Below are 72,089 nucleotides of genomic sequence, written 5' to 3' on the forward strand. Positions count from 1 at the left end.
CCCTGGTTTCCCTGCAGCTGAGGAATTGCTGACAGCAGATCTAATTGCCTTTGTCCTGGCAGCAGCTAATGAGCATTATGAATAATGCCATGGCTTTCCAGCCCTCCTGAAGCCATTTGTGGGGCCTGACTCACAATTCAGCTCAAATCAAAAGGCTGCCAAGTTGGGTATTACCCTCCTGTTCAGACTTTATGCTTATTATTCAGGCCAGTCTTTGGAATTAAAGGGGGGCAGTGGGATAGGGAGGTGGTAGTAGCTTTTATTATTTCACTAAAATTCCTCTTGGTTACGTGGTAATGATTTTCTGTTGTGTTTGCCACTAAACTTATTTATTAAAGGAAATCAGGGTGAAAAGAAGTCCAGAGGGGGTAACCAGCCTGCTCCATGGAGAGGGCAGGGATGGGCAGTCACAGTCCATGGCTGGGACAGGAATGTGAGGACTCCAGCTCCTTTCATCCTCAGCAGCACTCCTGGGCAGGAGCAGGGCATGCAGAGCTCAAAGGCAGAACGTGGCTTTTCTGTAGCAGCTGAACACACAGAAATTCTCCTCAGAGTCACACCCCACCTCCTGAGCCCTTTCCTCCTCACATCTTGCTCCCCCTGGCTCTGGTGTCTGCACCACCCCAGCAGCATTCAAACCTGGCACAAGGGAACAGCAAGAGCAGTTCCTGATTCTCAGCTCCCCCAGCTGCCCCAGTGACAGACCTGGCTGCCCCAGGGACCTCCTTTTTTCAGGAGACACTCCTCTTTTCTTAGGACACTGAGTGCCAAGTGTCTCACATCACAGATCCCCTGGGGTGTGTAGATAAATACAGATATACATAGAGGCAGATAACACAGAATCATAGAATGGTTTGGGTTGGGAGGGATCTCAGATACCATCCAGCTCCAAACCCCTGCCATGGGAAGGGACATTTTTCACTAGACCAGGCTGCTCTGAGCCACATCCAGCCTGGCCTTGGGCACTTCCAGACTGGATGGAGCCCTGAGCATCACACAGAGATGGATGGAGCTCTGTACACATCTCCATATAAACACTGATGTATGCATCTCTTTGCTTGTGTGCACCCATGTGAATTGATTGTGGTATCACTGTTATCATGAATCTATAATTAAGTCACTGGTATAATTGTAGCTAATCCTATTGAGTCACTTTTTAAATGTTAAATTAGTTGATGATTAAGGGTTGCTAACCCCTTCTGCACCCTTATCTTTTCATATCCATATCCTTTACCCCCTTACCCTTCTGCATCTCTGGTCTCTGTGTAAATCATCCTAAATTGACTCTAATCTGATTTTCTTACTTGTGCTCCATCCATGTCTTAAGTAATAGAGTCACCTTTGCCACTGAACTCTAATAAAATTCATAAATTCATATTAAAACCTGCTTCTTGCCAACACCTTTGACTGGCTTAACTGATTCTCACAGGGCTGTGAAGAGGGAGCAGCTTCAGCACTTTCCCCTAAAATATTAAAGTATTTTCAGACCCTTCCCCAGCTGCTGTTTGTTTGTATGAGAAACAGGAGAAACAAGCAAGTGAAATTGGGTAGCATTGGGCAGCTCCCAGAGCTCTGCCACCAGGTTTTGGTGAGATTTGGAATGCATCCCACCTTGGGAGTGCTGGGATGGAGGATCCAGGCTCAGGAGGGAGAGGTTGGATTGTGCAGCCCTTGCAATTAGTGATGCTGTGGTTCAGAGCCTTGGAGTGAGGACTGGGGGGATGGAAAAGACAGGAAATTTTGTCACTGATGGCCCAGCATCAATGAGTTATTCTGTAGGCACTCAGGAGAAATTTCTGGACCTTCATCCCTGTGGAAGATTTCAACTCCCCAGACACCAGCTGGGAATTTCATTCTGCTAAGATGAGCAGATCTTGGAAATTCCTGACTTCTGTAGGAGATAACTTCTTATCACAGACACTCAATGAGACAACTCACAAAGATTCCCTCCTAGACTTGTTTTTTGTGGAAAGCAGAGGACTTTTGTGGGACGTGATGACCTGTGGCTGCCTTGGCCACAGCAATCATGAAATGGCAGAGGATAAAATTTTCACTGTAATGAGAAAAATATTCAGTGAAATGAGAAAAAAAAGGACAGCAGAGTTGCTACCCTGGACTGCAGGAGAGCAAATTTTAGGCTATGCAGGGTGGTGTTTTAATGGAGTACACTCAGAATCTGCTTCTGAGGGTTTAGGGAGCCCACAGGTGCAGGTCAGACTTTAGGAACCACCTTTAAGAACCACTGGAGCAAACGATTCCAGTGGTTTGAGTCAAGCACATGGGGCAGGCCAGCTTGGCTGAACAGGGAACTCCTCATGGAGCTCAACAGGAAAAAGAAATTATGTCATCTCTGGAAGCAAGGTCAGGCTTCACAGGAAGAGCACAGAGTTGTGGCTCACATGAAGGGAGAAGACACAAAAAGCCAAAGCTCCATTAGAGTTGAAAGAGAAACATCACCAAGGGAAAAAACCAGAGACTCGTGTTTAGGAAAGGAAATGTATTTTATTGAAAAAAAAAAAATTACATTTCACTTATACACCATGAAAATACTGAGTTGTGTCTTATTTTCATAAGAAGAGGTCAAGACTTGCACAAGAAAACCACATTCTTTATTACAGCATTACTCCACGAGATGAGGCTCTGGTGGCATCTGCACTGGGCGTTTTCACTAAACAGTAGAGCAGGGCTAAATGTGCTTTGGGCAAAAACCCTAAATATTGGCCTCTTCCAGGTGCTACTGCCTGTTGAAGACATGGCACTATTTGGTCAATAGTGAATTATTTCTGAATTAGAGACAAATCTCATAGTTTCTTTACTCAAATAGGTCCTAGGCAAATTCATAGCTTTCCCTCCCCTCCATTTTTACAATCTTGATTTGTTTTTCACATTCAGCCAGATAAAGGCATGTTAATGCAGTGTATGGGCTGCCAGTCTCCCATCTCCCAGAAAGAAAACAACACTGTAAGGGGATGCATTGCACTGCCAAACACTGACAGCAAATGGCAGGATCATGGGATGGTGCTGAATTCTCCAGGGTTTCCTCCCATCACTGCAGCTCCAGCAACAAGCCCGAGTTTCCTCCCTACCAAGGCATGTACTCACATCCAGACATGCCAGGCAGGGGTGCCTGCAGGTGGCATCCCAAAGCCATCTGTCACAGCTGTGTCCCAAGGACTGTGCTCCAAGCCAGCTGTGACAGGCTCTGTCACACCTCTGAAACCCCTGGAGACCTCTGGTGTGCAAAGCCTTATCAATCTGTGATGAAAATTATACTAATGCCACCTGAATTCCCAGGTAACTGCCCTTATTTATTTACTGATTCACTGATGTCATTTTTTCCTTGCTTAAAGGGAGCAGGAAGGAAAAGAGCCAGAGACTCTGACACCATTCAAGTGCTGTGAAAACAAACTTGACATTTTCTCCACCTAGGCCTCCCTATTATATTCCCTCTTTATAGCACTGATTTATTCAATGCTATTTTCTGCTCTGCTAGGCACAAGCATCACACAGATCATTAAGAACAGCCACACCAAATCTTTTAGTACTATAATATTTTTGTGACATGGGATAGGATGGATTGAGAACACCAACCTGTGATTACTGAATCTCCAGCTTTTCTTTCAAGTACTTTGCTCACAAATATTTCTCTTCTTTACCATTAACAGTGCAGCTCTGCAATCAGGTCCTGCTCACCCAGCAGCTCACTGCCAGGAGAGAGGCAACTCCACTTTTCCTCATTTTGAGCAGCTGCATTGTCCCAGTCCCTCTCTAGCAGCAGCACAGGCACTTATCTGTTCCCAGGATGAGGAGTTTAGAGAACTAAACATTAAAACTTCAGGGGTTTTGACTGGATGAATTCCCCATTGATTTTAGCTCCTTTGTGTCCCTTGTTATGGGGACAGCAAATCAGGGACAGCAGAGATGATGGGAGAGGAAGATGAGGGCACAGTTTTATGGTGTAGCTGAGATGGACAAGTTAGATCTACCACAGCAGCTGATAATTATCTTCCTTTCTTTTCAAAAGCACAAAAGCCAAACCTGAACTATCTAAATAATGCACTTCCAGAGTCTCTTGGTTCTCCATGGCCTGCAGGAGAAATTTAAGGGAATTACTCTGTGGCCAGGAAAGCAGGGGCTGCACACCAGGAGATTTTGGGTGCACAGAGAGTTGTGCTGACCCACAGCCTTGGTACAGCACTGCCCAGCAACCCCACAGCTCCCCACTGACCTGAGCTCCCACTTGCTCAGAGCCACTCCTCCACATCTGCCCCACAGGAGGATGCAGGCAAAACAGTCCCTGCCACCCCCGTGGGGACACTGCACCCACAGATTCCCAGGGGAGGAAGAGCCAGGCACAACATATCCCCAGCACTGCTGTTCCCTGCCACAGCCTCCCTCCTCAGCAATGCATTATTCATCTCAGTGACATTTCTCCTGCTAACTTAGCAAAGCAGAAATGCTTCTTTTTTAACACATCCAGAAATTGGGAACTCTTGGGAGAAAAACTCGTGATAAATTCTCCTCTACTTTCTGCAGTGGTGATTTATTCACAAGAGTGGCAGGGATGCTGCCATGTTAATTAAAAGGGACATAACAAGTGATGCTCAGTTTTGCCAAATCACCAAGTGCTGTGGTAGGTAATGACATTTATCATAGGACAGTGCTCCAAAAACTCCTTTATGATGCAGACCCTTGTGCTTTTTAGAGAGAGCCTGTCCACCCAACAGAGTTAATCTGGACAATATCTGGACAGTTGTGCTTTAGCCCTGGTCTCCCAGCCATAAGGAACAAAGACTCAGTATGTTTAGCAAGATGAAAAACCCTGCTCTGGTTTTGAACCCTGTGAACAGCTTTGCCTTTTGACTGAATGGGATTTTATCAGTAACTCAGCTCTCCTGAAAGGTATTTATGAACTTGTATTCAGAACCAACAACCAGCTGACAAGCTACAAGGAAAAAATCTTTACTTTCCCCATTTGTCTATTCACTTGTCTGTGCACAGGTTTAGCACAAGCTGTGAATTAGCTTGATCAGGTCCCTACAATGGGAACAAGACATTTTTATTCCATTTCTTGGCTTGTCCATGTACATGTTGTTATTAAGAACTTTTAAGACCTCCCTGTCTTAATTAATTAAATAAACCCATCCCTGATTTTTAACCTAACCTAGATGTATTTGAAACTTCTTTCCAATGCAAAATTTCAGGCTTATGCCACAAAGCTTACCCAATTTTAAAATGGATAAGGTAGCAATATTTAGGGTTTTCTTGTTAAACAATGGTTATCTACCATCCTATTGCCTCTCTCTACAATCAAGCATACAAGCCTTACTGCAGGAAGGATACAACTTGTAATGGCCAACCAGAAAAATACACAAACACTAGAAAGCCTACAGTTTCATCAGAAATTAAATCATTTGCTATTACACAGAACTTCATTGTTTTTCTGGCATAGAAGTTGTTGATTACTACACACACCTCAAGGACAATCATTTAAATTGTGTAAACAGATAACAGGTCCACCTAGTCAGTACAAAGCACCACACAAACTTTTAAGTACATAGAAAGTTTGCTCATAAATATTTCTTTGTTTAACAATTCAGCACTAAAAAAATATTACTTAAAAAGGCATCTTTTATTAAGTTATTCAGTTTGTCCAGGGCTGGTGGAGTTGTACTATCCCTACTATATTACAGCCACCTGACTCTCTTTCCAAACCATTTTACTTCTCTGGAAGAAAAGGCTATGTGTGGCTGGGACCCAAAGCTTCAGCACAATCTATAAAAATATAATTCTTTAAGACCTTCTGCTCACATCCTGAAGGCCTACTCAGCCAGCCCCCCAAATTCTGTTTCCCATCCCTTCCACATTGCAAATAAAGCTTCAACATACACACACACACACACACACACACAGAGTACATAAATTACTCTTCTACACACAAATTATTTTCTAAACAGCAATGCAACCATGAGGGCAATAGGTGTGATTTCAGTGGTAACATATGGCACAGCCTTCTCATATTGCTGGTTTTCTCTCTCTGAATAATGTGCTGCCTTGTTCACTGCTCTGCAGTGGGGGGATTTATTACCATTATTTGCACTGTGGAGGCACTGAGTCAGGAATGCATGCACATCTAGGAGCTTCCCATCTGCCTCGAGTCCCTCTGCTGCCAGAGCAGCAAAACCACCAAACTGGTGGCACTGGGGCTGTCACCTGGCACTGCTTTCCTGGTGAAGCAGATGGGAGTTTTCCTTGGCTGTTGAATGCCACACCACATTCCTCCCTTGTGGGAAATGGTGAGAACCAGCTGGGTCTCTCCTGAAGCAGTGCCCTGACAGCAGCAGCCCTTTGCTCAGGGCACACTCCTCCAGTGGCTCATTGAACCTCAGGAATTTCCCTGAAATCTGCTCCCTCCTGCATGCATGTATAAACTCACTGGCTTACTCATTTACTGACAATAATGCACTTTCAAGAGTTTCATTTATTTGAAAGAGCTATTTTTGGGCTGTGATTGAACTTCTCAAAGCTTAGTTTCCATGGCTGACAAATGTCTTTAATGGACATGCTTTAGAAAGCTACAGAAGTGCTCAGCAGGCTCTCACTTACCAGGAACATGAAGAACATGTGCTTTCAGGAAGAACAGCTCTCTGGGTATCTAATCCTGGGATTCTAAACAGGAGTGGAGTGACTACAGTCAGTAAGCCAGAAAGGCAGCAAAGGGGATTTAAAAGGGATGTGTTTCCCTTTATGAAGAAATATTTTAGTACCAGAGTACTAAATTAGTACTAATATTTAGTACCAGACCAAAATTTGTAACATGTCTCAGCTTTTAAAAGCGTTCTTCAACTGGACAAGAACCTTTACTCAGGAGAGGTGGTTTTCTTCAGTATAAATATAAACCAAACCTCTCCAGGACACAAGTGTAATGACAGCAATTCACTTTCTGCTCTCCTTAACCTGGTTCCCTGCTCTCCTCCTCCTGCAAACCATCACCCTGGCAGGGACACTGCTGAGTGCTGGCAGAAGCTCTTGTTCCCACATGAGGAACATTTGTTTCCCATTCCACAGCCCAGTGTGCTCTACTCTGCACAGTGAAGGTAAAAATGCAGTGGAGTGCAGTTAAATACAACAGAGATCTCAAAATGAGTTACTGTTCTTATTCCAAGCCCCTCTTCTCCCCTTGTTTGCAGGAAAAAAGAGCACAACACAATGAGGTCCTACACATACAAGTAAGAGGAATGCAAAGGAGTGGTGCAGAATGCCAGAAATTTTCTTCCCATGAAAGGTCTTAAAAAATAAAAATTAAGACAACGAGGATGTTACTCACTTCCACATCCATATCTTACAGTAAGATGATTACAGGGCAGAAATGTGCTCTCTTTCATTAACTACTCTATCCTAGGACATAACTAAGGAAACATTTAATTACATCCACTTTATTCAGCAAGACTATCAAACCATTCTTGTGCTGTTTAATTCTGAAATGATTAACATATTTAAAAATAGGTTCTAACAATTTGTGTGTGCACAGTATAATAAACGTAGATGCTTTTATTACAATCTTCCTTGCCACATATTTTAAAATAAAATTAATCAATACAATCACCATAACAGTCTCAGACAACAAATTAACACCATCCAACCAAGACACAGTTAAGATACTCAAAAGGCAGTATGAGTAGCTGGAAGCCTTGGTCCTCTGATTCTTTTGTGGAACACATGAATTATAGATTTCTCCCCACTTGAGATAAAAATCAGCACACAAACATTAACAATTCATACTGCAGGTTTCTGAAGTGTTTCTATTGAGTGTGAATAGCACTGATTTTAGCACAATGTCTTTATGCACATCTCAATTCTCAGCATGTAGAGACCAATCCAGGCCCAGAGCAGATGGTTTGTAAACAACTTTTGGTCTCTCCTGCACAGGTGGCTCCAAAAACAAATGGGTGGACTTGAGCAGTGGCCACAGGTACTGCAAATCATTCCAGGAAAAGGGGATCTGACTCAAATTAATTCCAGAATGGAAAAAGAATGTTTGGGAAGTTGAGTGGACACAAACACAAAGCATTCACCTCTCCCATGCCTCCATCTGCTCAGCAGGAGAAGCCTGGCATGCCTCTGACCTCACACATGTGGCACTGAAGCCACCAGGGGCAAGTCCTGGACTGCTGGGGTGCACCTCTCATGCTCTCAGGATGGCCAGGGAAGATCACCATTATTACACACTCCACTCTCTGGGCTAAAGTGCTTGTTCTCCTGTCATCAATTAGGACCTATACTAGTTTGGATTAACCTTTGATCTTTAAGTAAAGGTTAGTTAAAGTGAATCAGACCATGCTGGTTGGTCTCCTCCAAGCCCCTAAATGAATAGTGGGCACTGTCTGACACTGAAACTTTCCAGCTGCATCAGACAGACAGAGAGCAGGAACTCAGAAAAAGATACAGGTATTATATGCAGGAGGAGAGGATGGAATGAAATATTAGACAGGACTGTGCTGAGTCTTTGAATTTTGTTCTGCATGTGAGCTTTGTGTAACTCTAAACAAATAAAAATGTGTACCTTGACATTCAAAAATACCTGTTAGCCTGCTGTGGCTACAAACCTTAGCTACAGAATATATTTACAGGTGATTTCTGATGTTTGTTCCTGGCAAGAGATGTTAAGCCCAATTCTTCACTGAAGACATAAACCTGACCTAATTTAGATCAGGTCAGTGGGAGTTTAGAACAGGTATCACATGAGCAACCCTCAGGGACTCAAGCAGATGAAGTCAGCAGCTCACTGCTACAGGATCCAGCTACTGTGAGACAGGAACTTTTGCAAATTGAGCACATTAGTATGAATATACTTGCTTTTTTCTTCTTTTTTTTTTTTTTAACATGGGTATGTCACAGATTCTGAGGAAGGTGTGAATTACTGAATGGATCCATTCTTTGAAGAAGTGGGAAAAGATTACACCTGACAGGTATAAACTGCTCCAACAAACATCACTTTGTCTTTTATGGCAAGATCATGGCCCATCATGGTTTACAATTAAAACCTTGTTTGCAAGGTAGCTCCAAGCTTCCCAAATTCCAAGCTTCTTTATTCAGAGAGAACAGCCCTTCCCTTTCTCTCAATCCTCTTGTGAAGTCTGTTTATTCTAATAGCAAAATAAATTGTGTGTCACACTTACTAAAAGAGCACTGACCATTGTCTGCACATGCAGGGAAGCTCAGGATGTTGATCCCTTCTTTCTGAGAGAATGGCAGGGATTATACACTTCCACATGAAATAGTCTAATTTTAAAAGATAAATAAACTCCTGTTTGGAATATGGCATGCAGCACTTGGTTAATCAATGTTAGAAACAGTTAAATCCTTTTTGTGTTACACTGTTGGAACATATCACCAGCTACAGTATTTAAATATCTTTGCTGAAAGCAAATATCTCAAAAGAGGTAAATGTCTTCCTGGCACAGCTGCCCAAAAAACAGCAGCTTACCTAAAAAGGGGTGGGGGGGAATATTAGCATGGGTATTTTCCAGCCCATCTGGAAGTTTGTGTTGCAGGGAGAACAAAATTTAAAAACCCAGCGCTGCAAAGACAGGCAGTTCAATGTGCTCAGAGAATCATGGAATGGCTGAGGCTGGAAGGGACCTCTGCAGATGCTCTGGTCCAACCTCTGAGCAAGCAGGGCCAAGCAGGGCAGGCTGCTCAGGGCCATGGTCAGGCAGCACCTGAGTATCTCCAAGAACAGACACTCCACCACCTCTCTGGGCAACCTGTGCCAGTGTTTGAACACCTTCACAGTGAATTACATTTTTCTAATGCTTAAAAGGATTTTCATGTATTTCAATTTGTGCTACTGTCTATTTATCACTTCCTTGGGCACCACTCAGAAGAGCCTGGTTTCCTCTTCACTGCTTCCCATCAGACACTTGGGCACACTGTCAAGGTAGTTCACATCTTTTTACAGGTTGGGTATCAGCCATGAGCTCATATCTCTGTTACTGACTGCTAACTTTAGCAACTGTTCACAACACCAAAACTATTATTGCTAGAAAGTTATTTCATGACAGTGGTTACTAAAAACTGTGGCAGTAGAGTCACATTTTGTAGATGAATTCCTGCTGATATTTTTTTCCCCTTAAATTCTCAATTAACGTGATTTTTTTTCACTTTTGATGCCAAATGAAGAGAGGAAATCAATCAGAAATGCAATTTCCATCCCCTTATGCAGTCTGAAACAAGTAAAGCTCATCAACTCCATCTGGATTTAATATCACACTAGACTTTATCTTGGGACAAGCAAGAACATGGATCCCATAGATAAATCCTATGGAAGTGTGAATGACCAATACCTGTCAGCAGACCTGCCCTGCTGCTAAAGTATGTGGCTGTGATCCACAGGATTAAAAAATCCCATTCTGAAGCCTTATCAAGCAGAATTGTGATATTGATAATAATTATAATGTATTTCTGTAATCTCTAATTGATGTTGCTTGCAGAGACATTTTGAACAAGTTAATTTTTCTGTTTCACTGCATTTGGTAAAGATGTGTAACTGACCAGATCTTACTAAACCAAAAATACTACTTTTCCTACATTGCTTCATTGCTGAGCTGCCAGCAGAGCTCACTAATGTGAAATGAAGTGCCCATGTAGTTTTTAAGTACATCCACCCACAATGAACAAACCAAGGCAGCCAGCTTCCAGGGTAAGAGCTGCTTTCTCTTTTGCCCTTAGTTAAAAGAAAATCAAACCTGGCCTCAGAGGCCACACTTCTAACCAGTGCTACTGAATAAAGGCATGATCTTGTTCATGAAGATGTTTCTGGAGCAGCTTTTGGAGGAAAATCACGTGGGCACCCATGGACATGAGAAATAAGCAGCTGGAACCAGCGACAACCAAAACTGTGCAGCTGCTCATGGACAAGAAACAGGAGCAGAGATCAGCAACATGAATGACACCTCAAGGTCACTTCAGAGTACTGAACATGCCAAACATCTTCAAAGTACCCCTACACACAACCAGAACTGTGTGTGTAGCTTTAACCCTGCTTAGTTTCATAGCAGCTGAGATACTGAATACCAGAGTAGGTAACCAGGTACCTCCAGGAAAAGGGAGCATGGAGCCAGCTCCATTGGCACTAGATGCCATCTTGAAATACATTTTCCAGTCAGTCAAGCATTCCATTAGCAAATTCACATCTACAGTCTTTGGCAAGGCAGGAACATTGCTCTCTTGCCCTGGGTAATCACATAGACTAAGTGAATCTGACAGACATTGGGATACTTGGGAATATGCTTCAATGCACACTAACTGTTCTGTTTTCAAAACTGAGCAAGGCCAGCACATATGTTTGAGAGTGGATATCTGCCTATGCTGGGCACTATTTCATGAAAGTCAGGTTTCTGTCACAGATCTAAGGCAAATATTACAATTTACAGGAAAGAAATGAGGACATCGATACATTGTGCGTTATTGGAGACGTGGAGCCTTTATAACACGGTGGCTTTCACTATGATCTCTGGGTTTTCTATGTCCTTTTTGCTTTGGACCATTCTCAGTTCCAGCTGGGCTGAGTTTGGTTTGTTTCCTTCTCCAGCTTGCACTAAAAAGATGACATCAGAATGTCATTAAAAACAGCAGTATAAAAAGAAACAAGTTACATTGTTCTGTTACCCCATGATTTCTCTACTTTCCTCCCTTCCCCATTCTCCCTTACTGCTCCCTGCTAAAGGCTTCCAAGGTGGAAAATCCAGGTCAGCACTGTGATTTCTTATCACCTGTGTTCCACATCTCTCTCCAGGAAAGAAACATAGCTCTGCTGTTAATTAGGAAGTCACACAGACATGCTCAGAGACCCCACAGATTTCTTTAAGAACTGAAAGATGGGAACTCCAAGGGGAGAGAAGCTGAAAAAAAAATCACTCCTCACATTGGCCAACACAACAAAGAAACTTATTAGTTGATAAACCCCTCTCAGTGCTAAGCACACACTCAGAGGGTCAGTGGGTGAGCTACACTGAAGCAGGAGCTCTTTGGCACACCAAACCCAGCATCTCCTCAAGTTCTGCTGGATTTGCAGAGCTGAGTCAGGCACAGTCAGCACGACTGGCACCACCACAAGCTAAACAGTGACATCTGCAGTCAGCTCTCACAAAAAATGGGCTTGGAGACACAGCAGGGACATGCAGACCAAACTACCAAGCTCTCATTCTGAAAATTCTCTGCCTGCTTCTGCAATGAGGGGATGCCTTTAGTCAGGAAACCCAGAAAGCTCCTTGAATATTTCTTCTGATGCCAGACCAGACAGAACATGGGAATGAGGTCTGGATGAATTTACCTTTTGCACTCTTAATGGTCCTTTGCAGAACATGCTGCATGGCTGACACAGTCTTTTCACAGGCCACCTGCATCAACACAACATATTAAGGGTTTAGTAAAACTTCATTACCTACTTTAATATTACTTAATATTACTTAATATTATTTAAAAAACACTGCCATTAAGAGGAAAACATGACTGACAAAACAAACATGATGACAACTATGCAATGCAGAGTTTGGGGGAAAAAAATTGACCTAACTCTCCCCAAATGAGTGAAATCATAACTGTATCAAGGACTCTATGTCCTTAAGGAAAAACAACAGAAAAATGGATTTGAGAAATTATTTTCAGTGCTTATTATGAAGTGAGGATAAAAAAATGTAATTATAAACATGCTTGTAGTCTGCCTCCAGAAAAAACAACATCTTATTTGACAAAATTACAAAATCAATTTAACTGAAATAGGACCATTTACTGTCCCTTCTGGCAAAAGGGAAATTCTGTGGATTTTTCTCTGCGAGAAGGAAAAAAAGCCAGAACAGAAGATAACATTTAAATAATGTCACAGATTAGAAGTTTTTAAAAAACTGAAGAGAAACAAGGTCCAAACTTGCAGAGAGATGAGTAACTTCTCTCCCACCTTCAAATTGTTTGGGTGCTTGTGTGTCCATGCCAGAAGCATAGCAGCAAACAAGTCTCCTGTTCCAACAAAGACAGCATCCACTTTAGGAGACTCCACCCGAATTCTTTGTGTTATCCTGGTACCATCTGCTTTAGCTACAACACAGATCCACAGTTAAGTGACAGACCCAGCAGCTCATACAATAGCAATCATTAGAATTTAAAAAGAAATATTTTTAAAAGTCATAAACAGATTTTAATTGCTTTGCTGTTTGGAATGTAAAGGAGTATTGTAAACTTTGTACCAGCTCTTTTAAAAGGCACAGCCTTCCAAAACTTGGCCAGCTTGAGATAGAATTCTATACTGTACATACTTCATTTAAGAGAGAGGAGGGAGCTACCACCTTCATTTTTCATCCCTCATAACTGTGCCCTTCTCAGGTGGAAACATTGTGTGACAGTCTGAACACACAGTGAATCCTGGGGGAGGTACAGAAGGGGATATAGAGAAGAAGCAGAAGGTTATGATCTGTCAAGGGAGGAACAATCTGCTAACAGGACAGTGTGACTTTTCAGAAAAGCATTCAAACATGCCCAGTTCCTTTTTATATCACTACCAGGGGCTGTAAGAGTCCCAACAGACCTCACCCAGGACATCCTCCTCCTCTGCCCAGGAGCTGCATGGAGGCTCAGGCCTGGGCATTAGCATCCCTGCCTGAGACATGGTCCAGATATTTCTGTACGTACTGAATTTTCCACATTAATCTCAGACCTGGCTTGTCTCCCTAACTCTGGACTGTCACTGGGACCTGTCTGTCCTTCTCACCCTGCTCAGGTCCTGTGGGTCTGTGCCCAGAGGGTGGGGACAGAGCCCTGCCTGTGCTGTGATCACACTCAGCTCTTGTCTTCCCTCCTGGAGCAGCCCCAGCCCCTCCACTCTGATACCACTGCAGGACAAGGTGCTCACTTAGCAGTCTGTGCTCCTTCCATGCACTACACATGGGCCTGATGGAACTAATTCTTCAAGGAGTAACTGCAAGCACACACAGCTTAGAAGGGAGCACAGGTAAGGAAGGAGCTCTTGACTTACTTTTTCTGTGGCTTCCCAGAGCAATCAGGTAGTCATTTCCTAGAGGTGCCTGTAGATCTGAGCTTGTGATCACCACAGTCTCTGGTCCCATGGCATGGAGCATATCCATTACCTTCCAGTGTGCAAAAAGGCAGGAATCAGTGACTGCAACATGTGTTGATTAAACTTTCATGCACAGTACTGAGGATTTTTAACAAACACCTTATTTTGACATCTTTTGTAAAGAGAAAAAATCAGTCTCTATTCAAATAATCCACTTGAATTAGGGGTATTACTTTGAAATAGGGCAATCAAAATATCCACATTTAAATGTACACAGTTGTTAAAACATACAAGCATTTCCGTTTGTGTTATCTTTGGATGCTCCTCTGGAAAGAATTCTGTTTCAGCTGTGATCAGAATTTCTCCCTGCATCATGTTTTCAGAACATATTATCAAAAGAATAAGAGAATAAATATACAGGCACATGCACCTGAGCTGGCATCTTGAAGTACTTACTAGAAAGCCAATAACTCTAAGTTAATGAAATCTTATCTAGCTACTACTTTTAGAGTTATCAAAAATTAAAACACCTAAATCAGAGGGACAAGTGTGTCTATCTCAATCTTCTTTTCTCATTCTGTTTCAACCCCCAAACTACAGCTGTAAATTATATACCTTTGCAAACGTTTTTCCACTCTGTGTTCCTCACTTAAATTCATTAATACTCGACTTCTGACATCACAATTGGTTGTTACAGACAGAAGTGATTTTGATTTCACAGAAAAAAGAATTACTTCAATAATGAGTTTAGTATAAAGTATGGATAAAATATTAATTCTCCCAGAAGAGTTTAACTAAAAACCCTCTCAGGCTAGCTATGACTCATGAGCAGCTGAATGATAAGGATTTATTTCTGCAATTTTTAATACTTTATTGCTTTTCTTTCTTGTCTAAGCCTCCAAGTTTCTTCAGCCCTCAGATGTCTTTGCACAGACATCAGCTGGGTTTTGAAGAAGCAGTAAATCCACCAGCATACACTGACACAATCAGTCTGTGCAGTAATACCAAACTAAATTTCATTTCTCAGTCACAATTCACCAGGATCCTAATCTCTACTATTTCTAGTTGTAGGACTTAGTTCTTTCTATGTTAATATTACATAATACTTAATTTTATATTAGAAGACACTACTGTCATCACAGGTCTTGTTAAGGAAAGGAAAGTAAACATGAAATCATGGAAATCAATGCCAGAATTCCTACCACCTTTAAAGGGGACAAATTCCAGCACAAATTATTACTCAGACCCATATCTGACATGCAGCTGGAAAGACATTAAAATATAACATCCTGCAAACAACTTCTTCAAAATGTTTCCAATTCTAAGTATGATTCCATCTCTCTGGGAGAGATTTTTTAAAGCCCATCACAAATCAGAGCTATGGCATGAGTTAGTCAGAAGACTAACTGGCAAAACTGTTTAGCACATGCAATTCATGTTTGCAGCTGAAATATGAAAATTTAAAAACTAATGGCTGCTCAGCTAATTATGTTCTTCTCAAGACTGGTTCCAGTGGTGAGGATGAGAACAGAAGAACTGAGTTGCAGATCTCAGTCACTGGCATGAAGTACAGCTCATCACCCTCACCAGCACAGTGGGGTCATGTAAAACTGGGGGCAGTGGAAATTCAGAGATGAGATCTCTGTAGCTGCTTCCTGCTGTGAAGTGATGGTGACCAACCCGTGTTGTCTGATGTTGCTACAGCAAAAAAACAACAAACATTTGGGTTGACAGACCCCCAGCTACTCTCCAGGGTGCCACTGCAGCTGCTGCTTGTTCAAAGATTTTGTGTTCTTTTGAAGTTCAAAACCAAACTGGAGGGAATAACATCAGTCCATTATGAAAGCACTTGACTAGCCAACAAAACAAAGAGCTCAGCCCTTCTCAAGATATCAGTAAAACCATATTTCTATTTTGTCCTTCACCACCAAGCCTTGCAGCTTTTTATTTTCTTCATTTTGTGTGAAAGGGCAAATCTTTACACCTTGAAGCAATATATTTGCAGGCCATCTATCAGCTCTATATGGCAGTGACAGCAGCTGTCAATGCTGTGGATTTATCTGGGAGAATGAGGAAAAGCTGTCCTCACACTCAGCATTGCTGGATGTGCACAGCAGAGCCCCAAACAGGCTCCCAATGCCCAGGGTCCCCTGGGGTTTTCACCCCACTCAATAATATCCACAGAGCTGGCAGTGTCTGGGTATTTTCCATGTGTGCTGCCGCCACTCTTTCACTGCAGAAAGCAAGTTCAGAGAGATGTACTCATTACCACAGTAATCCCTTTATCTGCAGCTCTTTGGGGAAATTTCTTCAGAATTCTGACACTAAAACAGGAAATTTTTTGTGCCTGAAGTGTACAAACTTTAATGATAAACACATGGAAAGGACAGAGTGACTCCAAGGCTGAAGGCAAACTGCAGCACTGCAGGCAGGAATGCAGAAAAGAGATGTCACACATCCCACCCTTTGCCTACTTACCTCCAGTGCATCTTTTTCTGTGTAAATCTTCCTCCCTGTGAGCAACCTGAGAATGAAAAAGAAACCTTAAAAAGGCAAGAGTTCTCCAGGCAGTGCCTGTTTGTTTTCCCTTTCAGAGGAGGAAAGCTGGGACTGCAGCAATCAGGCCAAACCCATCTGTAGCTCCACGGTCTGCTGGACCAGACCTCTGTGTTTAAAGCTACGTGCACAGACACACAGTGCTGCTCAAGTGCACTCACACCAGGGCTGCCCTGCCTCCTCCAGAGATCCCTGCATCACAAAAATTCCCTCACAATGTTTTCTCTCCCTCTCCCATGTAGCTGCTCCCTCTCCTCAAGGGGACAGCCTGTGCTGCACCACCACAGATTATCTCCTGACCAAAGGGTCACAGCTCCTCCACAGGCAGGAGACAATTAAATTCTTAGTTCCTGTGAGATGTTGTTATGGTGGTATTTCTGAATCTAATTTTGGGGGTAGAGGGGTTGAACCAAACTATTCCAGTTCTGATATTCTGGCACATAATAAAAATGTTCATAGTAATGGGTAAGGATGGGGAAGGTACATTTAAATCTGTCCTAGAAACAGGCCTCTGGTGATAACAAGAAATAATCATGAAAATGGGACACTGGAGAAAACAAGAAGAATCTTCTCCTCACATAACTCCTGGTTCTTTTATTGGTTTCAACATGCAGCAATTGATGTTATCTGAAAAACACCACTTGAAACTAACAGCTAAAACCCAAAACCCAACACATACATAAGGCACTACAGTGAGACAAATAAAATTAAGGGCTATCAGTCTTCCCTGCTTTTTTCCACAAGTTTTGTTTGGCTAGAAAATGAAATAAGCACTTACTCAGCTTCAAACTGGTTAGGAGTGATGATATCTGCAACAGGTACAACTTTGTCCCTGTAGACTGGCAGGAGATCCTTGGGCACATACTGGGGAGAAAAAACAGTGTCAGAAGTTGTCAGCAGTGTCTGAAATGTGGGACTGCAACTCTCCTTCCCTCAACCACCACTCCTGCTGCCACTGAGTGACCTGACACTCCAAGCTCTGCAACTGCAGTGGCAGAGCATCCTCCAGCTGGGGACACTGTCACCAACAGCCCTTTCTTCCCTGGAGGTGATGGGAAGCACCATTTTTAAGTAGATGCACCTAAACTGGCAGCATTAAACAGAAATGATGCCTGGCTGAAGAACTTTCAAGTTGTCTCTCACCAAGGTGATATAACAGCAGGGGAAATAGTGTCCCAGCTCACTTATGTCCTAATCTCCAAACCAAACTATTCTGTTCAAAATTCTTTGATCAAAAATGAATGGTTTTTTGTCATTGTGCAGCCTGGCACTGGCACATGGGACCTTTCTGTCACTGATCAGAGCCCAGTGCCCAACAGCTGTCAGATCCCATATGAAATAACTCATCTTCATTTAGGTTCCAGGGCTGTATCAATTCCCAGGATGATTCACAATGGTGGCAGCCAGGCTACCAGTCACAGCACAGCTCTCGACAGATGATGAGAGAACTCCAGAGAGACAAGGATGAGGAGCAGGGGGATATTTCCCTGTGGGTCTGTACACCCTCTGTTGTATCAGGAGAGAGCCAGAAATAATCCCAGGGCTGGGCAGCTGTCATTCTTTCCAGATACCAATCTCATTCAAAACCAAGACATTTAAGTACAGACTTACTTGATGCTGGATCCAAAGCCACAGTTTGGTAAAACACATTTGTTTAGTTGTTTAAAAAAATAATAAATCTTTATACATATTTTTATAATAAACATTCAGTACACAGAGAATCCAAAGAGAAGAGTACTCACCATAGAGCCTTCTCCATTCCACTTGTCACCCATCACTGGATCACACACTGTAAAAAAATTTAGGTTTAGAAATAGGGTACAGCTATAAAGACCTTGGTGGGAGGGAAAAATTTTAAGTAACATTTACTGGTTATAGAACAGCACTGAGCAACTCAAAGCTTACACACTCTCACAGCTCTTGTAGCACACTGAAATTTGTATCTGGTGGCTGCCAATTTTGAAAGAGTAGATCATGTGTCTTAGAAAGTTGTCTGGAATGGTAGTATGGAGGGGAGAAACATGGGAGAAGCTAACAGCTCTGAAAAGAGTCCTAATTTTACTTTAGCGTAAAAAAATACATGCCAAATGTACACACCAAAATGCTGTGTGTATATTAAATAAAGAAAATATTGTAATGCAACAATAAGAAAATTCATGCCAAAATACTTGGTGAATGACAGGAACACGTGCTTGGCACAAGTTCTGGATCACCAGCAGTATTAACAACACATTCCAAGTGTCCTCAGTGAGGATGGAAACAGCCTAGCATTGCACTTCAAAAAGGAACATTGTTCATTGTATTAAAAGATCTTTAAGCAAGATCAAAAAGAAACACAAAGATATCAAATCAATGTCAGTATTTCAGGAAGTTTCTATGAGTAAAAAGAGGGACATTTGTTTCACATTTTAAAAGTATTTTCTTTACATTACAGTCTATTTATTCAACATAAAAGATCTTACAAGCCCTGCTGTGATCTCACCACCTGACCACTTCCTTCCTGTTCTACACAGTGAGATGTCTTTCTGTTCACATTCCAAAAGAGTCTTCAGCTTTTACACAAGGCTATGAAGAATCTGACAATCCAATAGTGTAAATAAAGGCTAAAAAAACAACAAAACCCAGACAAGATTTCTCTGCTATATTTGCTAATTAAGACCTATGTTTTGCTAATTTTAAGTCAGGTATCACTGCTCAGTACAACACCCTGCAAATCCTGCCAAGCATTCTAGATGTTTCCTGGTCACACTTTACTGACTCTGAAGATGTCAGCTCAAACCATCATTCCCAGCTTTTTATCCCACTAAATCCTCACTGACTTTGCCCTGTCACTCTGAAAGCTTTGCTCAATTCAAGCCTACACTGTTTATGCTCAAAATTCCTGAAATACTTAGGAGAAGAAGGAAGGGAAGAGAAGAAATCTTTTCTCACAGGTTAAAGCCAGTGACAACAGCTGCTGGAGACTCTTGTTCCCTGGACAGTCCAAGGAAACATTAGAAAGCACTAGAGCTAAAAAAGCCCTGGAGTTCAACGTAAATCATGAAATTTATGAGGCAAAGTAGATGTCTACGTTACAATGTAAAGATGTGCCCAGAAGTCTGTATTCTATCACCATCTGCTGAAACCAGGTGGGGCAGTGATCCTTGTCTCTGTGGGAGATATCCTCTGCTAATGGGCCATCTGTTAAAAACCAGGTGGGGCAATGTTCTTTATCTTTCCCATCCTCCCTCCAGGAGATATCTCCTGTTAATGGCCATTGAGTCCCAGTGCATGACTGATAAAATTACATCATCCCACTGGGAGATGCTCCAGCCAGGTGGAGAAGCCAAACATTTCCTACCTAGATAAAAACTGGGATTTGGAACACCAAAGCAGCCTTTTCCACTGGATTCCAGAGGAAAACCAGACCTTTCCACATCATCCCTGGACCTTCAGAGGAAACTGCACCTTCTCCAGGAGCACTGCTCCAGCTGAACCACATCTGTCACTGCAGGAGGATGCAGCCACCATTGAATGGGACTGTGCCAACACCCTGACTGACTGACGGGTGTCAGCTTGGATTCTGACTCTGGCAGTGGTTTTTCTTTAGTACGATTGCATGTATTTTATTTTTATGTATTTTTTTCCTATTATATTGTATTTCTGACTTGGAGTCTCTCACTGGTTTTGCTTTCAAACCACTACAGTAGGACATTTCTGGGATGTTACATGGAACCATGGCAACATGGGAGAGCCTGTCCTGCTTTGGCTGACTTGGAAATCAAGGAGTGGCTTCACCTGTCAGCACATACAGCTTCTGGACTAGCAGCAGCAGTTGACTGGGATTTTTATATTTTCCTGGATACAGATAACCAGTCCTCAAGGCACACTATCCTTTGGATTGGCATAATGCAAGAAATATACCAAAAGGCAGCAAATAGAGATAAAAACCCAACTCCCTCAACACCTAAAGCTGAAATTAAACATCAGTAGAGATCCAGCTGGCTCCAGAACAGACCAGAAATGTTGTGTAACATCAGAACAGTGTTTCCATCCTAAAATGTGAAAATGATGAGAATACTCAAAGAGGAAGCAGAAAGGATTATAATGCACTTCCTTACCATACACAAGGTTAGAATTCTGTTGCTTCAACTCCTGGACAATATCCACCACCATTGCAAGAAATGATGTGTCTCTTGTATAGCCTTTCAGAAAAAATAAAAATAAAAAGACATCTTTGAAATCCAATTTCATGAACACTTTTGCTGCTTTTAGTTTTGGATAGGAATGCTGCATACTTCTCATTCTTTGGATAAATGTATTTTTAGAACAAAGCCATTTCAGTAGCTGTCTCAGGAATAATAGCCTGGAATACCAATTCATACAGTGCTTGCACAACTACAAATATAACCTTAAAAATCCATTTACTAAGAATGTTGTATATGAAAGGCTTCAAATAACTTCAAAATGCTTGAACATATATAAACAAAGGTCAGGCTAGAAGGAAAAAGCATTCCTTTTAATAAAAACAGTATTTTGATCAGTATTATTTTTCATGCAGTAAACAGGATTTTTTAAAAATTCCATATACTTTTCTGATACTCTGTCTTGAAGCAATTTTTTTTATTAATAGTGTTCATGCTGATAGAGTCCAACACATTATTGCAATAGAGATTTAATCTTGATAATTTCAGAGCAATTTCCAAAATACCAATAAAGTTCCTATTTTTCAGGCTTAGCAGTGAAATAAGCACAACACTCTTATTTAATCATTAGTTTCTAAATTTTATAGATGTTCCTTAATTTATATATTATTGTATTAACTTTAGTTCCAATATTTATGAATTATCAATTTCATTTTAATTTATTGTAGTTCATTTCTTGGGAATGGTTTAGTGCAGGGCCAGCCCAATATTTGTGGGTCCCTTCCAACTCAATATATTTTGTGATCTGTGATTTAATACCATTATTTTTAGCAAGGTAGCATTTTTCAATGTCCTTGGAAATGTCCACTATAATAAAATATTTTAAAGTACATTTAAAAAGTAGATTTTGGAGATTTTTTTAAACTTGAGAAATTGATAAGTCCTTGGGTGCTGCAGAGAAATTGAGAAGATTTTTTGCCAAAATGCTGAATTTTATCCATGAAATGCTGATAATCAGTCAAAAGAGTCAAGCAAAGATTTTTTTAAAATTACCTGTGATGGCAGACTGGTTGGAAAATAACATTGAGTTTGATCAGTATCATTGATAGAAGTCCTTAAAACAGTTAAACTCAACAGCAATTTCTCTCTTACCTTGAGTGTCTTACTGTAAATGAAACAGAGACAAGCTCTAAAAATAACTAACAGTCACAAAAAGTCCATGGAGAGTTACTTTGTATAGCTGGCCTGGAGATAATAATTTTAATCTCAGTTGAGATATCTGCAGTCATCAGAAAATTAACAGTCAAATCCCACCTGCTGATAAATTGCTTTTCAGTGTTTAAATAATCATATCCAGGTTGTTAGAGGTACAAAGTAGTTGTGCACTATAGTGATGTGTCTGTTTGAAGTAAAAAATCTGGCTTTTGGCCTTGAATGAAAAAAAAAAAGGATTTTAAGTTCAGCCACAAGGCAGGTGAAGACGAAAACACAAAGTGTTATTAGATGTTCAGAAATTACTGCTCTTTCTACCCATGCCTTCTTTTTGTTCACACTGAAAATGGCTGCAGCAAATGAGATTTAAAAAAAACCAACTTGAAGAACAGACAAAAACCCTATTTTAAAACACTTTTATTAATAAATATCCTCTTTTCTCTGAAATTCCCTTTCACTGAAGACTTCTATTTTCCTTCTACCATTTTTAACTTCTTACATCCATTTTGCCAGTGATAGGAAAGGAGTAGAGGTCTTTTCCAGGAGTTGGAAGTGAAATAAAAAAGGAACATGACAGTTAAAAGAATACTCAAATATTATTTATAAATTTTGCACACTATCATCTTCTGAAAATTCCTACAATACAGTGTGCTTTTCCTGGAAATGTCCTCTGTGTGAGTTCCTTCCAGGAAAGAAAGGCTGTTTATCTATTTCTCAACAACAAAGAACCCATTTATGCAAAAATTAACTTCTTATCCTTAGTTCAACCCATTTGCAATTCAGTCTCCTTTATTTTGGAGATATTCCTTGAAAATACCCTGACAATAACTCTTTGGACATGCCACATCCTTGAAGCCAGAATGACTGCTTTGGAGTTACAACCCATACACTTAAAATTTCAAGTTTTCCCTGTGTATAAAGAACTTTCCTACATGTGGAAGCCATTAAATCAATCCAATCTGGTGATGTATTTCTGCTTACTTTTAGAAAGCTGTTTACTGCTGTAAGAATTTGATACTGGTATCCAAACCAGATGCACAGCTCTTACTGAGGTGAAATATGATCAGTAACCTACTTTTGAGAAGCAGGAATTGGGTGAGAAGAAATTTTTAATAAAAACTTCTTGTAGAATCTCTCCTTTCTATAAAGTAGTCTACAATAGGTTCTCTTTGCCTGTATTTATAAACACTTAGTTTATAAGTGGTTATAAAGCACAGGAAAACACTGCAGAACTGTATTCACTCAGATGACCTACAAGGGCAAAAAATCAAGATACATGACAGCCAAAACCAAAACCCAACTCTACTCATACTTTTCTTACTGTCCAAAGCACTAAGACTTAAAGATCATGTAAAAAAATAAAGGACAGACAACTGTTTAAAGATGTACTACAGAGTGCTAATACTGCAGACTTAGGAGAAAGGGTTAAACTCATGTCTTCCTAAGAAATTTAATAATAATACTCTGACATTCCTCATCCACTGTTCCAGTGGAGGCACTCCCAAAATATTAAGTGTGCCTGTACATGCTTGGCCTGTACAAGTCTGTAAATTATACAAAGATATCAATTTACCTACCCAGTTACAACCTCCTGGCTGCTCCAAATTAAACAGCACGAGCCAGTTCAGACTATAATATACAGGTGATATTTTAATTACTTGGTTTGCAACAAGAAGGGATATGTTTTACACTTCCCTACCCCTGTTTCCATCTCCTGGGAACTCCAGGGAACAAGCTCCTCTTACCTGTGAGCACATAATCGTATCGGTTGACTTTGTTCAGCTTAAGTCCTTCGTAGAGTTCATGAAGCTCATCAGAATTCAACACCTGACCCTTCCAGTGGGCATAGCCTGCAAAGCAAACATCAGGTCATTCTTGCAGAGATGGATTTTCTGTTTCAGATCACACAGATGATACACGTGGAGGGACCACATCAAACATCAGCACCAGGAAGCATTTTCACCTCCTCTCTGGTGAAATGCTGCTGAACAGTTTGTGTGCTCAACTTCTCCTTAGCACCTCTGCCTCCCAAAAGAACTGGAGTGACCACACTGCAGTCTGAGAGTGTCTATTTACAAGCAAATCAAGCTGGGCACATACCAGCTCCTGCAAGATTTCTCATGGAGCTTTTGCAACTATCCCTTTCCTGTGTGGAGGAGAAAAACATATGCTTTAGACTTTACTGGAGGAGGGTGTCAGTATAATCTATTCTTGTTATTTTATACTATATATATATATAAAAAAGGAAATACTGACAGCTAGATGACAATCTTAACAGGCTTATGGATCTGTCTGGACACAGCCCTGCATCCTGTAGATAGAGCAGCCACTGGGACCTGCATGTCACAGAGTGACCACAGCAGAACACTGCCATGGATGCTCTTTAAATGTACAGTGTCACCTGACAGACTTTCTTCCAAAAATAGCACAGCTTCAGTGCTGAGGATCCTGGAGGAGGAAATGAGTAGCAGAAAGGCACTACAAACAGATAAATAATATCCATATACTCTCATCCTTGAATGATCTCAAAGAACTGCAGGCAAATACACTCAGCTGAGAGAAGCAGAGGGAGGGTGGAAGTTACTTGGGATAAACTCAACTGATTTCAGCAAACAGTGGACAAAGGTCCATTGCAGCCAATTCCAAGGGGAAAACAAAAAAAGTATCTCCCTTAACAGAATCTAAACATTTGTTGAAAACTGTAAATGCCCCTTGCACCTTGTCATCAGAGCCTGCCCATGTAGATGGCACCAATCACTCCTCTGTATGTAAGAATGAGGCTTCCTCCAGGATATTAGATGAAGCATTTACAATTTAACTCTTTCAATCTCCATAAATTTAGAATTTGTTAAAAGTTTATCTTTTTATTAACTGGAATTATGAAAAGTGAAAGTTTAAGTGAGGTTTCTTCTTCCATACCTCTCCTGTGTAAAGACAATGGTATTTTGTTTGTTTTAACTTCTGCTCTTGCAATTAGAAAATTCTGTGATGAAAACTGTTGGCTTTGATTAGCACTCTAAACTGACTTATTAGAGTGACTGCCAAAAGGTGCCTAGAGCCTGGGATAAGCACATTTTTCAGTTTTCCTTCTTATGAATGCAAATCCACCCACGGTATGGTGAGCAGATGGATCACTTTGCTCTCTCAGCTCACAGAGGCCAAGGCTCTAAAACACGAGTCCCTGCCAGCTGGCTGGGGGCCTGACTCCCTCCCAGGAAAATGCTTTTCACTTTTTCAAAGTCCCTGTGAAGAAAGGGACAAAGTAAGGGATTTCTGTACCCACTTGGCACAGACATAGCCTCAAGTGTATGAAGAACCCCTGAGTGCATGTAAATCAGTATTTGGTTTATTTAACACAAATGCAGGTATTTGTTCTGTCACATCTGCAGCATCACTGAGAAATAATCTGCCCTCTCCTCTCCCCCAGCCTCTGAAAAGGGACACAAGAGTCCTTCCATTGTGGCCACCAAGGAAACTGGGTGCACTTTTTATCCAGAATCAAGGCAAAAAATGCTGCCATTTATCTTATACATGGCCATAAAAATAACTCACAGATTGCCCAGGCAACCTGGATCCTTTCAGGAGCCATCCTTACACAGACCCTGTAAATTCACTACTTAACCAGAAGTTCACCTTCCCATGTCAAGTTGTCTCCCATGGTCAGTGCACAGGGCTCATGTTACACTGATCCTCCACTGAGGGAGAGAAATAAATACAAAAACTCAACTTTAGGCAGCAGCCCAGCTTATCTCTGGAGTTGGTGTCACCCACATGGGGTAGGGACATTGTCTGAACTCTGCAGCAAAGGCTTCCACAGGTAACTTAAGGATCCTTTTAATTACCTGGTAATGTGTAATACAACCTAAAGTCTAACTACAGAACAGCCAGAGTTAAAAACAAAGCCCTAGGGAAGCTCTTGGGAAGTCCCTGCTATCACTGGAGCTGCAGAGAACTGTGATGTTGATAGGAACTGAATTATGTTCACATAATAATCAAATCAAATGAAAACTGGCAGCAAGATGGGAACCTCCCTATGCCCTTTCCCCAGGATAGTTTCATGTAACATGATAAACAAAAGAGGCAAATCCCATGACCCTGCATTTAGCCCACTTTCCTGGTGGACTATAACACCAAAAAGCAGAAAGACAGAAGAAAAAGCCAGTTACTCATGCTCAAAAAGGGTTTCATGAACAGGAGGATGTGTCCCAGGACGAGGGACTATCTTGAAAGAGAAAAGACAAAAAGGAATAAAGCTGAGTATTCCTTATTCTGTGTACAAAACCACCAAATAGTTCCCCTCAGTGCTGGTCTGAGAGAGCAGAGAGAACACTGCAAATCATGACACTGCTCTTCAGAACTCCCCTTGGCTCAGCCTGCATTAGTCTCCCACATCTGTAATAATTTTAAACACATAGATGAACATAAACTTTTAAACAACCTTATACCCCTTCTGCCTATCTGTGTTATGATCTTTTATTGCAATTACATGTTATCTATTTGCTTTTAGCAGATAAGGCAGTGATAAACAAGTGAGATACAATGCCTCATGACATTAAAATGATGAAGAAATTCATCAGTCTCCAAGGAAATATATTGGTTCATTCGAATGAAAAATAAATAAAATTTAAAAAAAAAACACCCAAGAGAGGCAGCTAATGCTTCATCCAAAATGAATTTATATACTTGCCTTCCTCTGCTTTTTCTTTTTTTTTTTCTTTAGAATGTATTTATAATCCTCTTAATTACTTTTAAAAACAAGGATGAAGGAAAATGAAAGTACCCAGCATATCAGAAGGAAAAAAACCCAAACCAGCTGACCAAGACAGCAAAACAAAAACAAGCTACCATTTTAGTACAGCAAAGCCTGTGAGATTCTTTTGTTTTCCAAACCAGAACATTCTGTTCTGAGGTTTGAGTTCCTCCTGTGGTGCTCCCTGCAAAACTATTCCAAGTGCCTCCAGTAACAAAGAATTTCACATGGGAAAAAGGAAGAAAGTTGGAGTGTTTAAGGCTTGTGATGGACAGGCAAGCTGGGCCCAGCTGTGTCACAAAATTCACATTGCAAACTCCAGCAGACAACCTGGTCTGAACACATGACTCACCTGCAGCTACCAGGAGGCCTTCAACAAAACCAGAAATTAAGCACCAAATTCCCCAGTGGATTTTTTACAGCTGGTCACACTGTGGGAGTAAAACACTACCATTGTCAGGCACAAGTGGAGATCTTTTCTTTCTGCCCTGCACACACAGGGGTGAATGAATCACCTGGGTGGGCAGACTGTGCAGAATCACATCAAAACATAATTGTAATTTCTCACTGCTAGACCTACCAGCCAACCCAACCACCTACTCCACACCCACTAAGTGGAAGTCAAACGTGCTCAAGAATAAAAGGAAAAGTAACAAAAAAAACCCTCAGGCTACTTGTTCCAGAGCTGTTTCAAAGGTAGGATTTGGATGGCAGAGTAAGCACATTATTGCTTAAAATTAACCTACCAATGAGAAACAAAACTGGAAATCACTGAAGAATTAAAAAGGCGTCCCCAAAAAAATCAATTATACCATTAAAAATAAATCTAGATTTTTATTTTTGCACATCATATGAGGAGATGCTTCTGCAAACAGTATATTAATACAGGATAAAGAGCACAGTCTTAATAGGCTGCATAACAGCTTCTTTTATTTGTATATGAAGCATGATGCCACTCAAGTATGAGTCACTCTAATCACTAAAGTTCCTCACGAAGCAACATGACAAACTGTTCTTCCAGGGGCACTGATTCAAAGCACATTTTCCAAATTTCAGGATGATCAGAGATTAAAGAAAGCTGAATTTTCTGAGCAGGAGTCAGCAGAAAGAGGCCTGTGGTATCTTACTAATTTATAGACAGGGCAAAAAAAGAGCAATAATGATTCACCAAAGTCTGTTAGTCATAAATTCTCTCTGCATTTTATTTGCTGCTAATTCCAAATTTAAAAACAGGGAAAGAAAGAAAGTATATCACATCCAAAACCCCACACATTCTTCTACCTATGCTCCTTTGGCATTATTTCTGAAACTAAAGTTCACAGCTAGATTTGAAGGAGGAGATTGTCCTCCAGCTTTTAAGGATGATAACAGAAATGGTTCTTGTAAAATTTTGTTTTTATAGGAAAATCAAGTTACTTTCACCCATTCACCCAGCACACAGTGCCTGCAGGACTGTGCCAGACACAAGCTCTGCTTCCCAAAACCATGAGATTGTGTGGAAAACTTTGGGATTTTTTATACAGATTTAGTAAAAAGAAAAAAGAAATTAGAAAAAAAAAGAAAAAAAAAAACAAACAAAAAATGTGACTCCTAAACATCAGGAGTAGTTTCAGTATTTTAAAGACTTGTAATATTTGAGATATTTTTAGGTTTGGGATGCTCATTTCAGTCTTCTTGTGGGAGGAGGAATCACTAATTTATTGTTCCTTCCATCGTCTGCCAAACCTTGAACGAATTTTCTTGGCTGTGATACTAATAAAAACAAATTGAAAATCTTCTCTCTTTTTTGTTTTAAGAACCTGGTCACCCTACTGGTAATGTAATTTTCCCACCTTCAGACACAGTTTATGGTCAATAAAACCACTATTAAGCTCTTACAGTGCTCTATAAAGCTGATTTAATCTTGAAACAGAAAGGCAACAAACACCACATGCTCATGCATTTCAAGCACCAAATAATTTGACATGAAAAAATTGCTGAATTTCTGGAAAATTACAAAAGTTTTACTCAGCTATTGAAACCAAACAACAGAAAATCCCAAACTCCAAAACCAAATACATTCTTTAAATAAACAGAAGTCACACCTAAGTATCTTTGAAAAACACAAGAGAACCTTTGTACTGTGCCAAAGGGTACAAGCAAAATAAGCAGATTTTTGCCTAAGCCAGGAAAGGCCTCATTCCCTTGTTTAATTATTACCTTTTTATGCCTTTCCTCAACAAGCAGAGATAGAATCAAGCCACCTTTGAAACATTAATTTTTTCTTCCCAAGGTGACACTAAATTCCTTCCATGACAGGCATCTTACAACCTTTTGAAAGCTGCATGAAATTCAATGGAGTAAGAGCCTGATCTCTGTTCCAAAAGTTAGTATTAGTTTATGAATTCATAATTAATATCCCATTTTTGTAATCCCATATAGTTTAATAGGGCTGTACATGTAGAGATACCAGAAAAGTACCTCGACTTTTGCCTTATTTTTCTTTGCCTGAAACACCTTTTGCTCTTTTCCAAGATGTTAAAGCCAGAATTTGCTCCCAGATTATTTTATGAAGACATCAATAGATTTTCTCTATCTAGAGTAGCTCTCCCCCCAAACAAGCTGCCACCACCAAGACAGCACGTGGGTCTCCAGTGATCCAAAAATAGCAAGTCACCTGGAGCTCCTTTATGGGTGAAAGGTATTGCTAAAATAAACATAAATTTCAGCTTGCTTTTAAAAAACAAAGTCCTCTAGCACTGTGAGTATTAGGAAGTCTGAATGTATTAGGTGAGTGGATTGTGTTCAGGCTTAGAGCTTAAATAAAAATACACCCAAATGTATTAACACCCTCTTCCCACCAAAATGAGATTTTGGGATACTTGATAGTACCTGGGTGAGCACATAGCAAGGGAACATTGCATCTACCTCAGTGTTTTCCTGATGTTTGGGTTGGTAATGTGATTAAGACTCTCACAGAGCCAGAATTCACAGAAAACCATTTTGAATTCACAGAAAACCATTTTGAAGACTCCTTTATTCACATGCCTGGCTGTGTAAATGGCTGTATTTGTGTTATTTCACTATCTGAATTAATTAGATTACTGCCTAACAAAAGAAACTCACACTCTGCAGGGCAGGAGGGGACATCACCACATCCATCATATCAATGCCCTACTCCCATATTCAGGCTTCTGAGAGACTTGAATCAAAACATGAAAATTACATTTCCATCCTATATTGTGAAAATGTGAGTGAAAGAGCATAAGAGCAATGTTCTCTCCACTATCATGGGATGAGGTGAACCCCATGCTGAGTGAGTTCAGTGACTGTGGAGTAGCATCTGTAAAATTTTACCTGTGTGGTTTGAAAACTGGACAGAGTTCACCGTATCAACTTCAAATCCCAAAACCTGTAATAGAACACAGGAATATTCCTTTTACTAACACAACTTCATTAATACAGTACCCACATCACAAAACACTGGGAAGAACTCCTTGCCTTCCAGTGCATACTTAAAAATCTTAGGAGCTGAGTCAACAAACATGTAACGTAAGCAAACAGCACAGTGCTCTACTACAGCAACAAACAGGGAACAAAAGTGCCACTGGCAACAGCACCAGGAAAACACTGCTCAGGATCCTCAGGCTGGAGTTCATCTGGGGATAAGGACAGACAGGCTGGTCCAGCACCAAGCACTGGAACCTTGAAGAAAGCCTTGGCTGGCTTTTCCTGGCAAGGAAAGAAGTACAAGGTACTAAATTAATGCACAATATGGAGGGATGATGCTGTTGGCATGCCAGGAAACCAATTTTTCTAAAAGGAGGACAGAAGGATCTTAAAAGGGATCAATATTACAAGCCATACTTGGATGTCACAATCAGTTCCTTCACAACTAAAAGAGAACAGAAAGAAGTCATGGAAAATTAATTTGGGGTATGATTGGGCAATGAAGGGGAGAAACAAACACAGAATAAAAAAAGCCTAAAGCATGCTCCAAAAGCCACCTGCTATACTGCATTACCAGCAATCCAAATACTGAAATACCCAATAATTTCCTAGTGCAATCAACAAATATTCTGGTTGCCCAAAAATCTATCCATAACATGCAAATAAGAGCATCCAATCAGGAGAAAACTAATGAGGATTTTTAACCTGACAATACCTGTTTAACACACTGCTAGTCAAGCCATTTTTAGACATTTTTGTGTCACGCAAGGAATTCTAATGCAAAAGTGACATTCAGAGTCTGACGCTGAGCCTTTGTTCCCACATCCAGCTTGCTGTGAGTAAGAAATCTCCTCCAAAGAAGTGCTGCTATGTATGGCTCAGTGAGTCATACTGGGAGATAGCAGAAATGATGCACCACTGTGTGTGATCCTCTTTCAGGCAATTTGCTGGGAGGGGCAGTGAGGGAACAAAGCTTTTCCAGTCACGTTTTCCAGCCAGACTCACGCCTCTCCCTTTTTTCTGTCGTGAAGGCAACTCCCTTGCACAGATTAAAACCTTTTTGGGTGTCTGGTTTTCCCTGTGCTGTATTTTCCCTGTGATAAGCCCTTTATTCCAATATCTACAAGATGAAGCTGAGTGCTGTCACAGGTCATTCCTTCTGCCTGCAGATGCTACTGTTCTGTTGTTTCACAGCTCATGTCCACACAGGTCTTTGTAGAATAAATCTCTTTATTTCAATATTTAATAAAGGTTTCTGTTCCTTCCTCATCAGAAAGCAAAGTAATTTCAGAATGGTGGGTTACCTCAACCTGACCAGTTCAAATTAAGCTCAGCACCTGTGCTCCCCCCAGGTTATTGTTTAACCTTGGTGGATTTTATTTTAAAGTCCCAGGAACTGAATGGTTGAGAACATGACAACACTGTTAAGACTTTAACCTTGATGTCTGGATATGCTCTTCAAGGAGATAAATAGGAATATGGCCTCTAACCAGACTGTCACCCCATAATCAATTCCCCTCCCTGTAATGAACAGACTTAAGTGGTTACTCCCTTGAAGTACCTTGGCAATAACTGTGAATTAATCCATTTCTCTGCAATATTCAGATCACATCTCTCCAGCTACTTAACACAGAACACCCTTGGTGTGACTGACTGACTGATCAGGCTTGCAGTCAGTGCTTTAGGGAAGGAGAGCAGGCACAGCTGCTGCAGGCAGGGCAGTTCTGTAACACTGGCCAGCACTGTCCCCCAGATGATGGCCACCAAAACCAGCAGTCCTTCTCCTGTGTCTTCCACAGCTCCAGTCATCATTTGAATTCTCAACCAGGTTTTCCAAAGGATTAGGGATTTTTGGTTTGTTTTGGCCAGTTAATCTGCTTCAACCAAAAGATGGAAAAGTACAAGGGAGGCCACATGTCTTGGTGATGGACAGGTGCCAGGGTAGCTTGGCTGTACACTTGGTAAAACAGCAAATAAAACACTTTGGAGAGTGGATGAAAAGCCACAAACAGCTCAAATTCTGCAAGGGACCTTGACATTCTCCCTTTTCTCATCAGTCCAAAACAGGCTAAAAAAACCTTCTAAAGGTCTCCATAAAAATAATTTACTGGTGTTAAGCCTAGTTTGTGACAGTTTCCAATTTCCTCCGAAGTTTTGTTTTGAATAAACACGTATGATTGAAATCTAACACAGCCAATTTTGAAACCTGATTCAACCCTCAAAATAACTCACAGTTACTCCAAAGCACTTCCTTCTATAAAGGTGCTTGCTAAGGCCTAGGCTTAGCAGTAGTAGTAGAATAATCAAAAAGAATGTTGAAGTCATGTTGTGTTTGTTTTCAGGGCAAACTGCACTGAAAAGCCCTATAGAATTTAGCCACCAGAAGACAACCTGAAAACAGGATTGTGGTGATAAAAGCATCTTTCCCACAGCAATCACCTCTTCTGGGACTAGAGAAAAAACTTTATTTTGTCTTTATGTTGGTCTGCATAATTCATTTTAACAACCTGATCATTTCTAGTGGATAAGGAAGTGGTGTTTTCTTCCTCCAAAAAACAATTAAAATCCAGAGTCAGTGACTGTCATCCTTCACACCTAAAGGATATCAAAGACAGTTTCTGATGCACTGAATGATGGACACTCTCCTTGCTTACAAAGGGATTTTTGTTCAAAAGATGTCTTGTTAGACCTTTTTAATACATACTCATACATTTAATTCTTTGGGCAAAGCTAACTAAAAGCACTGTTTTTGAGGGGTTTTTTAATTAATTAAAAATTTCTATTCAAACCAGAGGTTAAATAAATATAAATACATTATTTTTGTATGTACAGATCTAGAAAACTGAGATAATAGCAAGTTAATTGAATGAGACAAATCATACTAAAAAAAAAAAAAAGAGTCAATCTCTCATATTTGCACACAAAAGTAGCAACTATGACCTGAAAATATGTATTTAGAGGGATATAACAATTTTCCTACAGTAATAAACCAGTAAGAATCAACCTTTTCTTCAGAAAACTACCAGAAAGTTAAAAATTCAAAGTAGGACTAAATTCAATATATAAAATTTCTTGCTTGTGTACACACATAGGTGCTCCTTGTACCTCTGTGTAAATAAACTGAAGAATTCACCCCACCTGGATTTTGCCTGTGGCAGAACAAGTTGTATTTGATCAATATCAGGACAGAGCTCACAAAGAAATGCACTTTTAATGTTTAATTTTTGCTTTTCTACACCAGCTTGAGTCTATAGCTGTGCTGCCTCCTCTGCTCCTTCCAGGAAGGACCCTGTGGTGATAGTGCTGCCTCTGGTTTGGGAAATGCAGGTGACACCAGACACTGGGCAGGTGTCCAAGGGACACACATCCCCCAGGCTGCCACCATCCCCTGATCTGCATGACCTGCTCTCCTACAGCCCCTCCAGGAGAGAACAACTCCAAGTTTCCACGCTCTGCTGGCACCCTGTGTAACTATTATCTGCCCACAGAACTGGAAACCTTGGGCAAATCTAAACCCAGAGCCAGTGTGGGTAAGGATGCTTAGTGCTCTTCCATGAAAAAAGATGACTCAGTCCATCCTAAATCTCTCAGCCTGTAGTCTAAGCACATGTTATTCTTCTTAAGACCCAAACCATAGTTGCCTGGACCACATCATACAGTGATATTTGCAATTAAAATATTACAGGAAAATGGGCAAATTCAACATATTTTTCAAGTATCTTCAAATAAAAGAGGCAGAACTGTTATACTTCTAAAATTAAATCACAAAACATTAAGACTGGAGGAGTTCTGTGCTTGGAAGGTATGGTGGCAGATCTGAGTGACACATTTCAGAAAAATATTGGCAAGACTAAATCCAAGTACTCACACCAGAGCAGAAACATGAGAAGAAACAGTCAGCATGAAGCACATTATGCATGACATCAAATTCAGCTGAGTTCTTCATCATAGGTAACTGAAGGAAAGGAACAAATTTCATCCAGGTCTTGCCCCAAATACTTTCTCAGCCTCACAAAGAGCAAATGGGACCAGGGCAGGGACATGGTCTAGAGAACTATCCAAATGCACCTCTTCAAAAAAGTAAATACTCAAGGGAAAAATCAACACACAAGAAAGGAAGAGACTTCAAAAATACATGGAGAACCTCTAAAGGTGTTGCCTCTTTTGGAAAAGAGGACAGACAGTCTCGTTTTCCAAAAAGCACAGCAGTAATTTAAGCTTAGATCCAACCATTATGCTGTAAATAAAGAGCCTAGAAGTGGGTCTCCCTCAGGATTAAATTTTTACAAGAGACCCCTGTTGTTTCACTAGTAGAGCAACCTAAAGGCCCAGACAGAAAATGTCTTGAACTGGGTAAGTTACATAAACAGCTGGATCTCAGTTATTGTTCACCTCTAATTATGCAACCCTTTGGACTTTGCCACTGTGCTGTGTTAATTACAGCTTTTTTTAAAATTTAGACTCTCTTCCCATTCCTTCCAGAAAACATTTCAACCACATAAACACTAAAATGTGTTACTTCATCACCATGAGAAACCATTGCCTAAGATTGTTAGAAATCAAATATTACAAACATACATTCCAGAGGAGAGTCTCATTTGTTATGTAAAGGAGAGGTTGAAAAACAAGAAGAAAATAATTTCACAGTATGGGAAATTGTGAGCGTAGCAACAGAGAAATAAGCAGGAAGATTTTGAAGCAAATGCAACATCTGAAATTCAGTTTTAATGGCTGCCAACCTTCATGTTTATATTTGTATAATCTACATTATGTACCAATGGTCTGGAGACAAACAAAGGTATTCATTTTTACCTCCTAATCCTATCTGGTATCTGATTATTAACACCACTTGAATCAGAAAACTGTTAACTTCAAAGATTAGCTCTGCTTCAGAGTAAATATTAATATCATTTCTCATTTAATAATTTTATTTACCCTGAGCAATGTGAAAAGCTGTTACTGAACTGCTTCTGTTTAAATTTGTATTGCAGCTTTACTGTGCTCCTGCAGGAGAAAAAGGTATATTTCCAAAGGTGTCAAACACTTTGTAGTACTCAATATTTTTTTGATGTTTGTATACAGTTTGGGGAGGAAAAAAGTATTATTTGTTTTAGGAGAGAAGTATCTTATATCTCCCAAGTGTGTGAGAAAACCTGTCACTTGAATTACAGAAACATCTGAACTGAACTAAGTCTTAGTGGTTTCCAGGGTACTAAACATTAGAAAAAACAACCAAAAAAATACCCAATTTCCAATTCATTATATGTACATATTCAGAGAAAGGGGGCTGAGATGCTCTGGGAATTGCTGTCACTGGAGGTTTTCAATATCCAAGGAGGATAAAGCCCTGAGGCTCCTGAGGTCCCTTCCAGCCTGGGTCACTCCAATATCCAGTGACACAATTACCTACAAAAAACTCAGTTTTATCCACTGTAGAATTCCATGGGTAAAATCACACAAAATACCACCACTGGCTCCCCAGCCTAAAGTTCTGGTTCTAAGGATAAAGCTCAGGGGTAGTCTATGTTTACACTATTAACTATGCTAGTTTGACAGTAAGATAATACATCCTTTGCTGTTAAATGACCAATGGACCAATTTAACTAGAATGCTTTAGTTTGTACTTAATTTAAACAACCTTAGAGAACAATGACCTAGTTCTGCAAGAATGCAATTCAATTAAAACCACCTCTCTACTCTGCAACATGACTAGTATATATTGCCCTCTTAGGGCACTGGTTTTGTGTCTCCAGTGCCATTTCATTTTAAAGTTTGAAATTAAAATCACAAAGCAGTAATGCAGCTCAAGTTAGAGGAAAAATCTGGAATGAGGAAAAGACACAGGGGGGAAAAAACAGAACAGTGTAAGAAAAGAAAAAACCCAAAGTTTGTCTAAAACCACATTGTGTAGACCTGCATGCATGTTTCTTCCACAGTATTTATGTTCCTGATAGCTGTTCACACGTTCCTATCTACATTTCATGGGATAAAGGCAAAACCTCCATCCAAACTCTTCGGTTCTTTGAAAGTTCTTAATTTCAGAAAACGTTAGCTTTACCATATCAGAACACATCTAAACCAATTTTCTAAGATGAGTCCCCAAACCAAACAGGTTGTAAACCACAAATCCAGGGAAAGTATAAGCTGTAAATCAAGCTCAGCCAGTCATTCATAGAAATTCTTTTATTCTGAACACAAGGCATCTTGTGTTTTTTAACGATCTGAGCTACAAATGTGCCACAGGTAAAAACCTCATAACTCTGAAAGATGAGTTTATCTCTAAGAGAAACACAGTTTGACAGGAAAAGGGCACAGAAAAATGGTTAAAAGGTAAGAAGAACAAGGTTCTGCTAATCAGGAGGAGAACCTTTGAGATTGCACTTCTGAAAGAAGGACTTGACTTTCATGTGTCCAGTTCTCCCCAAAATAAATGCAGCCTTGTATTGTAACACTTAAACTCCTTGCATCTCAACTCTTCTGCTTTTTAAGACACTTTTTTTACAAGTAAAACTTTCATGGAACAACGATGACTCTTCTTGTAATTAACATTCAAATGATGAAACATCCAAGCTAGCCATGCCCCATCCTTTGTGCCAACAAATGGCTACAGACTGATGAGTTAGAGCAAAGTAGGAGTAAATACTAAGTATCACATCACCAAATGAACCAAAACCACCCAGCCCTCTCAGCCTGTCCTTGTAAGAGAGGTGATCCAGTCCTCTAATCATCATACTGTGAAGTTGCATCTAATTTTCAAAAATTAATGGCAGCACATGCCAAGCCATGGGGCCCTACAGAAAGAAAACAAAGTCCTCAGCATCAAAAGCCAGTCAAACTTTCCAAGCACCGGGGAGAACTTTGATTTATATAATTTAAAGCACACAGAGCATTTTTAAAAACAAGTGAATATTTAAGAGCAAATGCTACATCTCAAATATATATATAAATATATAAATATAAATATATAAATACACAAAATACAAAAATTCCCCCCATCCCTGTTGTTTTATTAACACCTTGTGAGGTTTATTCCAACTGTGACATCAGTCAAAGGACAAATTTTTACAGCACAAAGATGTACAAAAACCAAGGGGGTTACCAAGACTTAACTAGACACAATTTATGAGAAATTTTCAAGAAATCTTGTGGTAAGACTCCAAATTGTTGACTTTCAGCAGAGCATGTGTACAGTTCACAAACTGAATTAGCCAGGAATGTTTGTACTAGTATAAAAATATTGCTCTATCACATAAACCAAATCCATTCCATTCCTTCCAACTTTTTTATATATATTAAACCCAATCTTAATTGAAAGACATTAAAAGAATTAACTTTACTACCACTGTTAAAATTATCCTGTCAAACAAGGTAATTGAGGTTTGGGGTGATTTTTTGCCAAATAATGGCAGCAATACTTTCCAATAAGAAAGCCTCTGTGTCAGGCCATGAATTGTTTTATGTATCCATTGTATTACAAGCTGTTTGCATTAATGTCCTACAGTTTGGAGCTTCATCTCACACAGCCATCACTGCAGCTCCTGTGAACATCACTGCTCCACTGTGTTCCTCTGGAGATGGCATAGAAACGTTTTAAAAGGCTGAATTTCTGTAATCAAACTAATTTGGAATGGGAGAAAAAGGAAAATTTTCCAGTTGCAGCTTGCACCTCTTGCTGTCTGCCAGCTCTTTCACTTAATTGCATCTCCTTCCATTTGCTGCTGAACCAAAAAACATACATTGTACTGGGTGCAGGAAAGTAAAAACACTAATTCAGTCTGAGAAATAGAAACTTGGGAAAAAGAAAAGGCATGTCCTGACAATTAGTGAAGCAGGAATAATTGCTGGCGTGGGCTGATAAACTAAACTGAAACTGCTATTGACTAACCCAATCTCTTTATTCTCTGAGCTTTTAACAAGGCACACCAAATAGCTAAAAAGAACTCTGTACTTATAATATAGTTGTATTTTAGTGCAGCATTTGACAAGGCACTGCAAAGAAAAATCATTAGGATATTGGGGATATTGTGCCAGGATAAAAAAATCAGAGCAAATAAATGGGGAAAAGGATGCTGGACATATTATTGGTGATTTATGAATGGACCACTTCAAATTCTGAGGTTAGAAATAGACAATTACAAAACAGACAGTATAAATATACACCAGATGACCTTGAGAAAAAGGCACCATAATGGAAGAAGGATAGTAAGCTATCAGAGTGCATCCAAAGGAAGGCTACAAAGATGGTGAAGGGTCTGGAGGGGAAGGAGTATCACCTTGTGAGGAGCATCTGAAAGGATTGGGGGTGTTCAGCCTGGAGGAGACAGAGGGGAGACCTCAGTGCAGTCACAGTAAGGGGCAGAGGGGCAGGCACTGCTCTCTGCTCTGTGGTGACAGGGACAGGACTGAGGGAATGGCCTGAAGCTGTGTCAGGGCAGGTTTAGGTTGGGTATTAGAAAAAGGTTCTTCCCCCAGATGGTGGCAGGGCTTGTTTCTTCAATGACACTCCTTTTTTACCTATGATCAACTGCATACCCATTTTCAGAATTTATAAGCTGACTTCAACACTGGACACCACATGGGACATTGTAAAGACTGGAGCAGAAAAGAAATCCTCTCTCTTCTGCCAAAGCAGACTACAATTTTTGTCACAGTGCTCTGGCAAAATTGGTACTCACTGAGAATTTGCCGATGGGCTGATCTAGCTGTAATATCATGACCAACTGAACAGAAAAGACTAGAACAGCCTGAGACTGCAGTGAATCTGTTCTCAAATAATTTCTTGATTTTTCTGAAAAGGCTTGCAATGCAAGTACTTATCTGAATTGTAATTAGGCCAAATTCAAGATTATCCAGTAATGCCTTAAAGATGCTTTTCCAAAGAAGTCTTGGAGACACAGGAACACTTCAGAGCAAATAGCACAATGTCACTAATTTTTCTTTGCACCTGGACTGACTTATTGGCATGCACTACTAACAGTTCAATACAAGTACTCAGACAACATAAAATATATCCCGTTATCAGAAATTCTCCTCAGCCATTTTATTCAGCACTAAGAAATTCCTTGTTTTACATCACGACCATTTCCTTAGGCTACTCAAACAAACAGCCTCTTGTGCCTGCAAGACACACACCCTCCTCAGCACTACTGCCTGCATCACAGCAGCTCTAGTTTGGGATTGAGACAACTGCAGGGTCAAAAGATTTGTGGTAGAGCTGCTCTACTGACCCTTCTATGGGCAGGAGGCCATTCCTGCCATCTGGAGTGGTATTAAGTGATGGATCTGCAAGACACCCATTTATAAAGGTTAAGTCCAGTGAAAGACAAGAAAAAAACTGCTGTTTCCCTCTTCATTCTTCCCACTAAAGGACAAATATAAAAATACCAGAATGAAGTGGTGCTGTGGGGCTCTGCCTGCCTCCCACCCAAGAAAAACATTCTGAGACTCTTCACTGTTAGGCAACAGTGTCTTCTGATGCTGATTTCAGATGGAGAAGTAGGTTCACTGCAGATTTCAGATTAATCATCTTCGTGCTGCTTCCTTCTACACTTGGATGTAATCTGACAAAAACACCATACTGTCACTGCAAACTCCTGCCAGCTGGAATCCTGCAGTGCTACATGAGGAAGTTTGCAAACACTGATAAGGAGAGGCAGACACAGACAGCAGCAATAGGTTCAACAGGCGTGGAAACGATCTCTTTCATTTTAGTGAATGAAATGGTGCAGAAGGATCTCACAGCACATTGTTCTTCTCTGATTTTTACTTTATGTTTAGTCCTGCTGTTCATATTTTGGCTAGCCAACCACCAGTCCATCAGCAAGCACATTTTGTACATCCAAGGTGGAGTTATCCTGTAAGAGAGATTTGGTTTATCCAGCACATGCTTTATGTGGAATTCTTAGGTAGACTATGAATGGATCCCACATTCCTACCAAAGGTTTAGACATTAAACTGCATGGTAAGAAATACTTAAGAAACACAACAGGAAAGAGCTCCCTGAAGGAGGTGCCACATCACGTGTAAGAAGATCAGACCAAGGCCACTCACAGAAAGGATGAAGCTCATAGAGACTGGATGTCTCACCACTTCCTTCAGAATAAGCAGATGTCTTAGAGAAGACATCTGAAAAATGTTTCCTTCAGCAGACAGCAGGTGCAGGAGCCTGGGGCTTGCTCCTGCCCTGGCACCTCAGCTGTGCCAGAAGAGTTGTCTGTGGGGCTGTGTTAGGGAACTGGATCAGGAAATTGGTTCACAAAATAAACAGCCACTTTCTTCTTTTCCATTTTTGCCAAGTCATTTATAACCTGGATGGCTTCTCAGAGCAGTTTACCACATGGCCTCACGAAATTACTCTCCTTGGAGCATTGAATTGGACACAAAATAGTGCAGGTGGAAGGACCAGCTGGCAGCAGCATTTCTCAAAGTGGCTTCTCTACTGAAACCAGCAGATTTCAGTACCCTAGAGGACAGGTGACAATATAAAACTTCTCAAATTTAACACTACCTTGCCATGTATTTGTTTGGTTGTTGTATGAATGGGCAGAGGCACAATGTTACTTCCATTACCTACAGTGAGCACAAAACAGCTGGGTTTTTTAAAAACTTATGTTTTCATTTTTGTTAAATGCTCAGAGTTGTGTTGATGGTTTCTCACAGGTAGGGTAGTGCTGTGAGCCAGGGGCTATATGCTGCCAGAAAAATGAGAGAACCACAGTGAAGATGGATGGAAAAAGAGTTTTCCTTCAGTGTAACCTCGAGCAGTAGTACTCATCATCAAAAAAACAAAAAAGTCATAAAATACACAGATTTGTAAAATACACATATTTATTTTTTCTAGATTTAGGCCAGACTTTACTAAATACATGACCATAAGCTTCAGTGTACAATTCTGCAAAACAGTATTAAATTTTGAGAATTTAGCCAAAACTTTTTTTCTGCTGTAATTCATTTTCTTTTCCTTTCCCCTTAGGGAAGATGGAGACAGAATTACCATGTTGAGCAGCTATAAATAAACATGGTAAAATTCAGGAAAAAAACCAAATTACTATGTTAAAAATAAGGGAGTATGAAAGATAACACTCTTGGCTTTATTGGCTAGCAATCTGCCAAATGAAATAAGAGAAAAAATGTTGCTATATTCTGATATTTTGGGACAGAGCAGCACTGCACTTCTTTGAATGTTTCCAGCTGCTCTTGAAGACTGTCATGGATTCCTCCCTTCAGCTTATAAATGTCACTGTGCCATCCCTGATGGAGATTCCCACACAGACCCTCTTCTGAGAGGTAAAACATGAGTGGACTCCTCAGTGAGAAGGGAAAAAGTTGTGGCCAGACTGAAGAGTTCTGGAAAGAGTCAGGAAAACCATTTCCTGCTGGTTTGGGGAGTGACTGCATCCATAGATCAGGAAGCAGACCTCCAGCTTTTGTTTTGCCACAGGGGAGAGACTTTCCATTTTCCAGAGTGTGCTCTAGCACCTCCTCAATCCCACACATCCAGCTGGCAAGAGGTGCTTTGCATTCCCAAGACAGCAAAGTTAAATCACCATGCAAGGATTTCTACTCAGCCCAAACTACTCCATATGCTTAAAATTTACAGAGGGTGAAGAGAAGTTTGCTTTGTTTTTAAATGAACCACAGAAGAGGTTTTGGTATCTCAGTTCTCTCTCCTGCTCTATGGATAATTGTTCCAGATGATAAGGGAACTGGAGCTCAGAGGTGTCACGGATGAATTAACATGAACAAATATGAATCCTGAACAAAGGCTTGAAAAATTTCAGGTAGCTCAGCACAGTAATATTTTTTTAGCTAAGATAAGTCACCCCACTGCTGCCAAGCCACAAGATGATGAACTAGTCTGGCTTCTCTTGAGGCTCATATTCAGCACAGACCTCCCTGGCATGTTTCAAACATTATGCTCATCATATATATATTTTTTCTCCTCTGTACATATTATTATGCAGCTGAACACTCTACTGCATATAGTAATTTCAAAAGAATGGACATTTTATGTCCCAAGACTAATGTCCAGCTCCTCACATTAACCTTGCCTCACCAACTCCAGCCTGTTTTCCATACAACACGAGCAGCTGAAGTGGAACCTCCACTTCCATCCCTTCAGCCTAAAGAAGCTAAAAATACCTGCCTGGTATGTGTTCAGTCAGCCATGGATAATGCTGTATTCTTCATCTAAAATGACTAAATATGCTTTTCAAGGAAAAGTGACTAGCATCTTTTGGATATAAATAGAAAAAGTGAATAGTAAAAGACAATGGTTTACTTAAAGGAAGATTTTAGAGAGCTATCAGTAACTTTGTATGCCCCCTGTTTTTCTCAAATGTACCTTTGTACAATTTGCATATATATACATATATATACACATATATATACAGATTCATTTTATTATTTCAAACTATACTTTTGCTTTTAATACATTTCCATACATTTTAGGACGAAATGAACTTTAACTTGAAGCTTTTCTTCTTTCCCCAGAAAACTGATCACTTCACTCCATTATCTGTCTCTGTTTGTTTATACAGAAAAAAATATTCTCTCATCTGGAGATTTAATTTGGAGCAGAAAGAAGACATCGAATACTGGAAAAAATTTAAAAAAAAACCAAACAAACAAACCTCTAAGACTTGAAGACAGAAAATAAGGCCATTCCTAATATAAAAATGCCTTAAGCAAGTAAACACTTGCTACTGAGTCTCTGAGTACATTATATTCCCCACACAAACAGTGCAAATCCACCTCTAGGCAAGGTTTTCCAGTCTTTTAATAAGATTTGCAATTTCTTGACAGCTACATTTTTTTTTTCCAAAGACAGTGGGTGAATCAGGGTAAAGTATTTTTGGTTCCTCTGAAGTCAAATATTTGCATGTACTTGTAGACACCAAATGGGATCCTCCTTCATCTTTTTCCCTTTGCTGTGTTGAGACAGATGAAAAGATTACATTTCTGTCAAAAACTATTTGTTCACTACACATCACTACACATACTCCAGTGTAACTATTGTATCAAGTACCAGCATATGCATCTGCATGGTTCAAACTTTCACAGTTTACTATGAAAATGGCAGCAAATAATCAGAATCATCAAGCACTGTAAATATTTATTACCATGTTTTTGAAAAGTTTAAAATGCCAACTGGTCAACTGGCCCCATACAAGCACACACTGCACAATAACTTTTAATGCATCTTAAAATGTTTTTTGCAGCTTTACAACTGTGTTATGGAATCAGCATGTGTGAACATTTTTGTATTTTCATAACTCTATTTTATGTATTTTCATGACAAAGGCTTATTTAACAAGCTGCCACTATTAAGTGACTTGCAGGAAGAGTCAGAAACCCCACAGACACACAGACCTGACCTTGGATAAGGATGGTTCAGTCAGTCCCACTCTGTTCATCAGAGGTTCTGCCCAGCCATTCAGGGCCCACAGCACATCTGCAGTCCCAGCTGCACTTCTTTTAGGCAGGTTGAAATGACTCTAATTTTTCAAGCTGATTATTTTGCATTAGTAGCTGAAGGGATTCCATTAGGAGTTTGGAGAGAAAATTGAGGTCTCTTTGTTTAGAGCTGTGCACAAACATAAACTTCTATTGTCAGGTAAAAGTGAGACCCCAGTAGCCTCAGTCTAGTCTATCTCAGAGCAATGTTAGGAGCTGAAAGTGACACACACACCCCTTGTTGTTGTTTATTGCTGTGTTTTGAGTAATAATCTACTTTCTTATCCCCTCCCAGTCCTGTCCTACTCACCTTCCCTCCCAGCTTACCATGCATGTGGAAAGTCCATTCCCCACAATCTTCTGAGAGGTTCAAAGCTCTCCCAGTGCACCTGAGCTGGGTTCATCTGGATAAGCCCTTCTGGAAAGGTCTGGTAAAGCCTTTCCCCAGAAATCCACACTGCCAGGTGGGAGGAGACACCTTGTTTGGACTTTCTGGATTACAACTCTTTCAGGGCCTCACCTTGTGTAAGGAATTCACCAGACTTTTGCAGCTACATGTGCTGACATCCACATAAGAAGCAAATGCTCTTTACACAGCTTTGAACAAGCCTTCCCAGAGGGGATGTGAATTTTTTTATGTCTTGGGTTGTTTTTTTTAATTCATTCACCCCTTATCTACCTTTCTTAAAAGAACAAAGTCAGGGGAAAAAGCATGCTTCCACAAACTTCATTTGAAGTACGATTCTAGAGCAACAATTGTTGTTTCAAATATGCAATTTAGGACCATCTTTGGATATTATAAAGACCAAATTCATTCTTTCATCTTCGTATTTATTTTTTGTTTAAGGTTTAGGTTTTTTCAGCCTTTGATCTGTAACAAAAATAAGGGTTACCCAGCAAGAACATTTCCTATTGTTACTCTGTAAAGACTTTTTTGATTGATTCATCCTTCTGACTCATACTATTAACACAATAGCAAGGTTTGAAAAAGAGAGTCATCTTAAATAAGAGGTGTACTTTATTTTTCTACACAATCCTTAAGCCATTTAACTATACTTTTCAACAAAATAAAGAAAAAAAAAGTCTTAAACTTTTTTGCTAAGGCAGTAGATAATTAGCAAAGATCTACTGATCTTCTGGTTTTGGTCTCAGCATATACTGGACAAGGCAGTTCAAGATTATCCCTAAATATCAAAGAAATTCCTGTGCTGACCAGTAGTTTTTCCATCTTCTCTACAATTAAGAAAGACCTAAAAATGTAGACTTACTGTTTTCTTTCCAGGGGAGAATTACTGAAAACTAGTTTGAAAGTCATCAGTAATTTTTAATACCTGGACAACTATTTCCATTTAGCAGGGGAAAAAAAAAATTAAAAATAAAATAAAATAATTGAACAGATTTCAAAAGGCCATTTTATCCTGTATTGTAGAAACTGTTTATGGTTCTACAGTTTAGGACAGACAATTTAATTCTCTAAACCCAAATAATAAATGGTGTTTGTCTCAGCTTTTAGGTCTGTCTTCAAGGTAAGCAGATATAAAAGGAAACCAGGAATTAAATACTCAAAACATTGGCATAATTTTCTCAAATTCTGTGAGTGTTAGGGCAGACAAAACAAACAAACAAAACCAGTCCAAACCACCATCATCACTGAGACATAAGCAGAGATAAACATGTTCTGGTTTGCAGAGAGGGGCTGTGAGCTATTCCAGTGGCAAACAAATGCAAATATCCAATGCCCAGGTAAAACTGGCTGGGATTTTCCCATGCCCCTTCCTTATACTTTCGAAACTCTTTCTTGGAAGCTCATGGAGACCCCAAGAACTGAGCACACAGACTGACACACTGATTCCCAAGAGCTGATATTATGATGGGTGCAGTATATGAATCTTAAATTCCTCTGCCTACCAGAGTTTTTTTCTGTTGGTCAGAACGAGGTAGCTCTGCAGAAATCACCTTGTCCTTCTGGATTCTCCATGGTTTGAGAAGGACTGTAACTCTCTGCTCGCCAGTTCTGCTCCCTTTACTTATTGCCACATTCTGCCTACGTAAAAGGTGGGGCAGGAAGGGCAACCTAAAATTGTATTTAAAATTAACAGCTAAGAGATATCTCCAAGGAAAAAAAACCACACATAATAAAAGTGAAGTTGAATGTCATGGTGACAATACACATAATCAAAACTATGACAAATCTTAGTCAACATTAGAAACATTTAGAAACTTTTTTTCATGTTTTAAAATAATTTATCTGGTTCACAGTGGCAACTCCCCATGTTAACATACACCCTATTGCTCTTCCTCTCTTAAATGCTGGACAATCCTGAACCACTTCCTCATACTAAAAGCTCAGAATACACAGCTGTGGAATAACTTGAGACTGTTTTTAAAATAATTCAAAATTACCTTTGGAATTTTTTAGAGATAGTAAGATCATGCAAGTAAAAATTCTTTACACTCTTGACAAGGCAGAACTCAAAGCAGTGCTTAGGGCAGTTCACACTCTGGCAAATCCAGGTGCATCTTTTCTCTGTAACCTATTAGTTAATCTAGATTGTCTAATTACTTATATGTATTTTAACCTGTATGTAAAGTTCTAACATTTCTCACTTAGCTCTATTACTTCCTTCATTATAACTGCTCTAATATATGGCCTAACTCTGTTTTGCTGTGTTTGCCATATAGAATGCATTTACAACACACTCCACAGAGGAAGTCCTCCCACATACCTACATTTTAAATATTTTAGCTTTCACTCTAGTGGAAGCCAGACAAAATGCAACCAACTGATTTAAAAAAGATCTTAAAGAACTTTCTTCTGTGAAGATTGCTGGCTACTGACAGTCAGATTTCCACCAAAGATCAGGTCATGCAAACAGAAGTATGTTTTTTGGATAAGTCTGCAAAGAGTAGGTGAAGCCAGGTTTTCTATTTGGATGCTGCTGTCCAAATGCAGATTCCTGAAATGTTGTGTCAGGATTTCAGCCCATCAGATCTCACAAGCACAAAGACACATACATATCTACATACACTGTGCCTTGCAAATCAATACTGATGAGCTCCAAAGGGGGCCTCACTTAACTGATTCAGAAAACTAAAGTTAAAAAAAAAAAAGAGAATGGAATATAAAAGCATGTCAGACTTGCATCCGTCCTCAAGAATAGATACAGGTTACAATTTATATGGCTATATAAAAACAATGTAAGAGAAAGACTCGCGTTTGTAATTCTCTTAATAAAGCAAAGCAAAGTTTCACTTTGGGGCACCTTGCCCCATCCGATGTTCTAGCAAACAAGGGTTTAAGGTAACTGTCCAGCAAGCACAACCTCACTAAGGGCTGCCTACATAGGATTTGCAAGTGCAGCCAGTAGTGGCAATAGCTTGGCTGCTCCCCAAGTAAATTTCTTTTCCTCCCACTCCAGAAACTTCTTGTTACACTACACCCTGAGGAACATTACACAGAATGCGTTGTGTGTGAGCACAACAGCCTCCTGAACAAAACCCAGCTGCACCATCAACAGGGATTTTGTTAACTCCAGTAGTATTTTATACCATCACAGCCAAGGAACTAAAGACACTTTCCAGGAACCCATTTGCCAAAGTACACAGCTCATGTGTCACAGAAAGGTTAAGCCACAAAAAAGTAAAAGAGAACCTTTGACAGAGAAGTAGAATGGAGAGAGGGAACAGTTTAAGAGACTGGGGATTTCTGGAGTAAGTACTGCTGTGTGCTCTTCTGCTACAAAGAAATTGAAAGGGGAAGTACAATTTCGAGATGGTTTTGTTAGGAAAGGAAGGACTGCTGGCTTGCAGCTTATGACAACCGTTTTGGCCTGGAACTCTATATACTTGTATTTTTCCACAAAGCTCGGGTTACACAGGTACATCACCCTTCACCATACATTAATTTTCAAGAGACTTGGTTACATTATAACTGGATGGTGATAGGGGGGTGTGACACTGGCTTGTGGCAGGCCTGATCTCACTTGCACCACTTATCAGAGTACATCATCTCTCCTGTCTAGTCAATTGAGTCACACCATCGTTTGGTAAGCACGCACCAAAATAACCAATGTCACAACACACCTTGCTCTGGTAATGAGGTTCTTAGAGAGCTCCGTACACACACGCTGTGCCAAGGCACAAAGACCTCCTGCCGGGCAGGCCCCACATGAGCCCTGGAGGACACAGACCCTTCACAAGAGCGACGTGCAAAGGTTCACCCAATGTTTTCCCACCACCGCGAGATCCAAGCAAACAACTCCGAAGGCAGCACATGACAACCATGAAGGCCAAGATCCAATTACACCCCGGAGCCCCGGGCCGTGTCAGGCAGCTTCTCCGGCCCTGCCTCGCACACGCACCGAGCGCCCCTCACACCCCACTGCAGCTCCCCCAGACCATCCGGGGTGCGGATCACCCAGCCCGAGGGCAGGCGGGTCCAGCTGGGTGCCAGCACAAGGACACCGCTGCCCCAGTCCCGGGCACGGGACACGGCCATGACCCTGCCTTAAGGGGCAGGAGCCGCGGCTGGATATCTGCGCCCGCTGCCGGCAGCGGAGCCGAGCAAACCCAGCAGCAGCAGCAGCAGCCGCGGCTGCCCCTCCCGTGCCGAGCCCGCTCGCCGTGCCACAGCCCCGCAGGAGCTGCGTTAACGGGAGCGGCGGGAGGCGCAGCCGCAGCGGGAAGCGCGGAGCCCCGGGACGGGCACTGCCGCCGGCACCGCGGCGGGCGGGCAGGGCATCTCCGCACTGTGCCCTGACCTTAGCCCGCCTTGGCAGGAGCCGCCGGGGCGCCCGAGCTCGCCGGGCAGCTCTGCCGTCACACCGCCCGCAGGGAACGGCGGCGGAGCGAGAGGAGCAGCAGCAGCAGCAGCTCCGCCCTGCTTACCTGCAGGGGGAAGGTGGCCGCCTTGTTGCCCACGTAGCCGCGGACGACGTGGCTCTGGATGGAGAGCACCCGGCACTCCGGCTCCATGGCTGCGCCGTGCGCGCCTGCCCGCGCCGGGCCGAGGTGGCGGCGCCGGGAGCAGGAGCGGGGGGCGGAGCGCGGGCGGCGTGACGCGCTCGCCCTGCCCGCCTGTCACACACCCTCCGCGGCGGGGCCGGGAGGGGCGGCGGGCACGGCGGGCTGGAATGGCCGCCTGCTACCGCGCCTCTGCCCGGGGCCGTGTGCGGGGCGGAGGGGACGCGGCTCCCGGGCAGCCCCAGCGCCGTGGGGCCCGCACAGCCCCCGGCGGCACGCGGCCCCGCCAACGGCAGCGAGCGGCGGGCCCGGCCCGCTCCGAGCCCGGCTCGGACACGGCGGGATGTGCCGCGCTGCAAGGGAGCGCAGCGGGCGCCAGGAACAGCCTCCCTGCTCAGCGCGGAGCGCACGGCACGGGGTTGTGTCCCTTTGGCTCTGGAATGTCTCCAGTGAAGGGCATTCCACACCCTCTCTGGGCTGGCTGTCCCAGTGCTCGGGCACTGCGCAGAGTTCCTCCTCATGCTCCGGTGGAATTCTGACCGTCAGTTTCTGCCCCTCGCCTCCTGTCCCCTTGCTGGGCGCCACCAAGCAGAGCCTGGTCCATCCTCTAATAGACCCCCTTTAAATATTTATATTCATTAAGGTCCCTCTCAGTCGCCTCGAACCTGACCAGGCCTCAGCCTTTCCTCATAAGAGAGATGCTCCAGTCCCCCACTCATCCTCATTGCCCTCTGCTGGACCTCTTCCAGGAGCCCCATGTCTCTCCTGTCCAAAGGAGCCCAAAATTCGACACAATAAAGGAGCATTTTCTAGCTGAAAAGAAATTGTTGTGAGGTGGGGGCCCATTCTCATCTCTCCATGCCTTCAGTGAGAGGACTAGAGGAAATGGCCTTAAGCTGAGGCAGAGGTGATTCAGACTTATTTGCAGTTTTAGGGTTCTCAGACATTGGAATAGGTTGCCCAGGGAAGTGGTGGAGTTACCATTCCTGCAGGTGTTTAAGAGACGTCTGGATGTGACACTGGGCGATGTGATTTAGTAGTTCAGGGTTACACTGTTAGAGTGGGGTGACAACCCTGCTCCCCTGTGCCATGCCACAAACCACCCACAGCTGCCCACATCCCGCTGGAAAGCCAGGACTGGCACAGACATCCACCTGTGTGGCAGTTTCCCTTCCTCAGAAAGCCCTGTGGAGTCACAGATGCCACAGCAATGCCTGGAGGTGGCACGCTGGCCCAAGCTGTGGGTGCCCTGACAGAGCACCACCCTCGCAGCTGGGCTCTGAAGTGAGTGCAATTGTGTGTTATTGACCCAAAAGAAAAAAAAAGACCTTCAGAGAGCTGCCAAAGAATAAAAGAAGATGTATGCGTTGGCTGGCAAGTGCTACAATATATCAAGACTCTGCTGAGATGGGACTTGGTAATGTGCTTGGGAATTTCATCATCCTCTGGCCATTTGTCATTATTGACCATCACAGGTTCAATGCAGTTCACAACAAGAAATGGCACCTGATGCCTCTTGTTCTTCTTCATGGATGGCTTTGAATCGACTCTTGAAATAGCATGATTATTTCTTAACAAGGTGAAAGAGTATTTTCCTCATCATAAGTAATCTATTGGAAAATAAGGGAACATACTGTTCTCTCTTCAGTTATCACTTGTGTTAAAAAACTTAGGGCTTTTGCCAGGCTGGCCTTGCTACCAACTGTTGTTTAAGCCCTTCAATACATATTTTTTTGAATTGCAGAAATCAGTGCATCTCCATGGAGGGCCAGAGCAATGAATTATCTGCATCATGTATGGTCCCACTCCTCTAGCTTAGAGGACAATTGTTGGAATACAGATTTTTTTCTCCCTTTTCCCTGGTTTTCATCTTTTGCTCAACATTAGTGCTTATTGCACCACTTTGACCTTGTAAGCAAAGATACACACATACCAGTTCTATGCAGGTTTTCTACTTTCTTCCTAATATTCTGAAATGTCCAACAAAGCCCAGTTCCTAGAAAATGTTATGCTTACCCCAGAGGAATATCTGAAGTCTCTCTGGATGGTTTTTAATGAATTAAGGAGTAGAACCTGTACCACAGAATGTGTATGACTCAACAGTATCCAGCCCTAACATTTTTCAAAGTATGGGGGAATCTATATGACCATACTCTAAATAAGTTGCCATAAGCAAAAAAAAAAAAAAAAAAAAAAAAAAGGCCAGAAAACAATTCTCCTTCTCTTACAGAAACCAGCCCATCTAAAGATGAGTACACAGTTTCTGAACAGTGTTTTTTTACAGACTTTGCTGTATTTATTCTTTAAGTCAGGCCTCTCCCTAATAAAAAGAACTATGTGTCTCAGAAAAAAGTGCAACTAATCTTCAATTTCATAGTGATAGTGCTTCCTATTGTGCTGTCCCTCTCAAAAAAATAACTCCCAGATGCTCCTCCAAATTAAGGGATTACTAAAACTGTTCAAGGAGCAAATAATTGTTCGATGGATGATGGGAAGATTCATTAAGGAAAAAAGAAAAAGTCAGGGCATTAGATGAAAAAGTCAGCAATATAGCAGCTGTTCTCAGCTTCCTACTACAGCTGCTGCTGCAGAACTGCTTGGATGACACCTCCTCAAGCTCCTGGCCTCAGTGGACTGTGCATGGAGTTCTATGGTTTATTTTCTTTAAGGTAACCTGGCCTCTCAAACCAGATGTCCTCAGTCAGAGCAGAACATTTGTTGGAAATAATGAAACCTGAGAAGTCTATCAGAATTTGATCAAGAAAGAGTATAGTCAAAAAGACCACAGCTTATCAGCAACTGGCAATCTTTCTTCCACAAATGTTACTCCTGTGCTCTTGTTCTACAGCTTGCCTGAATGTTTTTCACATCTCCCTCACTCTCTGCTCAGCCTGGCAGTGCACCACAAACACACCCTGTGGCAGACCTGAGGCAATAATACCATGAGAGTTGTCCAGCCAGCAGTTCTGGAAGATACACATCTTTCCCTGCCTTTCCTTCTCCTGGGCAGACAGGACAAACATCCTTCTGGGCCAGTTGTTGCATAGGCTGCTGCCTTCCTATATCTGTGCTGCTATCCTGTTGGAGCCCTGCTTACTAAGAATTTTAGACTTTCTGTGCTGACAGGCACTGATCCCCAGGAGAGCACTGCTTTTGACCTGAGGCTGTGGAGAAGGCTTCCAAAATTGAGTGATAGAACTGGGATCATGTGTGTGTAGTTTGAATCTGTAACTCCTGTTAGAAGTGTGCAATATCACATGGTGTAAAACTTAGAATTGAATGTTTTAGAATATAGTAATATATATAAAGCAAAATGAAGGTTTTAGGGCGGAGGTTTGTCCTTCTTCTTCATGGGTTTGGGTGATATTTTGTAATTGGGTAGAAAAGTCCACGTTGCAGGCCATGGGTGGTTGGTTATTGGGTTAAAAGTAAAAATAATTTAGGTGACTTTTCTTAATTGGACAATTTACCCTTAAAAGGCCTTGGAGAGAGAGAGGTAGGGCTCCATTTTTAGTTTGTTAGCTTGAAGTGCTGTAGAGCTCATGGTTTTTGAGACTGTAATGTAGATAAGAACTAATAAACATCTGAGTCCAAACAAGAAATACCATCTCACATATTTAATCTCCACTGGCAAAAAGAAGATAAGACATAACACTACCCTTTGGAATTCCAGCTCATTATGCATGAAGAAATTGTGAGATTACAGCGGATAACAAGCTTAACATGGGTCAACAATGTCACAATATTGCAATAAAGATAATCACCTTTCAGACTGCATAAACAACAGCAGAGTCTGCCAGATATAGGAAACCATCCTGGACTCCTCAGCACTGGCTGGGTCTCTGTGGAGGTTTCCAATTCCAAAAACTGCCAAAAGTTTTTGGAGTGGTGTTTTATTCAAAATGGAACAATGACACAATGAAAGAATGGTCCAAGGTTCAGGACTCACAGCGTAGGAGGAAATGGTTTCTTTAGCTTAATGAAAGCTCTACTCTAATGACAGTCTGCAATTATATACAACACAGAGCTGTGAGGGAGCAGAAGGAAATAACCCAGTTTCCATAATGGAGGGCTTGCTGCCATTATGAGAGAGATTCATAAACACACAGGAAGAGATTGCTTTAAAGGATTGAAGAGGTTTCATTTTAAGTTTGTTTGTTTTTCATAACTACTGGAAGAAATATTCTATAAATATTGATAGCTGTGTGTAAGTTTGTTTTGGAACAGGGGACAGACTTTACCTACCAAGGTCTTCTGAATCCCAGATTTTTGATATAAGCACAATGGGAAAGATTGGGACTGCCAAGAATATGATACGCTGAGCTAGATGGAAAATGCATAGAGAGAGGGCCTTAAATCAGATTTTGTGCATTGTATATGGATTCTATAAATCATCATAGATATGAAAATAGAAAGGTCATAGTTATGTGAAAACAGTATCAATACCCACTCCTTTCCTCAATAAGTATTGAAGGTGACAGAATTGGACCATCAGAGAGTAATAATTAGAATCATAGAATCTTTTAGGTTGGAAAAGACCATTAAGATCATCGAGTCCAAATGTCAAGTCCATCACTAAATTATGTCCCTAAGCACCACATCACATCTCTTAAATACCTCCAGGAATGGTGACTCAGCCACAAGCAGCCAATTTCAGTGCTTAACATTCCCTTCCAGTGAAGAAATTTTTCCTAGTATCCAGTCTAAGCCTCCCCTGTTGCAACTTGAGGCTTTTTGCTGTTGTCCTGTTGCTTGTTACTTGGGAGAAGAGACCAACCCCCCCTAAAATTTCCTTTTAGGTACTTGTAGAGAATGATAGTCATCCCTGAGCCTCCTTTTCTTCAGGCTAACCATGCTCAGCTTCCCCAGCTGCTTCTCACAGGACTCATGTTCCAGACCCTTTCCCACCTCTAGTGAAGTGTACCAGTCCAAGTCACAAGCAGTCAGGTTTCCCAGAAGAATTCCATGGGAAAAGGTGTCAAAGGCTTTGCTTATGTCTAGACAACATCTAGGTGTGCATTTCTCTGTCAGAAAACCATCTGCATTGAAGATACTGATTTTTGCCTTTCATTTGAATGACAGATTGTAAAGTACCAATTTATGATGGTGATAATTGCCATAAAGTATTAGCAACATTTGATGTAGGAGGGCACCGTTATCCTTGTTTCATGCCAAATTTTCACTTGGCCTCATTAAAGTGATTAGCTTTGTCAGGAATTGTCAATATTAAGAGATGACATGATCAGAAGATAAAGTGGACCATGTATTCACTTACAGTTGGACTCAAACCTGTTCTCTGCCACTGACTTGCCAAAGCTCCATGTATTCTGAGCATTCTTGCCTCCAAATGTCAGGCCCACTCTTGCAATCCTCACATCCATTGTTTTACTAAGGTAAATGGAACTGTTTCTGGGATAGCATCCAAGGGGCTGGATGTCAAACTGAGAGATGGGCCAGTGATAACAAAGTTCTGTTTAAAATGCTGCATTGCTGTCACAAGTTGCCACAGCTGGACAGCACTGTAGAGCATGGCATTCCTGATCCTCATCTCCTCCAGAAACTAAAAATACAGCTTTTTATAAAAACATGCTGGGTAATTCTAAGCTAAAACACTCCTTACACTGGTACAACTCCTCATAACTATACACAAATATTTTGCCTGTGCTGATGTCTGCACATATTGGCTCCAGTGTCCATTTAATAAAGCAGCTGAAGTAAATGAAAACCAGGAAGCCTCCTTTGCTTGGCTAAGGGAGCTAAAGTGCTTTGTATTAGCTTGCAGTTTTGTCCTGAGTTCTTGCACCTTCAGGAGCCTGTTCTATTCAGCTTAGCATCCACTACCTAATACTGGGGAAAAGTAACTTGTCAGGAGTTTAATTCCACTTACCTCTTTTTTTCCTTGACTTATAATAATTATAATTCATATAATAATTTAAGGGGTAGCCGAGTAAGTGGAAATACCCCTTTGTCAACAAATGTATTTCCAGTAGCAGAGCAGAACCCTGCTCTAGAAAGCAAAGAAGTAGGAGATGAAAGCAGTTATGGGGTGACACAGTACAGCATGTGGTCAGGACACCAGCTTTAGAGAAATGCATACAAATGCTTTTGGTTTGCTTCATTTTTAAGGCACTTTTGGGGAAAATGTGAAGAAATTGGTGATGTTTTATTGCCTTTAATTCCTTAATGTCACAGACACTTCTGTACCTGGTTTTTGATCTTTAACCTTGAAAATTGTTTGACTTAGATTTTGGGTCAGAAATGCTGCACACACTGCTTATTTGTTGTATGAAACATGATAACAGCTGGAAAAGAGCAAGGCCTTTCCTGGCAATGGGAATAAACCTCTCAGTCGTGAACTGCATCTCTCAGCAGTTTGTCCTGTGTGTGTCTTGCATCACATGCTGTCATCTTGCAGTCATGAGTCACTTGCTTCAGCTCTCCCTGCTCAGGGATATCAGCTTGGCAAAGCTGCACAGCTTATTCCCTGGGGAAATGTGCACACAAAGCAGTGGGAAGCCAGGCCACTGCCGTGCTGGAAACAGAACAGATTTGCATTTGAGTTCAAGCTGCAGGGTGTACATGCTAAGTTGACTAATACCACATCTATTTCTGGTCCTGTTACCTGGGTAATGGTAATTTCATTTTGTTCTCTTCCTTCAGTGGTTACAAAGAGATTTTCTACTTTAAATTAACCTTTAAAAATCTGAATGAAATACAGTAAATTCAGACATGAACTACATAATTTTTACAGCTATTATAGTTTCAAAATAGCAGTATCAGAGGACAGATTTCAGGAGTCTGAGAGATGCATGGTTCTGTCCCAGGCTGGAAATTCTTTCTAATTTGATCTTGTTTTTGTCTGTGTTATTAGGGAACAACTCTCTCCGCTCTTGTCACTTTGACCATTGTAATTAGTAGAAAAGTCTAACCTATGGAATTCTGAAAGTCTCCTGGGTTTTTCTCCTTAGTACAAAAATAAAATAGTAGAATGAAATCAGCAGGCATTAGTGGCACCAGGATTTAATACCAAGCTTTGAAATTTGCATTCTCAATGATTTTTCTCCCGGACAATTAACAACCTCTACAATTAAATAAGCTAAACTGATGAAAAAGATACAAAATTTGCAAGAGATAAATGGGTAAAAACGAAGAGTTGTCATCTGGTTCTGGCAGATATTTGAGCTGTCTAACAATATGGGCAGCAGTGGCAGGTTCCTTGGGCAGATAACATCATTGTCCAGAGCCAGTTAGAGATAATCAGCAAAAATGTGTGTGCAAGCCCTGAACATGCCAGTGGCCAACTGCAAATTCCTGTGCCTGGCATTACAATGAAATATAATACTTCCTATTCTTGGCAAGCAACTCTGTACAGCTCAGGCCCTCAGAGGCCAATTTTGCAGCTTGTGAATAACAAAGAAATTTCTCTTTCCAGAACAGGTTCCTGAGTGGATTCCTAAGAGAGAAAGAGTTAGCACATCTTCTTGATGGTCTCCTGGAAGGCAGTGCAGACCTTGTGAATGATTCCTATCTTCCTTTTCAGTGGGGTTAATTAAAGAGTTGAGGGGCTTATTTTCAGAAAAAAAAATTTCTCCATGACAATACTCTGCAAAGGCAAGTACACATTATTGGATTAGATGAGTGTTTATAGTTTTAGCCTTCATTCTATAGTAGATGTCTCCCAGATGTTTACCACAGCGGCAAAGCCTATGAAAGCTTTGGGTCAGCACTTGAACAAGATCTGCTCCCTAAACAGACTGGAATTCATTTCCCTGAAGGGCATAACTCTTTGCACTTTCAAGTTTTCTCACACATGTCTCAGTGAGGTTTTAGTCAGGGACTCTCTCCCCATCCCCATTCCTTACTAAAGAGCAAAATTTCCTCACAGACAGCTATTTTAGTAATGTATCCTGCTCTGAGCAGGATCACTGAGAAGGAGCCAGGGTGGAACCTGACCAAACATTAATTGATTGAAAGCATTCAACAGCAGAAGGAAATTCTAAGGAATGACACACTCACAATTCTTAGTGGACTTAGAGAAGTCTGGCTTTTTTGTCATTAAGATGATCTTGAACAATGGTTTCAACCTTATTCTGTTCAGTTTAATTCTTTATTTCACTAACCTAAGTAGGCATGTTTTTGTACGTCTCTGCCTGCCAGAGAGCTGTGGGTTTGGAGGGTGAGCTGTAATTAATTGGCTGGAGAGACACAGGAGTTTTCTGCACTGGCTCCATGTCCAGCTACAGGAGAGGATGAGGGGTGTCCCTCAGGTGCTGCCTTGGCCCCGAAACTCTTGCATGGCTTCCCCAGTGACACAGACACTGGATCCAGCTCAGCCTCACCACATTTATAGGGGATGTCATGGCAAGTGACACTATGGAAGGGTGGGGCCATGCAGAAGGACCTGAGCAAGTCTGGGAAGGGAAATCATACAAACCTCATGAGGTTTAGCAAGGCCAATTGCAAGGTGCTGCACCTGGGTCAGGGCAGTCCTTGAGTCACAGAATCGTCAAGATTGGAAGAGACCAGCAAGACCATCCAGTTCCATCATCATCCCAGCACCACCATCACCTCCCTAAAGCACATCCCAAAGTGCCACATCCACCCAGATGGCCGGACACAGGGATGGGGGCGTGCAGGGATGTGCACGTGGGGTGGGTGTGCTGGGCACAAGTGTGAGAGTGCAAGCAGGGGGTGTGTGCAGAGCAGGAGTGTGAGCACAAGTGGGGTGTGCAAGCAGGACACCATGGAGAGTGAACAAACAGGCAAGGCCCTGTTGCAGACAGCTGAAGCAGCACTGCAGCGTGGCAGTGTGCAGGGAATCCCTGAGAGTGTGCAGGGACCCCTGGGAGTGTGCAGGGACCCTTGGGAGTGTGCAGGGAAGCCCTGGGAGCGTGCAGGGAAGCCCTGGGAGTGCGCAGGGAAGCCCTGGAGTGTGCAGGGACCCCTGGGAGTGTGCAGGGAAGCCCTGGGAGTGTGCAGGGAAGCCCTGGAGTGTGCAGGGACCCTTGGGAGTGTGCAGGGAACCTCTGGGAGTGTGCAGGGCACCGCCCTGAGCTTTGGATGTACTGGAGGGGCTGCAATGTCCAGAGCTGCAGTTGGCGAGGCCACCTGAAAGCCTCTGGGGAAGGAGTGAGGGACAAACCAAGGGACAAGGTGTCACTGTGGGAGGCTGCTCTTGGCCACCCAGCCAGGAGGTCAACACTAAAAATGATTCTTTAAGGAACCAAGGGACACCCCCAAATCAGCTGCCCTTGTCCCTGTGGGGGAATTCAGCTTGCCAGGTGTGCACTGGGAACACCACACAGCTGCTCCAGACAGCCCCAGCAGATTCCCCAAACACCTGGACGTGAACCCTCGGAGCAGGGACGCGGGGAGCCGGCTCGGAGAGGTGTCCTCTGGGATTTGTTGTTTGCTCCCAGAGAGGCTCTCGTGGCTGATGTGGGATTGTTTTGGCCATAGCGACGGCACAGCCGAGTTTCAGATCTCTGCTGCTTTGCCTGCGCCCATCTGGCTCCCGAGATGGGCCAGGCACAGGAGAGCATGGCTGGAAAAGCAGCAGCTTTTAGCAATGTGTTCATGGCAAGGCTGTTGTCCCAAGAAGCCAGTCGCCACACAGAGTTCCGGTATTTCCTTTATTTACAGTTCTGCACAGTTCTGGATCTCTGAGTGGAAAGCCCACAGAGCCAAAATAGCGAGTATCAAAACTTTTCGCTATTTATATGTTTTAGCAAACAAAGGCATTACCTTATATAGGCTACCAGTTATATAGTTCTCTTACTAATTTCACACTTCAGTTCCTTTTAAAATAATTTTAATATTTTTATAGTATCATATCTAAATATATAGATACAACATTCCTATATGTACAATATATAATGTTCTACATCATATATATGACATATCATATTCAAAATATATTATGACTGAATAATATGTGCAAATATAAAAAAAACTATATAAAATGGAATATTTAATTTATATGTTGGAATAGTATTATGCTTTTTGCTATTTATTAAATAGTAATGTAACAGTTTATGTTATTATTAGTGAAAATTATTATTCTATTATTTTATTATTAACAGCAACTTATAATTAGCTAATGTGAATATATTAAATTTTTTCCAATTGGATATGATTCCTTTACCTCTTATGCTAACCTATCATTATCTATGCGCAGTCTTTCTTTTCCTTTGAAGATATTCCTTTTTTCTCAAATGATTTCTGGGTCACTGGGTCCGGAGTTGCCATCTCCCTGTGCCGGAAGTACCTTTTCCCCAGCTGGAGCCCATTTCAGCACACTTGCTGAGTTGGCTTTATGAGTTCTGTCCTCATCTGAGAAGTTCTGCCAAATGTCTTTGTGGCTGTCACTTTTGCATGCTTGGTGTCCCCTCTGAGCAGGAGCTCCTTCTGCCCAGGCTTTGTGCACCTGCCCTTGGCTCTGCCATCACTGGTGCCTCTCAAGCCCTAAGCCTCAGCCAGGCCATTCTGCCGACAAGGAGCTGCTGTCCCTGACAGCTGGACACCAAAGGCAGCCCGTGTGACACGGGGCAGGCTCCGGGCCAGCGCTGGCAGCAGCACTAATTGTGCGGCTGTGGCCTCAGGCAGGGGCAGCAGAACAGCCCCCGCAGCGCCCGCAGCGCCCGCCTGAAGCGGGACGGGCGTTTCTTGGGGGGAGCCGGCTGCTCCCTGGGGGCCTGGGCTCCTGCCTGGGGAGCTGAGGGGCCTGGGGGGCAGCAGGGGCTGTGTGGGGCAGGGCCCTGCCTCTGTGCCCCTGCTGCCTGCACCTGCTCAGCCAAGGCTGGACAAGCTGCTGCCTTGGCCCAGTCCTGGGGAGCAGCATCAGGATCCTGCAGGAGCTCTGGGTACTTGGGGTTGACCCAGATGGTGTGGATGGTGATGCATTCCCAGTCCTCCTGCGGCTCCTTTTCCTCACAGTCACCTCTCTCTTGGGTCATGATGCTTTCCCAGTCCTCCTGTGACTCCTTTTCCTCACAGTCATCTCTCTCTTGGGCTGTGATGCATTCCCAGTCCTCCTGTGACTCCTTTTCCTCACTGTCACTTCTCTCTTGGAAAACCTTCGGATACCGTCTGACTTCTCCTCTGGACAGCTCTTGGTCAATAGAGCGTTCCAATTGGGGAAACATTTTGTTGCTGATGTTTTCCTCTTGGGACAGCTCTTGGATTTCCATGTGCAGCCACTTGGATAGCTCTTGCTGTCTCTCAGATTCCCAGTGGTACAGCTCTGGGTCTAATTCACCTTCTGACAGCTCTTGTTCTATTTTGTACAGCTCTTGGCCATTCCCATCTTGCTTTTGGGAAGGCTCCTGGCATCTCACATCTTCCCCATTGGACAGCTCTTGGTCTTTCTCAAATTCCAGCTGGGACGCATCTTGGCATTTCTCATCTTCCCATTGGGACACCTCTTGGCCACTCTCCTTTCCGCACTGCGGCAGTTCCTGGCACAAGCAGGGCTCCCACTCTCTCTCCTCCCTGACCAGGTCACACTCCACAGTGTTTAGGCCTGGCAGTTCTGTCCCCACTATTGCCCTCTGCTCCCCAAGGGCTTCCAGCCACCAAGAGCAGGGGCTGGGGAGACGCAAGGGGCTGGGAGGGCAGCAGGGGCTGTGTGGGGCAGGGCCCTGGCTCTGTGGCCCGGCTGTGGGGGAAGGATGCGACTGCCTGGGCACAGCTGCCAGCTCGGCCCTGGCCCCCAGGCTGCTGCCTCCAGCCCCATGCCAGCTCCCTCTGTCCCCTCTCCCTGCGGGGCTGGCCGTCACTTGGGGCCTCATGAACAGGCCCAACAGCTCCATGGCAGGGGGAGAGTTGGGGCCCAGCTCCTCCATGAACATGGCAGAGGGAGAGTTGGGGTTCATCTCCTCCATGACCATGGTAGAGGGAAAGTTGGGGTTCATCTCCTCCATGGCCATTGCAGAGGGAAATTTGGGGTTCATCTCCTCCATGAGCGTCGCCATTGTGCTGTGCCACAGAGGCTCTCAGGGGAGCTGCTTCCTCGTGAGACAGCGGCTCACCCCAGGGCTCTGTGCCCCTTAGATACCCCTTAGAGGTACCCCTTGGATCCCCCTGTGGCAGGGCAGGGCTCTGCCATGTCACAAAGGCCTCCATGCCCTGCATCACAGCGGCCCTGGCAGCACGGGCCTGTGTCACCAAGGGCCACACCCGACATCCCTTCAACAGCCGACTTGACTGCAACTGGCCCAGCTCTGGCCCTGGAGCAGCCCCAGACTTGGGCACTTTCAGCCCTGCTGTGGCCAGGCCCCTGTGAGGCTTTGGCCACGCTCCCACAAGACAGCCCCAGCCTCCCCCTGCAGAGCCCTGGCTTTGGAGGCTGGGCTCTTTGGGGCACGAGCCACTGGCCAGATGGACGCAGCCAAGGACTCGTGGGCAGTGGCTCCATGTCCAGCTGCAGTGGGGGATGAGGGTGTCCCTCAGGCTCTGCCTTGGCCCCAGGGCTCTTGCATGGCTTCCCCAGTGACACAGACCTGGCCACAGACTGCAGCTGTTTCAGTTTCAGATCTCTGCTGCTTTGCCTGCGCCCGTCTGGCTCCAAAGATGTGCCAGGCACGGGTGAGCATGGCTGGAAAAGCAGCAGCTTTTAGCAATGTGTCCATGGCAAAGCTGCTGTCCCCAGAGGTTTTCTTACACCCCATGTGCAAGAAGCCAATCCCCACACAGAGTTCTCGAATTTCCTTTATTTACAGTTCTGCAAAGAAACTGGTGCTGGGTGGCAAATCCACAAATCCAGCACAGCGGTTATCAAAGCCTTTCACTATTTATATATTTCAGCAAATAAAAGCATGCATTTTCATTGGCTACCAGTTATATGGTTCTCTTACTAATTTCACATATTATATCCTTCTAAAAGTATTTTAATATTTTTAAATTGTATGAAATCTAAATACTTAGATATTGCATTTCTATATATGTAATATACTATGATTCATATTATATATATAATCTATAATATGAAATATTCAAAATATATTATTAAAAATTATATGTACAGAAATAATAAATACTAAATAATATGGATTATATAATTTCTTTGTTGAAATATCATGGTTTTTACTATTTATTAAATAGTAATATAATAGTTTCTGTTATTATTAGTGAATATTGTTATCCTATAATTATATTATTAACTATGATTTATAATTAGCTAATGTGAGTATCTTTATATTTTCTCCTATCGGATGTGTTTCCTTTGTCTTCTTTTGCTGACCAATCTTTCTCTATGCTCAGTCTTTCTTTTCCTTTGAAGATATTCCTTTTTTCTCAAATGATTTCTGGGGTCACTGGGCCAGGAGTTGCCATCTCCCTGTGCCAGAAGTACCTTTTCCCCAGCTGGAGCCCATTTCAGCACACTTGCTGAGTTGGCTTTATGAGTTCTGTCCTCATCTGAGAAGTTCTGCCAAATGTCTTTGTGGCTGTCACTTTTGCATGCTTGGTGTCCCCTCTGAGCAGGAGCTCCTTCTGCCCAGGCTTTGTGCACCTGCCCTTGGCTCTGCCATCACTGGTGCCTCTCAAGCCCTAAGCCTCAGCCAGGCCATTCTGCCGACAAGGAGCTGCTGTCCCTGACAGCTGGACACCAAAGGCAGCCCGTGTGACACGGGGCAGGCTCCGGGCCAGCGCTGGCAGCAGCACTAATTGTGCGGCTGTGGCCTCAGGCAGGGGCAGCAGAACAGCCCCCGCAGCGCCCGCCTGAAGCGGGACGGGCGTTTCTTGGGGGGAGCCGGCTGCTCCCTGGGGGCCTGGGCTCCTGCCTGGGGAGCTGAGGGGCCTGGGGGGCAGCAGGGGCTGTGTGGGGCAGGGCCCTGCCTCTGTGCCCCTGCTGCCTGCACCTGCTCAGCCAAGGCTGGACAAGCTGCTGCCTTGGCCCAGTCCTGGGGAGCAGCATCAGGATCCTGCAGGAGCTCTGGGTACTTGGGGTTGACCCAGATGGTGTGGATGGTGATGCATTCCCAGTCCTCCTGCGGCTCCTTTTCCTCACAGTCACCTCTCTCTTGGGTCATGATGCTTTCCCAGTCCTCCTGTGACTCCTTTTCCTCACAGTCATCTCTCTCTTGGGCTGTGATGCATTCCCAGTCCTCCTGTGACTCCTTTTCCTCACTGTCACTTCTCTCTTGGAAAACCTTCGGATACCGTCTGACTTCTCCTCTGGACAGCTCTTGGTCAATAGAGCGTTCCAATTGGGGAAACATTTTGTTGCTGATCTTTTCCTCTTGGGACAGCTCTTGGATTTCCATGTGCAGCCACTTGGATAGCTCTTGCTGTCTCTCAGATTCCCAGTGGTACAGCTCTGGGTCTAATTCACCTTCTGACAGCTCTTGTTCTATTTTGTACAGCTCTTGGCCATTCCCATCTTGCTTTTGGGAAGGCTCCTGGCATCTCACATCTTCCCCATTGGACAGCTCTTGGCCTTTCTCAAATTCCAGCTGGGACGCATCTTGGTATTTCTCATCTTCCCATTGGGACAGATCTTGGACACTCTCCTTTCCCCACTGGGGCAGTTCCTGGCCCAAGCAGGGCTCCCACTCTCTCTCCTCCCTGACCAGGTCACACTCCACAGTGTGTGGCTCTGGCAGCTCTGTCCCCACTTCTGCCCTCTGCTCCCCAAGGGCTTCCAGCCACCCAGGGCAGGGGCTGGGAAGGCAGCAGGGGCTGTGTGGGGCAGGGCCCTGGCTCTGTGCCTTGGCTGTGGGGGAAGGAGGCGACAGCCTTGGCACAGCTGCCAGCTCGGCCCTGGCCCCCAGGCTGCTGCCTCCAGCCCCAAGCCAGCTCCCTCTGTCCCCTCTCCCTGCGGGGCTGGCTGTCACCTGGGGCCTCATGCACAGGCCCAACAGCTCCGTGTCAGGGGGAAAGGTAGTGTTCATCTCCGCCATGGCCATGGCAGAGGGAAAGTTGCAATTCAGGTCCTCCATGAGCATCTCCATCATGCTGTGCCACAGAGGCTCTCAGGGGAGCTGCTTCCTCGTGAGACAGCGGCTCACCCCAGGGCTCTGTGCCCCTTAGATACCCCTTAGGTACCCCTTGGATCCCCCTGTGGCAGGGCAGGGCTCTGCCATGTCACAAAGGCCTCCATGCCCTGCATCACAGTGGCCCTGGCAGCACGGGCCTGTGTCACCAAGGGCCACACCCGACATCCCTTCAACAGCCGACTTGACTGCAACTGGCCCAGCTCTGGCCCTGGAGCAGCCCCAGACTTGAGCACTTTCAGCCCTGCTGTGGCCAGGCCCCTGTGAGGCTTTGGCCACGCTCCCACACGACAGCCCCAGCCTCCCCCTGCAGAGCCCTGGCTTTGGAGGCTGGGCTCTTTGGGGCACGAGCCACTGGCCAGATGGACGCAGCCAAGGACTCGTGGGCAGTGGCTCCATGTCCAGCTGCAGTGGGGGATGAGGGTGTCCCTCAGGCTCTGCCTTGGCCCCGGGGCTCTTGCATGGCTTCCCCAGTGACACAGACCTGGCCACAGACTGCAGCTGTTTCAGTTTCAGATCTCTGCTGCTTTGCCTGCGCCCGTCTGGCTCCAAAGATGTGCCAGGCACGGGTGAGCATGGCTGGAAAAGCAGCAGCTTTTAACAATGTGTCCATGGCAAAGCTGCTGTCCCCAAAGGTTTTCTTACACCCCATGTGCAAGAAGCCAATCCCCACACAGAGTTCTCGAATTTCCTTTATTTACAGTTCTGCAAAGAAACTGGTGCTGGGTGGCAAATCCACAAATCCAGCACAGCGGTTATCAAAGCCTTTCACTATTTATATATTTCAGCAAATAAAAGCATGCATTTTCATTGGCTACCAGTTATATGGTTCTCTTACTAATTTCACATATTATATCCTTCTAAAAGTATTTTAATATTTTTAAATTGTATGAAATCTAAATACTTAGATATTGCAATTCAATATGTGTAATATACTATGTCCAATATTATATCTATAATATATAATATGAAATATTCAAAATATTTTATGAATAAATATTATGTACGGAGATAATAAATACTAAATAATACGGAATATTTCATTTCTATGTTGAAATGATATTATGTTTTTTACTATTTATTAAATAGTAATATAATAGTTTCTGTTATTATTAGTAAGTATTATTATCCTATTATTTTATTATGAACTGTAATTTATAATAAGCTAATGTGAATATCTTAACATTTTCTCCTATTGGATGTGTTTCCTTTGTCCTCTTATGCTGACCAATCTTTCTCTATGCTCAGTCTTTCTTTTCCTTTGAAGATATTCCTTTTTTCTCAAATGATTTCTGGGGTCACTGGGCCAGGAGTTGCCATCTCCCTGTGCCAGAAGTACCTTTTCCCCAGCTGGAGCCCATTTCAGCACAGATGCTGAGTTGGCTTTATGAGTTTTGTCCTCATCTGAGAAGTTCTGCCAAATGTCCTTGTGGCTGTCACTTCTGCATCCTTGGTGTCCCCTCTGAGCAGGAGCTCCTTCTGCCCAGGCTTTGTGCACCTGCCCTTGGCTCTGCCATCACTGGTGCCTCTCAAGCCCTAAGCCTCAGCCAGGCCATTCTGCCGACAAGGAGCTGCTGTCCCTGACAGCTGGACACCAAAGGCAGCCCGTGTGACACGGGGCAGGCTCCGGGCCAGCGCTGGCAGCAGCACTAATTGTGCGGCTGTGGCCTCAGGCAGGGGCAGCAGAACAGCCCCCGCAGCGCCCGCAGCGCCCGCCTGAAGCGGGACGGGCGTTTCTTGGGGGGAGCCGGCTGCTCCCTGGGGGCCTGGGCTCCTGCCTGGGGAGCTGAGGGGCCTGGGGGGCAGCAGGGGCTGTGTGGGGCAGGACCCTGCCTCTGTGCCCCTGCTGCCTGCACCTGCTCAGCCAAGGCTGGACAAGCTGCTGCCTTGGCCCAGTCCTGGGGAGCAGCATCAGGATCCTGCAGGAGCTCTGGGTACTTGGGGTTGACCCAGATGGTGTGGATGGTGATGCATTCCCAGTCCTCCTGCGGCTCCTTTTCCTCACAGTCACCTCTCTCTTGGGTCATGATGCTTTCCCAGTCCTCCTGTGACTCCTTTTCCTCACAGTCACCTCTCTCTCGGAACACCTTCGGATATGGTCTGACTTCTCCTCTAGACAGCTCTTGGTCAATGGAGCGTTCCAATTGGGGAAACATTTTGTTGCTGATGTTTTCCTCTTGGGACAGCTCTTGGATTTCCATGTGCAGCCACTTGGATAGCTCTTGCTGTCTCTCAGATTCCCAGTGGTACAGCTCTGGGTCTAATTCACCTTCTGACAGCTCTTGTTCTATTTTGTACAGCTCTTGGCCATTCCCATCTTGCTTTTGGGAAGGCTCCTGGCATCTCACATCTTCCCCATTGGACAGCTCTTGGTCTTTCTCAAATTCCAGCTGGGATACATCTTGGTATTTCTCATCTTCCCATTGGGACAGATCTTGGACACTCTCCTTTCCCCACTGGGGCAGTTCCTGGCCCAAGCAGGGCTCCCACTCTCTCTCCTCCCTGACCAGGTCACACTCCACAGTGTGTGGCTCTGGCAGCTCTGTCCCCACTTCTGCCCTCTGCTCCCCAAGGGCTTCCAGCCACCCAGGGCAGGGGCTGGGAGGGCAGCAGGGGCTGTGTGGGGCAGGGCCCTGGCTCTGTGCCTTGGCTGTTGGGGAAGGAGGCGACTGCCTTGGCACAGCTGCCAGCTCGGCCCTGGCCCCCAGGCTGCTGCCTCCAGCCCCATGCCAGCTCCCTCTGTCCCCTCTCCCTGCGGGGCTGGCCGTCACCTGGGGCCTCATGCACAGGCCCGGCAGCTCCATGGCAGGGGGAGAGTTGGGGTTCAGCTCCGCCATGGCCATGTCAGGGGGAAAGTTGGGGTTCATCTCCTCCATGACTATGGCAGAGGGAAAGTTGCAATTCAGCTCCTCCATGAGCGTCGCCATCGTGCTGTGCCACAGAGGCTCTCAGGGGAGCTGCTTCCTCGTGAGACAGCGGCTCACCCCAGGGCTCTGTGCCCCTTAGATACCCCTTAGGTACCCCTTGGATCCCCCTGTGGCAGGGCAGGTCTCTGCCATGTCACAAAGGCCTCCATGTCCTGCATCACAGTGGCCCTGGCAGCACGGGCCTGTGTCACCAAGGGCCACACCCGACATCCCTTCAACAGCCGACTTGACTGCAACTGGCCCAGCTCTGGCCCTGGAGCAGCCCCAGACTTGGGCACTTTCAGCCCTGCTGTGGCCAGGCCCCTGTGAGGCTTTGGCCACGCTCCCACAAGACAGCCCCAGCCTCCCCCTGCAGAGCCCTGGCTTTGGAGGCTGGGCTCTTTGGGGCACGAGCCACTGGCCAGATGGACGCAGCCAAGGACTCGTGGGCAGTGGCTCCATGTCCAGCTGCAGTGGGGGATGAGGGTGTCCCTCAGGCTCTGCCTTGGCCCCGGGGCTCTTGCATGGCTTCCCCAGTGACACAGACCTGGCCACAGACTGCAGCTGTTTCAGTTTCAGATCTCTGCTGCTTTGCCTGCGCCCGTCTGGCTCCAAAGATGTGCCAGGCACGGGTGAGCATGGCTGGAAAAGCAGCAGCTTTTAGCAATGTGTCTATGGCAAAGCTGCTGTCCCCAAAGGTTTTCTTACACCCCATGTGCAAGAAGCCAATCCCCACACAGAGTTCTCGAATTTCCTTTATTTACAGTTCTGCAAAGAAACTGGTGCTGGGTGGCAAATCCACAAATCCAGCACAGCGGTTATCAAAGCCTTTCACTATTTATATATTTCAGCAAATAAAAGCATGCATTTTCATTGGCTACCAGTTATATGGTTCTCTTACTAATTTCACATATTATATCCTTCTAAAAGTATTTTAATATTTTTAAATTGTATGAAATCTAAATACTTAGATATTGCATTTCTATATATGTAATATACTATGATTCATATTATATATATAATCTATAATATGAAATATTCAAAATATATTATTAAAAATTATATGTACAGAAATAATAAATACTAAATAATATGGATTATATAATTTCTTTGTTGAAATATCATGGTTTTTACTATTTATTAAATAGTAATATAATAGTTTCTGTTATTATTAGTGAATATTGTTATCCTATAATTATATTATTAACTATGATTTATAATTAGCTAATGTGAGTATCTTTATATTTTCTCCTATCGGATGTGTTTCCTTTGTCCTCTTATGCTGACCAATCTTTCTCTATGCTCAGTCTTTCTTTTCCTTTGAAGATATTCCTTTTTTCTCAAATGATTTCTGGGGTCACTGGGCCAGGAGTTGCCATCTCCCTGTGCCAGAAGTACCTTTTCCCCAGCTGGAGCCCATTTCAGCACAGATGCTGAGTTGGCTTTATGAGTTTTGTCCTCATCTGAGAAGTTCTGCCAAATGTCCTTGTGGCTGTCACTTCTGCATCCTTGGTGTCCCCTCTGAGCAGGAGCTCCTTCTGCCCAGGCTTTGTGCACCTGCCCTTGGCTCTGCCATCACTGGTGCCTCTCAAGCCCTAAGCCTCAGCCAGGCCATTCTGCCGACAAGGAGCTGCTGTCCCTGACAGCTGGACACCAAAGGCAGCCCGTGTGACACGGGGCAGGCTCCGGGCCAGCGCTGGCAGCAGCACTAATTGTGCGGCTGTGGCCTCAGGCAGGGGCAGCAGAACAGCCCCCGCAGCGCCCGCCTGAAGCGGGACGGGCGTTTCTTGGGGGGAGCCGGCTGCTCCCTGGGGGCCTGGGCTCCTGCCTGGGGAGCTGAGGGGCCTGGGGGGCAGCAGGGGCTGTGTGGGGCAGGGCCCTGCCTCTGTGGCCTTGCTGCCTGCACCTGCTCAGCCAAGGCTGGACAAGCTGCTGCCTTGGCCCAGTCCTGGGGAGCAGCATCAGGATCCTGCAGGAGCTCTGGGTACTTGGGGTTGACCCAGATGGTGTGGATGGTGATGCATTCCCAGTCCTCCTGCGGCTCCTTTTCCTCACAGTCACCTCTCTTTTGGGCTGTGATGCATTCCCAGTCCTCCTGTGACTCCTTTTCCTCACAGTCATCTCTCTCTTGGGCTGTGATGCATTCCCAGTCCTCCTGTGACTCCTTTTCCTCACTGTCACTTCTCTCTTGGAACACCTTCGGATACCGTCTGACTTCTCCTCTGGACAGCTCTTGGTCAATGGAGCGTTCCAATTGGGGAAACATTTTGTTGCTGATGTTTTCCTCTTGGGACAGCTCTTGGATTTCCATGTGCAGCCACTTGGATAGCTCTTGCTGTCTCTCAGATTCCCAGTGGTACAGCTCTGGGTCTAATTCACCTTCTGACAGCTCTTGTTCTATTTTGTACAGCTCTTGGCCATTCCCATCTTGCTTTTGGGAAGGCTCCTGGCATCTCACATCTTCCCCATTGGACAGCTCTTGGTCTTTCTCAAATTCCAGCTGGGACGCATCTTGGTATTTCTCATCTTCCCATTGGGACAGATCTTGGACACTCTCCTTTCCCCACTGGGGCAGTTCCTGGCCCAAGCAGGGCTCCCACTCTCTCTCCTCCCTGACCAGGTCACACTCCACAGTGTGTGGCTCTGGCAGCTCTGTCCCCACTTCTGCCCTCTGCTCCCCAAGGGCTTCCAGCCACCCAGGGCAGGGGCTGGGAGGGCAGCAGGGGCTGTGTGGGGCAGGGCCCTGGCTCTGTGCCTTGGCTGTTGGGGAAGGAGGCGACTGCCTTGGCACAGCTGCCAGCTCGGCCCTGGCCCCCAGGCTGCTGCCTCCAGCCCCATGCCAGCTCCCTCTGTCCCCTCTCCCTGCGGGGCTGGCTGTCACCTGGGGCCTCATGCACAGGCCCAACAGCTCCGTGTCAGGGGGAAAGGTAGTGTTCATCTCCGCCATGGCCATGGCAGAGGGAAAGTTGCAATTCAGGTCCTCCATGAGCATCTCCATCATGCTGTGCCACAGAGGCTCTCAGGGGAGCTGCTTCCTCGTGAGACAGCGGCTCACCCCAGGGCTCTGTGCCCCTGAGATACCCGTTAGGTACCCCTTGGATCCCCCTGTGGCAGGGCAGGGCTCTGCCATGTCACAAAGGCCTCCATGTCCTGCATCACAGCGGCCCTGGCAGCACGGGCCTGTGTCACCAAGGGCCACCCCGACATCCCTTCAACAGCCGACTTGACTGCAACTGGCCCAGCTCTGGCCCTGGAGCAGCCCCAGACTTGGGCACTTTCAGCCCTGCTGTGGCCAGGCCCCTGTGAGGCTTTGGCCACGCTCCCACAAGACAGCCCCAGCCTCCCCCTGCAGAGCCCTGGCTTTGGAGGCTGGGCTCTTTGGGGCACGAGCCACTGGCCAGATGGACGCAGCCAAGGACTCGTGGGCAGTGGCTCCATGTCCAGCTGCAGTGGGGGATGAGGGTGTCCCTCAGGCTCTGCCTTGGCCCCGGGGCTCTTGCATGGCTTCCCCAGTGACACAGACCTGGCCACAGACTGCAGCTGTTTCAGTTTCAGAATTTCAGGTCTCTGCTGCTTTCTGTGGCCCCCATGACACGGGCAAGCATAGCTGGAAAAGCAGCATTTAATAATGTGTCCATACCGAAGCCACCCTGTCACTCCTTCGGGATGCTGCACAGGCTCTGGGTCTGCCTTTTACACAACTTTTCTCTGAAGGAACTCTGAGGATTCATGGTTTAACTTTATTAGTGACTCTGATAAGGATAGATGAATTTTGTTTGGATAATTACTTTTGCATTCCTGAAAATTATGTGCCGGTTAAAACTGCGTGATTAATTTGAATTGATCCTGAGCAGGTGCAGGTCCTGCCACTGTCTGAGGTGGGGTTTGAAGCACCCTGTGCCAGGTTTCTCTGTATACAAATTCTTTTGGATGTGCTGCTGGTAACAAGCAAGCCAACAGCTTTCCAATGTCCATCTCTCACCTATCCTGGCACTTTGCAGTGCACATCTTGCCACGATATCACCTCAGTTGATAATTTTCATCACAAAGATCTACTAATTTCTCTTGAGCAATCTTTTAGGTGCTGCTATCTCTGACCCAGTTTCAAAGGTATGAAGTGCAAAGTGTATGAACCTCTATGTCCTGTCCCAAGCATACTCCAAAGGTGTCTGAGTCTTCATCAGTTTGGGCTCTTCATAGTATGAAATAAAAGGAAAAGACAGAGAACAAGTGCATGCCAGCAAGAAGAGCTTCCTTTGTGCTTTCAAGTGGCCCCCCAGATGTTACCCTCTCCAAACCTCCGAAATTCACAGATTTACCCAAAATACGTCCATAAAAAATATGGTTTATTGAATTAGATAAAACGATGTAATGCTTAGACATTGTATTTGTATCAACAATGCTCTTGCAGAGGAATATAAAATGATACTTCTTCTCCTGCCTTTAATGAAATGTCAGTGCAGGTAATTCATCACAAAGGGCACTGGATACTTTCCCAGTCACACACCTTTGACATACTATAAGAGATCTTGCATATCCAATAATTGAAATAGAATTTCAACTTTTTGCCTTGCTGAATTAATTTTGTGCTTTTGAGTTCTCTTGAAGCTAGGAACAATTATAAACTCTTAGAGCTTCACCAAGTTGATCAGATTTGTAACAAAAATACAGAGACAACCATTAAAACCACTTTCCTTTAAAAGTTAGGCCACGTTATTTTTGACTCAGGGCATGGCTGGCAGCTAGGGAGCTGGAATAACACTGAAAAAAACCCATGAAGTGACATCAAACAGGTCAGATGAGTTTTCCTTTCTCTTTTCTTACCAATACATCTCTCCTCAGAGTATCACTGTATCTGTGGAGTGGATATTGCAAGTTACATTTTGTATTTTGTTTGGTTTTTTTTTTTTTTTTTTTTTTTTTTTTTGGTCTTCAGGGTTTATTGGCATTGTCACAATCCAATAATTTGGGTAACGTATTCAAATGTAACCAAGCAATGCTGAACAAACTGCATTGTCAGTGGTCCGATTTTGTTTGTAAAGTTGTCCTGAATGAAATGCCAGACACCACTGAAGACAATACCCACCTCACAGGTAGATTTACAAAACATTGCACCAGTTTTTTGGCACAGATGGATTATAGATGCATTGCAACAAGCAATCACATCACCAAAATTTTAGATAAAAACCCGACTGCCACTTCTGCCCTCTCCATTAACACCGTGGGAAACAAAACAGTTGGACAAACAACAAGTTCAGTGGATCTACAATCAACAGAAAAAGACCCAGACAACACATACATTTCCATAAGTTATATGTATTAAAACCAAACCAAACCCAATGTGTCTGTTTCCTGGATTTTTCTGTGCACACCAGATCCACCCAGTGATTTTTTGCATCTCTATCCTTGGAACAATGTGACATCTCCAACCTGAGGCATTCACAACCGTGCACATACAAATGGTTTTATGCATATTCCACATGAGACTTTTCACCCACAGGACAAAGTAACAGTACAACATATTGAACAGGTTGTTACACCCTACTTACCATCATCTTGTCAACAAAATCCATTATGCTAATATACAATGAGCTTTTAAAAACATAAATGAACAATACTTGCATAAACAAA

The 72,089-nt window shown here is 43.4% G+C and overlaps 2 protein-coding genes across 2 annotated transcripts in view; both read right to left on the minus strand.

Annotated features, from left to right (window-relative positions):
- Positions 1 to 8,942: 8,942 nt before the first annotated feature.
- Positions 8,943 to 48,679, minus strand: PDXK (pyridoxal kinase). Its single transcript, XM_056505308.1, has 11 exons — positions 48,485 to 48,679; positions 30,050 to 30,104; positions 23,709 to 23,813; positions 20,728 to 20,811; positions 18,370 to 18,416; positions 17,406 to 17,491; positions 16,550 to 16,595; positions 14,030 to 14,141; positions 12,959 to 13,095; positions 12,335 to 12,401; positions 8,943 to 11,599 (listed from the first exon to the last, which is right to left on the minus strand). Exons 1-11 carry the CDS (start codon positions 48,569 to 48,571, stop codon positions 11,487 to 11,489), a joined length of 939 nt encoding a protein of 312 aa, XP_056361283.1. The 5' UTR covers positions 48,572 to 48,679; the 3' UTR covers positions 8,943 to 11,486.
- A 22,104-nt stretch (positions 48,680 to 70,783) lies between these two features.
- The window catches only part of RRP1B (ribosomal RNA processing 1B), a 22,257-nt gene continuing 20,951 nt past the window's right edge, over positions 70,784 to 72,089 (minus strand). The window contains exon 16 of the mRNA XM_056505283.1: positions 70,784 to 72,089. This exon is cut by the window's right edge and continues 2,058 nt beyond it. The gene's annotated coding sequence lies outside the window, so the exon portion shown is untranslated.

The sequence above is a fragment of the Oenanthe melanoleuca genome, chromosome 1, assembly GCF_029582105.1.
Source record: "Oenanthe melanoleuca isolate GR-GAL-2019-014 chromosome 1, OMel1.0, whole genome shotgun sequence".
NCBI classification, from domain to species: Eukaryota; Metazoa; Chordata; class Aves; order Passeriformes; family Muscicapidae; genus Oenanthe; species Oenanthe melanoleuca.

Coding starts and splice junctions, on each gene's coding strand:
- PDXK (XM_056505308.1), bottom strand. CDS start 48,571: ATGGAGCCGGAGTGCCGGGTGCTCTCCATCCAGAGCCACGTCGTCCGC. Junction 17,492..18,369: donor GGAATGGAGAAGGCTCTATG/GTGAGTACTCTT, acceptor TTTTCTCCCCAG/TATGTGCCCAAGGATCTCCT. Junction 16,596..17,405: donor CCTAACCAGTTTGAAGCTGA/GTAAGTGCTTAT, acceptor TTTCATTCTCAG/GTTGCTCACAGGGAGGAAGA.